The sequence below is a fragment of the Castanea sativa genome, chromosome 5 (assembly GCF_040712315.1).
Source record: "Castanea sativa cultivar Marrone di Chiusa Pesio chromosome 5, ASM4071231v1".
NCBI lineage: Eukaryota > Viridiplantae > Streptophyta > Magnoliopsida > Fagales > Fagaceae > Castanea > Castanea sativa.
The window spans coordinates 28,502,883-28,574,971 of NC_134017.1; the positions used below are offsets into that span (position 1 = coordinate 28,502,883).

The following is a 72,089-nucleotide window of genomic DNA, read 5'->3' on the forward strand; positions in this document are numbered from 1 at the left end:
CAGATCCACCCCGGAAGGATGCTTGATGCAATACCTCCTCAAGAGCTCAAACCCCTTAAAGTACCAGCTGAAGAGCACAGAGTTGTACTCTTCAGTCTGCTGGAAGCCCTCGATGGCCCTAGAGGCGACGACCTTGATTTTTTCCTTCGCGGCTGCGAGCTGCTCGTCCTTTTCCAAGACCAGCTGCTGTTCAACCTTAAGATCGTCGCCCAGCTTTTTGACCTCGTCCTTGTATTAGTGAACATCCTCCATCGCGGTTATCAATTCCCTCTTCAGCCTCGAGTTCTCCATCTCCAGGACTTTGATCCGAGAAAGCGAAGACTCGACCTTGGCCTCCTGAGCTTGATACTCCGCTGAAAAATGGACGGCTTCCCCCAACACCTAAAAAAAAAAAAAAGGGGCATGCAAAAGAATAAATAAGAAAGGGAGAGGCTTATGTGTAAAGGCGTCACGAGAAACAAACGATTTACCTGGACGAGTTTATGGATATGACGACCCATCAACTCAGCTGGAGTCGAACCTGAAAGCACCTTCAGGTCCTCGGCATTCACTACTCCACGAGCCCGATCCGTCGCCAACCTCTCGTCATCCCAAATAGTGGACGATCCGGCGGCATCCTTTTCTTTATCCGATGTGCGAGGCCTCTTGGAAGCAGGTGTCGGAATTTCTTCTACCGAAGTGGCCGGAGAAGCCGTCCTCGTCGTCTCGGCACCCGAAACCACGGGTGTGGTCGAGACCGTCGGAGTAACGGAAGCAACCTTGCCCTTCACTCGAACCACCTTCTTCCCAAGGCTCGACAAGGGTTCGTCTTTCTTGGACCTCATTTTTTCATACATGCCCTTGTTGAATTTCGTCGTCATCTCTGCAAAAGGGAAAAATTTGTAAGAGAAAGAGTAAATTGAACAAGTATAGCCTCAGGGTCAATACCGATGAACTTAGAAGCTTACTCTTCTTTCCTTCGATATCAAGGCTTCGTAAGACGTAGGGAGACGGATCGGGGCCGAGGTTGTAGAAAGCGAGTGTCCTCGGGTCTACCAAGTCGTCCCAATTGTCAATGGATTGGGAATAAGTGATGGCCACCTCAACGCGCTCCTTGTACCTGCTTTTCAACTTCGGTCTTCGTTTAGCTGCACGAGGACGAAGGAAATTAGCAACAATCACCCAAAAATATATATATATATATACATATAAAAAAAAAAAAAAAGAGGGCGAGAAAGAAGACTGACGCACCTAAGGTCGGGGTTCCCCACCGACGAAGCAACCTGGGGATCTCACCCCAGTCCTGGCTGGAGGGAGTCTCAAAATTGTCCCCAGACACAAACACAAATCTGGACTTCCAGTATCTGAAGGATGAAGGTAAGCCCTTGACGATCCTGGTTCTTCTCTCCCAAGGTACTAGCTCGTAATACCCGTACTCTTTGGACTCTTTTAGACGGTATAAATATACGAGCTCGTTTACCTTAATCATATCCCCGTTAGCGGCCAACCATATTTCCATACAGTTGACCACTATTCTCCACGAATTGGGCATAAGCTGCCCGGGGGCAATCCCCAGATATGCCAGGAGCTCCATCACAAACGGGTGGACGGGAAGCCTAAGTCCACAAGTGAAAGCGGCCTCATAGAAGCACACTTCACCGGGGAAAAACGAGCAAGCCCTGTCATCATCAGTGGGGCGACGAACACGGACCCGCTCTGGGAATTGAAATCTATCCCTAAACCGATTGACGGCGTCGGAATCTAATCCGCACGGCTCCACGAGGGCGTGGAAAGCCCTAACCTCTCTAAATGTCGAGACAACCGTATCTCCCTCCATAGGATCGTCGCTAGACGACAACCCAGTATCGAGGTCACTAGACCTAACCTCTGACATCAACTTAAGCTTCTTCACCAAATCTTCAAACCAATCGACGGACTCTCGGAGCAATGGGTATAAATCACCCAAAACAACACCTAAACTGCTACCCTCAGAAACAAAGCCCCTCAAATTGGGGAAAACACCTAATGACCCCCCTAAGCGAGCAAAAAGAAAAGAAACTGAAGGACAGTTTTCCCTAACCTCTAAATTACTGACCATGAACTTCCAATCTACAAAGAAGAATACTAAGATTCCCACAGAAAGAAGGGAGAAACAAACAGGGAGAACCACAAAGAAAAAAAAAACAAACAAAAATCAGATACTTGCAAAAAAAAAAAGAAGAAAAAAGAGAGAGAATGAAGAAGCTTACCTCGAAGAAAGCAAGGAGCCCAACAGCCAAGAACCAAAAAGGAGCAAAGAAACGTGCGAGGAGGATGCTTAGAGGAGAAAAACTGGAGTTTGGAAGGAAATGAAAAAGTAAAGTGCAGAGAAATGAGTTTAAAAGCCAAAATAGAAGTAAAAACCGAAAATCGGCGGGAAACCCAAGGGTCAGTCCCTTTCCAACCCCATCACGCCACGTGGCCACGACCCACGCAACGCCGCCATAACGCATTCAATGCGGCACGAAATCCTAAAGGACAAAAAAAAAAAAAAAACTGTTCGGCTTCCACGATCGTCACTGACGACCATAAAGCCCGGGGGCATCTGATGGTACTGACGAATACGTAACTGACGAGGATAATTATAGACGAAGTTGCCTTCATGGACGAACATGACCAATATCCGCGTCATCGAAAAATTAATGCCATTCAATGCTGCCAATAAAGCTCCAACCGTTACAAGACCAGCTGGACGAACCGACGGGAACGCATTAAAGTCCATAACTCCACCAGAGACGTTATCAAGGAGTCATTAACACTCCAACGGCTACAATCCCCAAGGGTATATAAAACCCTCGCAACACCAATACAAGGTACATAAAAAAAACAACATCACCACCTGAATCATTTTTTCTGGTATTTTGATCATTATCTTCCTTGATACTGACTTTATCATCGGAGGCGTTGTGGCAGGCACCACACCGGTGACCACTTGGGTAAATTCCTGCTCCCACAGGTTCATCAGAATACTTACAGGAGCCGTCTGGATGAATCTAAGCAAATCAACGAGATACTGCTTCATTAGAACCCATAATGTTTATCTATTCATTTACTATTCATGGTTATGATGTAACTATTACCATAGAATTTTTCCCTCATATTATTGTATTAGAAGACTCTTCCCTAGAGCTAATGGATGATGATTCTGATCTTTCCTCTTGACCTGTGAAACACTCAAAGTTTATTTTACTATACTGCTAGGTTATTTTGACTGGAGAAATATTTTTACGGCTGGGTTATCTTTCTGCAGAAATATTTTTATAGCTGGGTCACTCTTTTTTGCAGAAGTACTTTACAACTGGGTTATTTTCTGCAGAAGCACTCTACCGCTGGGTTATTTTTCTACAAAAATATTTTTACGGCTGGGTTACTCTTTTCTGCAAAAGTGCTTTACCTCTGGACTATTTTCTGCAAAAAACACTTCACTGCTGGGCTATTTCACATAGTATGCTTTTCGACTGCACTAACGCGTCTACTGTAGGGATTGTTTATTGGCCATTCTTGTAAGTCCGAATCTAGGCCCGAGGCATAAAAATACGGTGAATTATTTGGATCTTCGTCGATAGCCTTTGGGCCGTACATCGGGCCCATCGTTAAGTTTCGGTTTAGGCCCCCGACCCAACATAAATCTCATTTGTCAAAAAGAAAAACTTTTCGCCCCTCAACAACGGTCTTTGGCGATGTCATGTCAAGTATGGCTTTTACCTTTTTTGGGCTTGCCTTTATCTCCCTTTGGGACACCATGAATCCTAAAAACTTCCCCGAGGCTACTCTGAAAGCACATTTACTGGGATTCAACTTCATCTAGTACTGCCTGAGCATGGCGAATGTTTCATTGAGGTCGTCTAGGTGAACAAGCTCGTCTTTGCTCTTGATAAGCATGTCATCTACATACACCTCCATATTTCTCTCGATCTGTTTGCTGAACATTCTTTTTGCTAACCTCTAGTAGGTTACTCCTGCGTTCTTCAGACTGAAGGGCATTACCTTCTAGCAGTAGAGCCATTGACTCGTGATGAAAACGGTTTTCTCCTGGTTTTCTTCAGCCATCTTTATTTGATTATGTCCGGAGAATGCATCCATGAACGTCAGCAGTTTATGCCCTGTTGTGGAATCCACGAGCTGGTCTACTCTGGGTAGAGGGAAGCTATCTTTTGGGCAAGTTTATTTTACTGTACTGCTGAGTTATTTTTGCTGGAGAAATATTTTTACGACTGGGTTATCTTTCTGCAGAAATATTTTTACAGCTGGGTCACTCTTTTTTGCAGAAGTACTTTACAACTGGGTTATTTTTTGCAGAAGCACTCTACCGCTGGGTTATTTTTCTACAGAAATATTTTTACGGCTGGGTTACTCTTTTTTGCAGAAGTGCTTTACCTCTGGACTATTTTCTGCGAAAAACACTTCATTGCTGGGATATTTCACACAGTATGCTTTTCAACGGCATTAACGCGTCTACTGTAGGGATTGTTTATTGGCCATTCTTGTAAGTCCGAATCTAGGCCCGAGGCATAAAAATACTGTGAATTATTTGGATCTTCGCCGATAGCCTTTGGGCCGTACATCGAGCCCATCGTTGAGTTTCGGTTTAGGCCCCCGACCCAACATAAATCTCATTTGTCAGAAAGAAAAACTTTTCGCCCCTCAACAACGGTCTTTGGCGATGTCATGTCAAGTATGGCTTTTACCTTTTTTGGGCTTGCCTCTATCTCCCTTTGGGACACCATGAATCTTAAAAACTTCCCCGAGGCTACTCTGAAAGCACATTTACTAGAATTTAACTTCATCTAGTACTGCTTGAGCATGGCGAATGTTTCACTGAGGTCGTCTAGGTGAACAAGCTCGTCTTTGTTCTTGATGAGCATGTCATCTACATACACCTCCATATTTCTCCTGATCTGTTTGCTGAACATTCTTTTTGCTAACCTCTAGTAGGTTACTCCTGCGTTCTTCAGACTGAAGGGCATTACCTTCTAGCAGTAGAGCCATTGACTCGTGATGAAAACGGTTTTCTCCTGGTTTTCTTCAGCCATCTTTATTTGATTATGTCCGGAGAATGCATCCATGAACGTCAGCAGTTTATGCCCTGTTGTGGAATCCACGAGCTGGTCTACTCTGGGTAGAGGGAAGCTATCTTTTGGGCAAGTTTATTTTACTGTACTGCTGAGTTATTTTTGCTGGAGAAATATTTTTACGACTGGGTTATCTTTCTGCAGAAATATTTTTATAGCTGGGTCACTCTTTTTTGCAAAAGTACTTTACAACTGGGTTATTTTCTGCAGAAGCACTCTACCGCTGGGTTATTTTTCTATAGAAATATTTTTACGATTGGGTTACTCTTTTCTGCAGAAGTGCTTTACCTCTGGGCTATTTTCTGCAAAAAACACTTCATTGCTGGGCTATTTCACACAGTATGCTTTTCAACTGCACTAACGCGTCTACTGTAGGGATTGTTTATTGGCCATTCTTGTAAGTCCGAATCTAGGCCCGAGGCATAAAAATACTGTGAATTATTTGGATCTTCACCAATAGCCTTTGGGCAGTACATCGGGCCCATCGTTGAGTTTCGGTTTAGGCCCCCGACCCAACATAAATCTCATTTGTTAGAAAGGAAAACTTTTCGCCCCTCGACAACGGTCTTTGGCAATGTCATATCAAGTATGGCTTTTACCTTTTTTGGGCTTGCCTCTATCTCCCTTTAGGACACCATGAATCTCAAAAACTTCCCCGAGGCTACTCCGAAAGCACATTTACTAGAATTCAACTTCATCTAGTACTGCTTGAGCATGGCGAATGTTTCACTGAGGTCATCTAGGTGAACAAGCTCGTCTTTGTTCTTGACGAGCATGTCATCTACATACACCTCCATATTTCTCCTGATCTGTTTGCTGAACATTCTGTTTACTAACCTCTAGTAGGTTACTCTTGCGTTCTTCAGACCGAAGGGCATTACCTTATAGCAGTAGAGCCATTGACTCATGATGAAAACGGTTTTCTCCTAGTTTTCTTTAGCCATCTTTATTTGATTGTATCCAGAGAATGCATCCATGAACGTCAGCAGTTTATGCCCTGCTTGGAATTCATGAGCTGGTCTACTCTGGGTAGAGGGAAGCAATCTTTTGGGCAAGTTTATTTTACTATACTGCTGAGTTATTTTTGCTGGAGAAATATTTTTACAGCTGGGTTATCTTTTTGCAGAAATATTTTTACAGCTGGGTTATTCTTTTTTGCAGAAGTACTTTACAACTGGGTTATTTTCTGTAACCGTTGGGATATTTTGCTACAGAAATATTTTTACGGTTGGGTTACTCTTTTCTGCAGAAGTGTTTTACCTCTGGACTATTTTCTGCAAAAAACACTTCATTGCTGGGCTATTTCACACAGTATGCTTTTCAACTACACTAACGCGTCTACTGTAGGGATTGTTTATTGGCCATTCTTGTAAGTCCAAATCTAGGCCCGAGGCATAAAAATACTGTGAATTATTTGGATCTTCGCCGATAGCCTTTGGGCCGTACATCGGGCCCATCGTTGAGTTTCAGTTTAGGCCCCTGACCCAACATAAATCTCATTTGTCAGAAAGAAAAACTTTTCACCCCTCGACAACGGTCTTTGGTGATGTCATGTCAAGTATGGCTTTTACCTTTTTTGGGCTTGCCTTTATCTCCCTTTGGGACACCATGAATCCTAAAAACTTCCCCGAGGCTACTCCGAAAGCACATTTACTGGAATTCAACTTCATCTAGTACTGCCTAAGCATGGCGAATGTTTCACTGAGGTCGTCTAGGTGAACAAGCTCGTCTTTGCTCTTGACGCGCATATCATCTACATACACCTCCATATTTCTCCTGATCTGTTTACTAACCTCTAGTAGGTTACTCTTGCGTTCTTCAGACCGAAGGGCATTACCTTGTAGCAGTAGAGCCATTGACTCGTGATGAAAATGGTTTTCTCCTGGTTTTCTTTAGCCATCTTTATTTGATTGTATCCAGAGAATGCATCCATGAACGTCAGCAGTTTATGCCCTACTGTGGAATCCACGAGCTGGTCTACTCTGGGTAGAGGGAAGCTGTCTTTTGCCCTGCTGTGGAATCCATGAATGTCGTCCCTATTCTGGTCGTCTTAGCTGCATCTCCTTTGACTAGCTTTACTGTCTCCTGGGCTTCCACTTTATCTTCTTGCTACTCCTTGATCATCCATGTATGGTTTTATTTTGCAGCTAGCACAACCTGATAGCATTCCCTGGCCAGTACTTGATCTCCCTTCACTTCTCTGACACCATTTTCTGTTGGGAACTTCACATTCAAGCAATAGGTGGATGTGGCTGCTTTCTAACGGTTGAGTATAGGCCTTCCTATGATCATATTATACAACGAAGGGCAGTCAACCACCAGGAAGTCCAATTGATGAGTTAATTGCCTCGGGTGAGTCTCTACTGTGACCATCAAATGGGCGCAACCTTTCTGGGTTTAGCTTTAGCTGCTGAAAAGTGGAGGGGTAGATAATATCTACAAAGCTGCCATTGTCCACAAGGATTCTCTTGGTGTTGAATCCTTCTATCGTGAGTATTATGACCAAGGGGTCATCATGAGGCTATTTCACTCCCTTAGCGTCTTCCTCTGAGAAAAACATGTCTCAGTCCGTCCGTCTCTACTTAAACGGGGGTATTCGGTGGACATTGTTCACCTACCTTTGACACACCTTCTTAAGAGATCGGAATGAACCACCTGTGGATGGTCATCTTGTGATCGTCTTTATCTCTCCTATCACATTTGGCGGTCGTTGGGGTGTGTGATCCTTGTCCTTTGGTGTAGATTCTACTGGATTCTACTATATTCTCCCTTTTTCATAAACTTCTCCAGTTTCCCTTTTCATATAAGTTCCTCTATCTGCTCCTTTAGGTCTCTGCAATCCTCGGTGTAGTGGCCATAATCCTTGTGGAATTGACAATACTTCTTTTTGTCATGCACTTGGGGTGATGAATGTAATGGCCTTGGCCATTTGAGGTAGTGCTCATCCTTAATCAAGGCCAAAATTTTGTCAACAGGCATAACTAAAGGAGTGAATTTTACTGTTCTAGGAGTTTTTTCGTCCTTTCTTTTACTCCCTTCTCTGGACTGACGATCTTGTCGCTCTCTTTTTCATCCTTTGTGACCGTCTTCCTTTAGTCCTTTGTCCTTGGTTTTTTTCATGTCCTTTATCACGGCTAGAGCATCTTCAACATTCATGTACTTTTGCGCCTTCAGGAGCATTTTTGCCATCGTCTTAGGAGGATTCTTTGCAAGTGAAACCATGAACTCTCTAGACTTCAATCCAGCTTTAAAGGTTGTTAACTGCACCTTGTCATCAACTTCATCTACTTCCAAAGTCTCGTAGGTAAAGCTCTTCACGCATGATCTCAGGGTCTCTTTCTCTCCCTGCTTGATGGTGAGTAAATGGTCTGCTGGCCTCTTCAAGTGTTGCCCCCCCACGAAGTGGCGTAAGAAGGAACTACTTAGCTGGTTGAAGTTATCAATGGACGAGGCAGGTAGGTTCGTGAACCATTCCCTCGCAGCCCCTTTGAGAGTAGTAGGGAAAGAGTGGCACATTATCTCGTCGAGGGGTTGTTGGAGACCCAACATTGTCTTGAAAGTGTTGAGATGGTCCAAGGGATCCTTAAGCCCGTTGAACTGTTCGAGTTGAGGTAGGCGAAACTTCGATGGTACTGGGTACTCAAGAACGGCTGTCGTGAAGGGGGAATCTGTGGTTCTGACCATCCTATCCATACCCTGATCTATTTTTTCTTTAATAGCATTCCTTAACTCATCCATTTCCTTCCTCATTTTTCGAAGAATTTCTGAGCTAGGTTCATCTGGAATGGTGGGCCTTTGATAACTTCGCCTCTGGCTATCCCCTTCGTCTTCTTGATTTTCTCTAGATCGGTTGGTTTCCTGTTGAAGTCGCTGCCTCATCTCCTGGTTTTGTCTGGTGAGTTCTTCCACGATAGCTGTGAGTGCTTGGATTTACAGGGCCAGTGTCGCAAGGTCTGAGTTAGGCTCCATCTGGATTGTTTGAGAATGGTTGGAACTGTATTCTCGAACCTTAGTATGAAAATGTCGTCCCTACAGACGGCGCCAAACTGATGACGTCTATTCGTTAGTTGAGTACGTTCGTCCAGATGATGCCAAGACCTTGTCGCTGTTTCTGCAAAATGGGACAGACTTCTCTAAATGTGGACATCAGTGTGGCGCCAACCACAACGTCTTCGATGCTTAAGTTAGCGACTAGCAATTCTTTTAGAATAAAATGAGAAGTGTAAAAGTATGTCCTCTTGTTAGAGTTGTGTACCTTCTGTGCTTCTAATGACCGTATATATATATATATATATATATATATATATATATATATATATATATATATAGTCTTTGGGGTTTCTAGCCGTTGGGACCTTGATTATGGTTTTAATGCTCTTCTTGTAACGCCCCAAGGTTCATGATTATGGAATTCAATGAGATTCCAATGGTCTGCCATCTGATTGGTAACTGTCTGAGGTATTAAATGCTCTTTATTATTGATTTGCTTATGCTCGTCCAAACTTTGTTGAGGTGGACGAATGTGGTGTCGTCTATAGAACGTGAGTTTGCTAGTCCCGTCATCTATAGAAATACCTATTGCTTGTATTAAGTGTAGGAAATATGGACACTATGTTACATAATGCTGAAAAAGAGAAAAGGCTAAGAAAGAAAAGGATAAAAAAGAAAAGACAAAAATAAAACAAGATGGAATAAAAATAAAACTAGTAACTCTACAAGACTTAATGACAGAAGCAAAAATAATGAAGCAAGAAATTAAAGAAGATGATTCAACGGACATAGATGAACAAAATATTGCAGAAATAATAAATCTAAAAGAACTTTCTAAACCCATGATAGACCCCCCCCCCATCAGAAAAAGATGATAGCAATAGACAAAATTTCTTGAGTTTAATTGATAAAGTAATTTTTCAAAAATGGCATACAGAAATCACTTTAGTAATAAATAAAGAGTTCTCTTTGACAAAAATTGCTTTAATAGATTCAGGTGTTGACATAAATTGTATACAAGAAGGACTAATACCTTTAAAGTATTATGAAAAATCATCTGAAAGATTAACTCAGGCTAATGGAGAAAAGCTCTTAATTAATTGTAAAATTAATGTGCTAATTTTTAGATTCACCTCACCCCTAATCCTGACAGAAATTCGTTCCTTTAATAAAGTCACTATTTTAAAAGATATTAATATAAAAGGAATCTATAGAACAAATGATGACCAATTGACAAATAGTGACATAAAGAAGTTTAGATAGGATATAGAGATAGAAATAGGAATTTCTTCTCATCCTCCCACTACTTTGCATAGGCACCGATATATAGTCTAGACACCTAGTGTACAAGAATTTAGTGGAAAACATGCAAAAGATAGAATTATGATTACAATTTCTTTTAGTCAATATGTATGGACTGACAGTGTGAAAGAGGTACCAAACAAAATTATAACAAAGGACATATTTATACCCTTTATGCTACATCAAATGCTCATATAACAGATGTTTTAATAATAGAAGTCTTGACGGATTCTCCTTCACTAATCATTAAAGAAAATATTAATTATGGTAATTTCTTGAACAAAGACAGATTTAATTTCTTAACAGTTAATCCTGAGTCCTTGACAGATTTTCCCCAGACTATTATAGTGGTTAATGAAAGACTTTATGGAGAAGCTTTATTTCACATATTCTTGTAGAATGAGAGATATTGACAGACTTTATCATGACTACTCTTATACCGCTACTCAGTGAGAGCACAAAGTTGTAAAGCTTTGTCATTATTAATTGTATTACCTGCTAATGTACTCCAATTATTTGTATTGTTGTAGTTATAATTATAATTATCCATATCACTGTCAGAGTCAGAATCTGTTTCATGATCCATATTAGCATTTAACCAATTATTGTCTACATCTCTCAAGCTATAACCTTCATCATAATCTATATCACCATAGTCCATGTTTCTAATTAGTGTGTGCCTATCCTAAGTGTAAACAAGCAAACAGGTGATGATATTGTAATATAGTTAAGGAAAAAGAAAAAAGCTCTTATAATAGCTCTTTCTCTCTCCCTTAGAAAGAATCCTGTAAACCTTCCCCTCTTGTAATCTTGTAACCCTTCCCTTCAAACAGAACTTTGTAAACTTTCAGGCATATTTTATTTTGTAATCTTGTAACTCTTCAGACAGTGTTTTATTTTCAAGCTTGTGCTATATGTTGGTGCCTATGCCAAAAAGTAGTAGGAAGATTAGAGCAAATTTCTGCCTCAATCAGTTGTCTAAACAATTTTATTTTATGATTTAATATGGGGTCTGTCAATTGATCAGCAATTCTTTCATATATTATTTCTGACTTTGAAGATTCCAAATGTCTATTTTTCCTATCAATTCTTCCTCTATCAATTTCCTTTATTATAGAAGTATTAGCGAGTGAATAATTTTCTTTTGGGATAGGCGGTAAAATGAATTTAAAAAGTATGTCTTTTCCTAGCACATTAGTTTTAATCCCTTCTTCTGTTGTTAAAAAGGGGTAAAGTAAAGCCATAAAGGGATTGCCTAAAATGATTTTTTCTCTAATGTTCTCAATATCAAAGTCAAAAACACTTAAAATAGCTTGCCATCTAGCAAAACTTTGTTTAGAGACAAGATTTTGAACATCTTTTGGTAAAACTTCTTTAGCACTTTTACAATCAACTCTAATTAAAAACTTTTGATTAAAAAGATCATTTTGAAATTTTGAAACACATAATATAATAGATAAAATTTCTTTTTTAATAGTGTTGTAATTCTGTTGGGTAGCTGACCAAGAGCCAGAATGGAATCTAACAATTTGATCTTTAGCATCACCTTTTGCTAAAGAACAAATTGAGTACATTCTGTCTTGACACAAACAGGCAGATAGACATGCCAAGCAAGATAGAATACTCCCCTAGGCAGACAAATGTAACAAATCACTATTCATCTACGACAGACCACTATTTGCTAGCACGTGTGAATAGCTTCAAGACAAATCCAAGACAGTCCAGACAGATACAGACAGATGTTCATAAGTCACTATTATTTACAAGCATGCATGAAAAGAGATCTGATAGATCCCCAGATAGACTACTAATCGTCAGTAGCAATTTCTATAATATTCTACAAGTTTCCACCGACAGATTAACTTGACTTAGCTTTACTTACTCAGGTTACTTTGGAGACTTACCATCCATAAAAGAAACGAACTCCAAAGATAGAGAACAAGTTTTTGTAGAAAAGGATGCTATATCACTGTCAGATATGAGAGAGAGGGGAATATATAGAGATGTATGTCATGTCATGTCATGCTTGGGGTTGTTTTCGGGAAAGTTGGATTCTTTTATTAAAGCTGAACATGGATTGAAGTGAAAGTGTTCTGAATATGGAGTCATTTATATGGCTACAGAATACCCCATAGTCCACTGGTCAAGAAAAGATGATGCACCAAATATTGATTTCGTGACTATGGGTTATGTGTGTCATCTGTCAACTGAGGGAGTGGGGGGTATTTTTCGTCCTCTTTAAAAATGATTTTCACTTGTACAAATCATTGCCTGTCTATATATTTTTTAAAGTAAAATGGTTTAGTCCAGTTATATACCACATCGGCCTTTCGTTAAGCCAGATAGGACATAAACTAACATATATAAATGAAAAGATGAAAAATAGTACGTTTTACAAAGTTTATGAACCAAAAAAGAACTTTTGAAAGTTTAGAGACGACAAACAAACTTTTATGAAAGTTTAGAACCAAAAATATATTTTGAGAGAGAGAGAGAGAGAGAGATGTTGGGGATATTACACAAAGTAATAATGGAAGAACAAGGTTAACACAAAAGACAAACAAAAAATAGAAAACTTGGAAGCAGTATATCGTTTTCCTTAGACAATATTTGCCCCCCACACTATTGTTGCTAAAGGGTTATCGCAAATTTATCCTCAAGATACAGCTAAGATGTTGGGTTCTACAGATAGCAATTCTGGAGAATAAACATAGGATTTTTTGTGTTTCTCTCTAACTTACTATTTTTTTTCGAGTGAACATAAACCTCTATTTATACCCATAGGGTTATGTTTCATCAAAAGGCACGTATGGAGAGTTAAAATATTTCATAAAAACATTAACAAGGCTTGAAACCTCTTCAACCTTTCTAAACAGTCACCAGAAAGTTCTGTAGAAAATCTTGTTTCATAATTTTCGATTGGTCGAATAGGAATTGCACAATGATCGAGACATACAGAAACTCCATGATTTTTTCTTTACCATTTTCAATCAATTGAGCCAAAGCTTCGACTGATCGAAAATACTAATTTTCGAATTTTCACTTAGAAAATTCTAGAATTTGAATTTTCTCTTTATGAAACCATATTCTCCAAACTCAAACATTAATATTATAACTTATCCTTGTATATACCTATATACACAACAAGAGAGAGATATCAAGATTGAGAAAGAGGAAGTGTTTTTGGCAGCTTTAGGCCAATACTCAGCGGCTGGACCTCTCTCTCTCTCTCTCTCTCTCTCTCTCTCTCTCTCTCTCTCTCTCTCTCTCTCTCTCTCTCTCTCTCTCTCTCTCTCTCTCTCTGTGTGTGTGTGTGTGTGTGTGTGTGTGTGTGTGTAAAAATTGAATAAAGTAGAAAAGGAAACAAAAAATATTAAAGGTCCATGCAACTTGATTGAGGGCCTTACATTCACTCCTTTACCAATCTCACTTATAAACCATTTCTGTCATCCAGAAACTAATTTCTTCACCATATTCTACTTCGGGACACTATTCTCTCTCTCTCTCTCTCTCTCTCTCTCTCACACACACACACAAAATTCATAGCTTCTAGCAACAACCTTCCTGACCAGTAACATTTAATAAACTTGATTTCCTTTTTTCTTAAACAATCTTATGTTTTTTTTAGAGTGTAATAATATTGGTTATAATCTGATTTTTCTTTCACTTCAATAACCCATATGGTGAGTTTCACGAAATTTTAGTAATAAGTGCAAACCAAATATAGCCTTATTTTGAGACAAGGAAAAGATGGTAATCCAACTTTAAACATGTGTTCTTATTCATATAACTCAAGGAAATTACTTATTCTGCATTTTCAATTGTGAGAAAATGTATGTAATTTTCTATGTAACGCATGCTAAATTTTTAGTATGATTTTCATGAAAATTGAAACCATTTTGGATCTTTTTGATTAACCATAACATTAAGGATCACACATCAAAATTGATTAAGAAAATTAATTGATTTTCGTAAATTATGTATGCTATTTTTATATTCGGGTCTAATTGCTTTTAAAGTATTTGTCATATTCAGTCCCACTTCACAAGTAAATTATATTATAGCCTTAATCGGTCCTATTGCTAAAATATTCCAATGACTTTTATAAAAGCCCTCCCTCACTCTTTTTCCTGTGCTCGGCTTTATTCCTTAAGCACGTCCTCTACCTGGAGCTAGTCTCCCCCTTTATTCCTCCCATCAGGGCCATCACTCTAAGCTTATCACCCATTTCTCATAATAGAAGACCCTCTTGATAAAGCCCTAAAAGATGGGCCATTGGAAACAACTAAGGGTCTGTTTGTTTTAGCATAAAATGTGCGTGTGTCCCGACTGGCCTTTGTATTGCTTGGGCATTGAAATTAGCTTTGACATGCTCGGACAAGTCTATATATTCAAGCAGGCTGCTTAATGAGTCACCAAACCCATGTGATGGTATTTTTATTTGGAGGTTCTCGTGTGAGGAGTTGACTGTTGTACCCACTACCCATGTGCTTTTCTGGTGACTTTCAACTTTCAAGGTGATTTTGTTTTTTAAAATTTCTCAGGAATTTAGTAGAAAAGAAATGTTATTTTAGCTGGTTTTGACTTTTGTGGGTTCTTGACTTATACTGGTTCTTGTCGTAGGAAGTCTGTAGTTTTTGTGTGTAAATCCTTTTTGGGTTGTTTATTATAATTCATTCATGTTGAATGCTATCCTCTGAAAGTCATTGTTGGGCTAGATCTCTGTTTGCTCCTACTATCAAGTTTCCTCTGAAAATATCTAGGTTTTATTTTTATTATAGTTTTTATTTTTAAGTACCATTACTAAATATATATTTATCTACTTAAGCTATTTTGACTGTTTTAAGTAACTGAGGTTTAGTACTATGCAGGATCCTTCTCGTGCTTGCTATGGACCAAAGCATGGATAATAGAAAATTAATGAGGAAATTACTGGAATTAACAAAGATGAGTTGGAGCTTCAAGTTGTTAGTTGCATATGCTTTAATTTTTTCCTTTGTTTGGAGCTTCGAGCAGAATGACACGGATAAGGATATTCCCATTTTAGGATTGGATATCCTTATCCAATCCAAACGGAGCATAATGACAAGTTGCTACAGTAGATTCTTAAGGTAGAATACTACTGTAGCTTGATTGTATATTTTTTTACAATTGGCATGCTGGGTGTTGAGACGTTTTGTGCTTTGATGGTAAAATATATTTACATTTGGCGTATGACAGTCCGGATATGAATGCTTTTATGATGTGATACCATACCACCAAACTTTGCTTTTGAAGTGTGTGGTTTTTAACTTGTAAACATATACTCACTCACAAGGGTTAGAGGTAATAGCAGAGCTAATGACTTATGAAAATCATAAAGAGAGGAAGGAGATTCCATGCAAATCAAACTTGTCTACTGAGAGAAAGAACTCCAGTTAGAAAATATGGAATGGAGAGAGACACGTGTGACGGATAAGCTAGCATAACCTTATCCGTTCTAAGGTCAGGCTCTTAAACTTATTTGGTTAAACATTTTACTGACCTTTATCTAGAATGGGGATATCCTTATCCAATCCAAACCAAATGAACCTCAGCCCCATTTGGATCCAATCCATAGCAATCAACCCAAAATGTTAATAGGATTAGGTATCCTTAACCAATCCAAACCAAACGCCCTTCTCTCTTTCTCTCTCTCTCTCTCGATTTCTCAATCTCTCTCTCTTTCTCTCAGTTATCAGGATGGGGATTTAGGTGGGTGGTGTTTGTTTTTTGTTCTTCAGATGAGGGTAATGTGTTTGGGATTTTTTTTTAATTTCTAGATTTTCCTTTTTCTTTTGTTTTTAATTAACATTTTTTAATTTAATTAAGAAATATTTATTAAAATAAAAATTCAATATTAAAATCATGCCAAAATTTTTTGGGGGCCTACGGCTGCAACAAATGACACTCAAACATTTCTTCCCATCATTCTTCCAACCATTCTTCTCATTTTCTTGACTCTTCTTGTTCACAATAATTATTCATCTTACCTTTACATTATCTCTAACTCTTCATCTTCCTATTTTTTACTCTTTTTCTCTCCATCTTCTTTTTTTCATTTCCTTTTACTTCCTTTGCACCTTTCTACTCATTCTATGATCTTTTTACCAAAAAAAATTACATGATTTCTCTCTCTCTCTCTCTCTCCCTCATATTTTTTTGGTGAATTTATTTATTGCCACATTTGTGGTAAATTTCGTATTCTTTTTTGTAGCTTTGTTTTAGGTTAATACCTTTCAATGTTTTGATTCCCTGACAGAGACCCTCTCTCTTATCAATCTTGTTTGAATTTGGTTTGGTTAATCTAGTTATTTTGGAAGTGAGAATATGATTTTATATCATAACACACTCATCTTGGCTATATATTTTTGTTTACCAATTTTTTGAGTAATTGATTATTATAAATTCTACTATAACTGATGCTTTAATCTCATTTTAATTTCGGTTTGTTATAAATTTTTGAGACAACTTTTCTAGGTTTAGGAAATTAAGGATAAAAAGTTTGAATGTTGAAGTGATTGCTTTTTTTTTTTTCTTTTTCTTTTTGATTTTAAACGGTGATTTTATTGGGTCTGGGTTTCTAAAAATGTTTGTTTCTTAGTTTTTTACTTGATATATAAATTTTTAATATGCAATACTATGTTTTTTGAATATAGAGTGAGAATGTTTGTATTGGAGAAAATTTGTCAATTTCTAATGTATTTTATTATGCTCAAAATTATGTAAATAAATGTTGTTTAGGAATGAACATTTTCTCTACCTTACCTTTTTGAAAATTTATTGAGATGGTTTGTTTTCCTTTTGATCTTCATAATAGATTTATGTATTAAAAAAATGGTCATGCTAACGAGTGCCCTTAAGGCACTGATTAACAATCTATTTTAACACAATTTTTATGAGAAATGAAAAAAGCTATCAAAACATTAATTGATTTTTTTTTTTTCCCATAAAAATTTTCTTTAAATGGATTATTAACTAATACCCTAAAGGCATCGGTTAGCATTTCCCATAAAAAAATTATAGTATTTACATATGTATTAACTTTAAGAAAAAAAATTTCTGCCTCTCGCACAGGTTAAAGACTATACATAAAAGCAGAAACTGGGAGAATGCAAATCCTTAATCATCTTTCGTTATGACAAGGGGCATATCTAATGTTTCTTAGATCTGCCAATTGAAATCATTAACGCATACTTGACCCAATGTAATGTCTGGCTCTAATTAAACATAACCTAACTCTAATAAACATCTTAACAAAGTTAACTTATAAGGAAAAAAGAAAAATCTAGTCCGCGAGTTTGTCAGAATTATAGAAAAACTTCAATTCTTTTCCCTTAACGAAAATTTATTTAATCTGTTGAACCATTTTTAATCAATTTGGTTCATTGTGATATGCTCTTAATGTAATGCACATTACAATAATGTGATATTAAGGTTTTTGGTTTTTTATAATTTTTTCTAACATTATTATAATCTAAAATTGTAAAATATATCACATTACCTTAATCTCATTACTTTTTTAAATAATGAAATGTTGTATTCTTATATTGAGATTACATTAATGCAAGATTACAATAATGTAATAATTAATATTACGATGTAATTTAACATCATAGTGAACCAAACGTCTTCTAAAAGGTATTTTGTAAACATCATTACTCAACAATTACTTTAGAAGAGAGATTCCAGGTAATCCAAATTAAATACTGTAAATATTTTATTTTGCTATATAAATTAATTGTGCTAATATAATTAAGTTGATGTTTTGCTATTAGTTGTTTAGACCATAGTTGTCAGTATTGTACAATACGCGATACATATCGTATGATATGTATCGTATCGTGTGTAAAAAGTTTCGTATAGTATCGGCGTATCATAAGTGCTCATGAATTGTACGATATAGTGTATGTTTCGGATGAATTGTATCGTATCGAATTGTAAAATTGTAAGTATCGTACGATATATAGACAAATGTTGTAAAATGATTTTTTTTTTTTTGTTAAAATTTGTACTTTTATTTGAATCTAACAAGTTGTTAGACTTGTTTTTAATACAAAATGATTAGGTTACTTAATTTGGCCTAATAAAATAACATATTTATAAGTTTCCCTTTCTTTCTCCCATAAATTTTGGACTACACAGTACACACTTTCACTTCACTTTAATATTTGCAAATTTAATTTCTATACTATGAATAAGATATTAATTGACAATATAATTATTTTTTATTTTTGTCATTATTGTTATAAGTCCAAGAAACTAAAATGCCAAGAAGAAATATATATTTTTAATTATTAAAATAAAAAGATCAAGAAGGGATAGTAAATGTTAATGATGATGAATAAAATTTTAATGAAGAAATAAGTTTGCAAAATGATAAATATGATGATAGCATTGACTTAGATGGGGTTTATTAGGCAATATGATGAAAATAAATTATCATTTTTGGGTCATTTATAATATATTATCACTTTTGAATTTAAGTAATTTGAATATGTATGTTATAAACATATGCTAGTTTGATTTATTTAGTTAGCTTGTTAAATATTATTACATAAGTGATGAATAAATTAGTGATTAGTTGAATATATTTAAAAATTCTAATGAATATACCATTTATATATGTATATTTATAATTTTTTATAAATTTTATCAAGTGTTTGTGTATCTTACAATGTACAATATGATACAATTCACGATACAAAAAAATAAAAAATCGATTCATGATACAATTCACGTTTTGACAACTATGGTCTAGACTACTGATAATCAAAAGATAGGCTACCTCATGTGCAGATATTGCCTTTTCTACATCCTGATGACAAACATCAAACACCAGCAGAAATTAATATGATAATCTGCAAAATTTCCAAATTGGAATAAGGATCCTCAAGCTTATGATGTTGTCAAACAATACATGGTCCATGGTCATTGCAGCTCTATAAATTCGAACACAAGTTGTATGGTTGATAACAAATAAATGTCGTGTAAGAAAAAAGATCATACTTGAAATGTATCAACTATATTAATATTAGATCAATCTGAAAGTACAACAAATGAAACGAGAAAAAAAAGGGTTTGTATCTGCTTCAACGTGCGGTTTGCAACAACCGCCAGGAATGTTTTCAATTGACAAAGGAAGGTTGGTAACTTAACCTTCATCTTTCTGATTACACTTTAAAATGAGGAGAAGAAATGGGCTGGCAACCAAACAATGTAATCTATATATATCTAAAAAGGTAAATACTCTCTCTTTCTTCAATTTTGTCTCTCTTGGTGATTTTTTTTATATTATTTAAACCACTTTTTTTTTTCTGGTTCTTTTTGTTATTGTTAATTTAATGGTCTCATCATATTTGTTTATCTTTTTGGTAAATTTGTATCGACTTTTATGCATATTTAGGTAGTTTGGTATATTTCAATTTCTGATTACAATTTTTTTATCCCATTGGTTTAATTTGATTTGGGTTACTAATTAGTTTTTTTTGCAAGTTAGAGTTTGATTTTTTATAGTGATCAACTTTAATGTTAAACTATGAGACTTTACTAATTTTTGTTTTTTTAGGAGAAAGTATTGGAAATTTTATTAATGTAAGCCTATTAAATCGGCCTATAAAATAGAATGTATTTATGGTGGAACATCCTCCATTGACATTAAAAAATCTAGAATGCCTATTGCATATCTAACCACACTATATGCTACTTGATTACCCTCTCTCTTGGTGTAAGAGTATAGTAATTCATCAAAGTTATGAGACATCACCCTAACATCCTCTAACAACAGACCAGTAGGAGATAAAGGTTTAATATTCTCCCTTGAGATTTTATCACTGCCAACGAGTCACCCTCTAAGATAGCTCGTTTAATGCTGATTTCTGAAGCGAATGAAAGAGCAATAGCTGCTGCCATTGTTTTAACCTCACGTCCGCTGTAAGCAGCTGGGAATTTCCTTGCACAAGAGGCATTGACATGCCCTTCATCATTCCTTGTAACCATGCCAGTCCGACTTGTTTTCCTTTGCAAACACCGCGCCGTCAAAATTTCTTTTTACTAAACCCGAAGAAGGTCTCCAACGCTTTTCTTCTATTCTGCTACTACCCTGTCTCACGTACCCCTCAGACACTATCTGTTGTGCCCTAAATTCCTGCCACCATGCTCTAGAAACCGAAGCTACCTGATGAAGTGTCGTAGCTGTTTGGTTTAAACGAACCTTGTTGCATTAATTCCAAACTGTCCAAACTGTGTGATAGCAAACAAATCCAAATTCTTTGCTTCTGAAATCATCCATGACAAGAACTCCTTAAAATCAATAAACCCGACTGTATTTCTAAAACGCCACAACTCCAAATCATTCCAAACCACATCCAACTCCGAGCAAGCCCACAACGCATGAAACAGGTCTTCGTTTGTAGCATGGCAGCGATCACACCGAGGATTGACGATTATAGTTCTTCTTAGAAGAGCTGTTTTGGTGGGCAGCGCATTTCGACAAGCCCTCCACATGAGATTCTTCACTTTTTGTGGTACATTCATTGAGCACTGCCTCTTCCATAATTGCTTCTCTCGGTCTGGTTGGGCTTGTGATCGAGCTGAAAGTTCAGCCTCTTCTTTAAGAAATCTATATCTCGATTTGCAGGTATAAACTCCGTCGCTCGAGTGTGGCCAATATAACTTATCCTTTGATGCAGCAGGGCTCAAGGGAATTCTTTTTATAATTTTTGCATCCTCTAGAACAAACAGCCCGTCCACCAATTCTGGAATCCACTCCCTTTTAATGGGATCAATCAGAGAGTCCACACATGAATTTGCAAAATCCTCTAAGGGACATTCTGGAAGTTGAGATGGATGCTTCTTAGGTAGCCACAGACACTGCCAAATATTTATCCTCTGCCCATTGCTGACTCTCCACCTAGCTCCACTTAGAATTACATCCCTACCTCTAAGAATACTCCAAGCATATGAACCCAACCTTGAATCAGAAGCCTCCAAAATCAAAGTGTTTGGGAAATATCTAGCTTTAAAGACCTTGTAAAAGAGAGATGTTTCATTTTGCAATAGTCCATGCTTGCTTAGCCAATAGAGAGTCATTGTACAAAGCAAGATCTCTAAAGCCTATTCCACCCACTATTTTAGACTTTTTCATCTCTTCCCATCTAATCCAATGTATTTTCCTTCGGTCACCCCTTTATCCCCACCAAAATTTCTTCATTAGGCTTTCAATCTCGTTGCATAAACCAATTGAAATTTAAAACATCCCATGGTATACGTGGGAAAGGCTTCAATGATAGATTTAAGCAATGCTTCACTACCGGCTTGAGATAGTAATTTATCTTCTCACCCTTGTAGTTTCCTCCATACCCTCTCCTCAATATAGCTGAAGCTAGCTTTTTTCCCTCTTCCAACAAAGGAAGGTAGACTCAAATATCTTTCATACAACATGATTTTCGAAAGACCCAATGCTACTTTGATGTCATGCTTTACATCAGCTGATGTGTGCTTGCTAAAAAACAAAGTTGTTTTACTTCTATTCACTTTTTGTCCCGAAGCTCCTTCGTACATGTCTAAAATCTCCAACACCTTTCCACACCTCCATTGTAGCCCTGCAAAAGAGAAGACTATCATCTGTAAAGAGCAAATGTGTTAGTTTAGGGCCCCTCCTACAAAGAGAGTACCCATGTATTTCACCACTTCTTTCTGCTTGTTTGATCATTCCATTTAATCCCTCAACACAAAGAAGGAAAAACAAAGGGGGAAAGAGGGCCACTCTATCTAATCCCTCTTGTAGGGTGGATTATACCACACGACTCACCATTCACCAAGATAGAATATGTAATTGTCTTTACACACACCATGACAAGGTTTATTGATTTTTCATGAAAACTGATTTTCCTCATAATTTCTTCAAGGAAACACCATTCTACTCGATCATATGCTTTACTCATATCCAATTTTAAAGCCATGAACCTATAAGCACCTGATTTATATTTTTGTAAATTGTGTAAAGTTTCAAAAGTCAGAAGAATATTATCATAAATTAATCTGTCTTTGGTAAAGGCCGATTGGTGCTCAATTATGATGGCTAGGAGTAATTTTTTTAACCGGTTGGCTAATACCTTGGAAAAGATTTTATACAACACATTACATAGACTAATAGGGCAAAATTGGTGAGGGTGTTTAGGTGAATTTGTTTTAGGGATGAGAGATATAAATGTATGATTTAAGGGCGAAGGCACCTGAGTTCAGCCATTCTAAAATGGATGATGTGACATCTTGATTCACCGTACCCCAAAAGTGCTGGTAAAAAAGTGGGGGCATCCCATTTGGTCCAGATGCTTTGAGGGGCGCCATTTGTTGCAATGCAGCCATAACTTCACTCGTGTCAAAATCATGACTTAGGAACAAATTCATCTCTTTGGTGATGACACTTGGTACACATTCTAAGACAACTTGAGACACGGTCTGATTTGTTGAAGAAAAAAGGGAGTTATAATAATTTACCAGCACCGTTGTTATGTCCTCAGGTAGCTCTCTCCATACTCCATCCTCATCCCTAATTCCTTCAATCAAATTTTTCCTATATCTTTTCATAGCACAGTTATGAAAATATTTTGTGTTTCTGTCCCCTTGCCTTGCCCAAAGTAATCTTGATCTTTGCGCCCACATTGTTCCTTCTCTACCCAACAAAACCTCTATCTCCTTTTTTATATGTTTGACCTAATAGTTGTTCCCACTAGCCATTGCTGCATTCTCGTCTTTAGGGAGGATCTTTATCAAACATTCTAATTCCTTTTGAACACTCCCAAACAAATTTTTATTCCACCAATTTAGATCCTTCCCACACTTTTCGATTTTTGCTAAAACATTCCTTTCCACTTTAGCTTCACCGTATTTTGTCCAAGCTGCCTGAACAACTTCCTCACAACCCAGGTTTGACAACCACATCTCCTCAAAATGAAATATTCTCTTTTAAGGAGGTGGTTCCACACTTGAAAGCACAATATGTAATGGATAGTGATCCGATGAGTTGCACCTTAGATGATGAACTTTTGAACCTGGAAATTTTAAGAACCAACTATTGGTGGCCAAGCCTCTATCAAGTCTTTCCCAAATCAAACTCCCATTTTCGTAATGCCTACTCCAAGTAAATTTTGGACCCACAAATCCCAAATCCATAAATCCACATTCGTCTATAACATCCCTAAAAAGCTGCATTTGATTATGAGGCTGAATTGTTCCTTCCAACTTTTCTTCCTATTTGATTATCTCATTGAAATCACCATAACACAGCCACGGGGAATCAAAACATGAATTTAAATTCCTAAGTGCATCCCATGCTTCAGTCCTTCTAGCTATTTCAAGTTCACTATAGAAACCTATCAATCTCCATTTTGTTTCAGTATTTTTATCGATAATTGCATCAATATAATTTTTACTACTCCCCTCCACCTTCAGATTGATTGTAGCCTTCTAGTAGAGCACCAAACCATCACTTCTGCCCTCCCTTGGTCTCAACCACAAATGATCAAAATCAATACTTCTCTAAATAACCTCTAGCCTTGCTTCATTTGTTAGTGTCTTAGCCAAAAATATAATAGAGGGATCTTTTGCCCGAACTATTTCAACGAGCTCCCTCCCTGTACATAGGTTCCCAAGCCCACGACAATTTCAAGCTAAGCAACTCATTGTTGTTGGTAGGGCTGACTCTCAGCCTCTGCCAATCTACAGGGTATTGTATCATTATTATGAGAAGCCTGCTCACACTTTGAAGGCAACTCTGAATGATCCTTGTTTTCTGCTAAGTCTCTCCCTTTCCTTGTGATTTTTTCCTTTTGCACTGAACCTCTATCGTGGTTTGGCCTGTTGATACATGTCCATTTGGGGAGGATACGTCTAATCTCATTTGGTTTGGAAACCTTAGAAGAATTCTATTGCTCATGTTCCAAGTGGTTGTGCTGCGAATTCTCTTCATTAGAAATATCACGTGCCTTTAATTTATTAGTGTCTAAGTTAGGCAATCCAAACATACCAAACCTGATTAAATCCTCATCAATCTCCACTCGCACCATTTCAACCCCATTAGGAGTCTTTAAGCCCCTATCAATTTCAGAATTGATTGGAGATTTTATTCCCTTCTCAATTACGGATTCAGCTGTATTTGTATGGATAGGATCTGTTGCAGATAAAGTATTGTCTCCTATATTTACGTTATGCATTGATGGCGTATTAACCGACCTATTGTAACATTCGTCTTCCTCCTGACTCTGCACTGACTTAGTTGGTGCTCTTGGTTGCCGAGTTTTGTCCTTATCACCATCGGCCTTTGATTGAGTAGTCTTAATCGAATCAAAATTTGGTTTTTTTCTTGTGACGTAAAATCTAGGGACCTTGATAACAGTTTTCCTTTAGACTGCAAATGGAGGAGCTCGAAGGTTTGGTCCAAATTCTCTCTGATCAAACCTCAACATCCCCTCACTTTCTATCCATAGATCACAAGCCCTGTCATCATGTGTAAGGTAGCCACACTAGTAACAATTGTTTGGTAACCTTTCATATTTGAAAGACACCCACACATCTTTGTTCCCATTTAGAGAAATAAGGCGACCTCGGCACAAAGGTAGACCTAAATCAATGGAGACTTGAACCCTCATAAAATTACCACCATCATACACCTTAGTCTCCGAAGGCCGAACCACCTCTCCCACAACCCCACAAATTTTTTCAGCAGCTTCACGGCTCATAAATTGAGCTGGAAGTCCATGAACTTGCACCCAAAGAGTAGTCTTATTGAAGCTAATATCTTGTATCGGTGTATCGCTTTCATAGCGTTGGGACTACAAGATCTTTATCAAAACTCCAAGGCTCACTATTCAAAATTCTATTGACATCCTCCTTGTTATCAAATGTGAAGAGAATTTTGTTGTCATCAAAGGTTTGAATCTTGAAACCGTTCCGAGCTCTCCATAATGGTGTAAAAGTTCTAGCAATAACATCAATATTAAGAGCCCTTCTTGTCAGGAACTTTGCTGCTATAGAGAACTCTTTAACACTATCTTCATTAGAAAGACAACATCCTGGCCCTTCTCTCTCAGAGAATGTAAGTTTGTTCCAAGATTGTGTTAAATCATCCATAGCTGAAACAACTTTAGTGTTTCCCAAACCATTGGATGAGTGACATATTTTAGCTTTTACAATTGTATTTTAATTATTATTAATATTTTATAACAATGCATATAAAGAAATTTAATTATTAGATTTTGCTAATAATTGTTTATTAGCATAAATGCACTTTTTGTCCCTACATTTTGGGGTCATTTCTATTTTCGTCCCTACATTTTCATTTCACCACTTTTAGTCCCTAAATCAATTAGCGCATTCAATTTTGGTTCTTACCGTTACTCACTTAACAGAATTTGCTGACGTCGCTAACGGCACAGTAAAAAAATAATTAAAAAATCTATTTTGGCATTAAAAAATTGCCACGTCAGCATCTAAATAAAAAAAATTATTAATTTTAATTAAATAAACAAAATTAAAAACAAAAAATCATATTAATTGAGATCTAAAAGTGCTTGAACAAGAACAAAAAAAAAAAAAACCTAGATCTAAGAACACAAACCCAAAAATTAAAAAAAAAAAAAAAAAACAACAAACAACAAACAACCATTCAAGATCGTAAAAAACGCAGATCAAAAACCAGATCAAGCCCACCTGACACAGATCAAAAACCACATATCAAATCAAATCAAATAAAAAGTCTGTATGATAGTCAAGAAAATGAATAAATCTCTTTTATTCAGCTGAACCAACATTCATCATCTGCTTCCAATACCCAAGAATTCATTTTTCCATTTCTTTTCATTGTTCTTCGAAACCAAACAAAGCACAACTAGATCAACACAAAAAAAAAAATCATTCTTTCGAAAACTAAATAAACCCCAGCAATTAATTTTCTTTCTAGTCATTCTATTTCCCCAACAAACAAACAAAACAAAAGAAACTCAACAAAACCAAAACTTTAGCTAAAAAAGAAGAAACCCAGATCGGAAAGAAACCCAGAAGAAACTCAACAAAACGGATTTGCAGACGGAGACGCCTCTCTCCCCGTCGACCACCACCACGACCCAAACCCAAACCCAAACCCAGACCTGTAACAACCCGATCTCCCCACCTAAATCTTCTCAATCCTCTCACGCCCCGATTGGCGAAAACACCCATCTCTCAAAAACCTAGTCCCTTCCATGTCCCCATCCCATGTGTCCTCCGTCTTCTCTCTCAATCTCCATCAGCTCGATCCCCAAACTACTCTCTCTTTCTTCTATTGGATTACCCTTTGAGTCAGAATCCGATGTCGGTTCTTGCACTAGATGTCTGTCTTACGTGGCTTGACTCCGTTTTGACAGTTGTTAACGGCGTCGACGACTTCCTCCGTCGTCATTTTGACGGTTCTTGCACTGGATGTTCTTCCCACGCTTCGATTAGAGTCTCCGTCGCTCCTTCGCTCCAACAGTCCTTGCGTCACCCTCCTCCTCCTCTGCCGCCGGATCCGGATCCGGGGTTGGGTCGAGTGGCGTGGCGCGGACCTGGGCGATCCATTTAGGGAGATGGGTCGGAGGTTTTAGTGGGTTTAGGGAATGAGAGAGAGAGAGAGAGAGTCGGATCTGACTCAAAGGGAAATTGGTCGTGCATTGTGTTTTATATCTTTGGTCTATGTATTTTGTAGATCTGTGACTTTTTTATTTTGGGTGTTTCATGTTGGCATGTTCTTGATTTTGAGGAAGAACTACTGAGAAGAACATAATGTAATTTTTTTTTAATTTAATTAATTTAATTTCTTTTTTAAACAATCTGTTTTTAATTTTTTTTTTATGTAGTTAAAATATATAAATAATTTTTTTTAATTTATAAGCTTACGTGGCATTTTTAATATTATTTTATTGGCCACGTCAACATTTAATGTGCCAACAGTGGACGCTGTTTGCCACGTCAGCAATTTCTGTTAAGTGAGTAACGGTAAAGACCAAAATGAAACGCATTAATTGATTTATGGACTAAAAATGGTGAAATGAAAATGTAAGGACCAAAATAGAAATGACTCCAAAATGTAGGGACCAAAAGTGCATTTACGCCTTGTTTATTTGTTAATATGTTTTCGAAGGATGAAATTGCAATTTCTGCACCAAAAAAAAAACCTTAATAGATTATCAACAACAAATTGTTTTCCTAATTGGTCCAACTAATCATTGTTAAGTTCAATTAATTTTTTAGTTACGTTTTTTTGGTGTTTTGGATGGTAGGGTAGAAAAAATAGGATTTGGGAAAGTTTGTTTAAAATTATCAGAATAATATCTAAATTTCATATTCTTTTCAATGATTCACAAAATATTAGAAATAACTTCTATTAAAAATAAATATTTTCATTAACTTGCCTTTTGAATTTTTGAGAAAAAAAAGTATTGTTTTAATTTTGCCTTTACATATTCATCTACTTTAATCTAAGTAATTTAAAAGCTGAAGCATAGCAATTATTGTTGCTGAGCTCTTGTTACGCCACTTCATTGCCATGTCATTGGCCACAATAATTATTTTTATTTTTTATACAATATCTATATAAATAGATTATTGACTTTACATATCATCTTGAATGGTTTTAACATAACATATAATTTTGCCTTTACATATTCATCTACTTTAATTTAGAATTTATTTTTTATTTCTATTTTTTTACAAAAAAAAATATATAAATAGATTATTGATTTACATATTCATCTATTTTAATTTAGATGTTTATAACTAAATAATGAAATCAATGAAAAATCAAGAACCAAAAAAAAAATGTCTATACATATCTATATGCACCTACATCTTTATCATCTTTTTTTCTTTTTTTTTTTTGTGGCAATTCTTACTTTTCTCAACTTTTCATCTTCTACAATCATTGTCTTTTTAGTTCAATATTTAAACCCTCTAATAATTTTTTTAAAAATTTTCATTTGATTCCCTTTTATTTTTTCCTTTATATCTTCTTAAAATTCTACAGTTTCATTTTATTCAACCTTTCATCTACTTCCACCCTTCCTCTTCCATCTTAATTTTCATATAAATTTCTTGATAGTTCATTTCCATCTCTCCCTATTCCTTCCAAGTTGTCCACAACAAAAAGGTCAATTCTCTCTCTTTCTCCAATTTTGTGTTTCTTTTGGGTGATTTTTTTTAATTGTTTCAACCACTTTTTTTCTACTAATGGTTTTATTATTATTATTGTTGATTTAATTGTCACATCACATTTGTTTATCTGTTTGGTAAATTTGTATCGACTTTTATGCATATTTAGGTAGTTTGGTATATATTCCAATTTCTTATCACAATTTTTTTTTATCCCATTGGTTTAATTTGATTTGGGTTAATGATTAATTTTTTTGCAAGTTAGAGTTTGGTTTTTTATAGTGATCAATTTAGATGTTAAACTATGAGACTTTACTATTTTTTTCTTTTTTTTTTTGGGTGGACAAAGTACTCTTAATAATTGAATTAGAAGTTCGTTATAATGTCATTTATAATGTCTTTATAATGTCATTTAATAACTGAATTCGAAGTTCTTTATGATGACATATTTTAGCTTTTGCATTTGTATTTTAATTATTATTAATATTTTATATCAATGCATATAAAGAAATTTAACTATTAGATTTTTCCAATCATTGTTTATTTGATAATATGTTTTGGGAGAACGAAATTATGGTTTATGCGGAAAAAAAAAAAAAAAAAAACCTTAATAGATTATCAGCAACAAATTGTTCTCCTAATTGGTCCAATTAATCATTGTTAAGTTTAATTAAATTTTTGTTTACGTTTTTTAGTGTTTTGGATTGTAGGGTAGAAAAATATGGTTTGAGAAAGTTTGTTTAAAACTAAAAGAATAGTTTCCAAATTTTTATATTCTTTTTAGTGATTCACAAAATGTATTAAAAAATGAATATTTTTGTTAACTTGCCTTTTGAATTTTTGAGAAAAATTTTATTGTTTTCATTTTGATATGACAAAATTTATATTTATGATTTATAATTGTTCCTATATTAAATAAAAATATGATTGTTCAAATTTATATTAATGATTTATGATTGTTCTTATACTACATTTATGATTATTCCTATAATAAATAAAAATATGATTATGAAATACATTACTCTTTATTAAATTAGTCCAAATTTTAGAAAAATAAATTTAATTAGACCACCTTAAAAAAAATTATCACACGCAATGCGAGGGTTTGCGACTAGTTAATTATAAAACTCCAAACCATATCTCTATAGCCAGAAAAAAAAAATTAAAAAAAAAAAGAAGAAGGAAAAAGAAGGAAGAAGAAGAAGAAGAAAGACACAATATATCTTGCTTCAATTGTTTTCACCATTCTATGAAAGATTCTAAAGATCAGTGTGCAGAAGATGAGGAAAAAAATGAAAAAGTTGGGATTTTTTTGGGATGATTCTAGATTCTAGAGATTTCTTTTCACCCTTTGGAAAGTTAACGTTAGTGTTAACTATCTTTTTTTTTTCTTTTTTTTTGGTGGAGAAACAAAGACCTTAATTAAGAAAAATTGGCTAAAGTAGCCTGACAGAAATAAATTGTGGTGGAACATCCTCTATCCACACAATCAAATCAACAACAGTAATAGCATGCCTAACTAAAATATCAATAACCTTATTACCTTTTCTCCTAACATGAGAGTAAAGCAATTGAGAAAAACATCTAGAACTAAACTTGACATCTTCAATCAAAGGACCATACAAGTCGAGGGAGACTTTAGCAGAAGTTAACGCCTTCATAAGTACTATTGAATCACCTTCCAGAATAGCTTTAGAAACACCAACCTTGTTGATGCTTGACCTCGATCGATAGCGGAAAAACTGCCGCCGTTGTGCCTTCGTCTGACCACTCGCTGTTGTGACGCTCCTGCACGCACAGGGCCCTGTTGGAAGGCCCTTCTCGATAATGGTTTTGTGTGTTCATGCGGAGCTTCGAGTGCTCTCTCTATCTCAGTAGAGGAAGGTAGGTCTACCTTTGGTGTTATGGCAGGAATTTGGACCAAATTTTAAGGGATTACCAAAGGTGAGTGGAGTCGCCACCAATCATTGGGTTTTTCTAAGGTTGGTCATCTGTTTCTGGTTGATTTTATTATCAATCCTAGGCTAAGAAAAATGTCAATTTTCCTAATCTAAAGTGGATGGAAAAAAAATCTTGATTCTTGAGTCCAAAAGTTTGGTTACGTGTGGGGAAGGTGTTAAGCACCCCACAACGCCTGTCCAAGGATAGTCCTTTGTTTTGATAAAACCTTAATTTTTGGAGATTGGTAGTAAAAACATGATTTTGGCATTGGCTTTTGGGGCTTTGCATGCATGGGGCTTTGAGGTTTGGCTTTTGAATGGGTGTGGTCCCAATCTATGCTTTCCTAAGGCATTCAAGTGATATACCTGATTTCCACGTCAAAAACCCAGCGACAGGTCACCTTGCTTTCGTTGCGAAAATTAGGTATCACTTGCCTTAGGTGACATGGACTATGACATTCACACTAGAAAGGACGAGCAAATATATATATATATATATATATATATATATATATATATATATATACATACGTCATGCACAATGCAAGCACACAGAGTAGGAAAGTAAATGCCTATATCCCTAAAGCATGGCCCAAAATATAAGTACAGGAAAATAAACAGGGGTAGCCATACTCTAGAGATGAGAACGAATAGTACATGACATGATATACCTAATACAAACCGTCTACGAGAGAAAGGGAGGAGGAAGGAAAGGGGGTTTAAAAGAGTACATAACCAAAAGGAATAAACTATGCTCCTAAACCTATTGAACATAGCCGCTTGGCTCAAATCTATATGCTTGACTCTGCACCCTTTTTGCTTGCGCCTAAGAGGCCGTGCCCTAGCTCTAAGTGTCCTCGCTCTATTTACGTACATGCAAAGGTAAAGACAAGAAACCAACAGACAAGCAATGGAAGGGAAAAATGCAATGGACACAAGAGAGGCACATAGCAATAAGCATGATAGACATAGTAAGCATAGCATGTGACGGGAGACATGACAAGCAAAGATAAGTAGATAAACGAGAAAGCAAGCGAACAAGAAAGCAAACAAGCAAAAGGCAAAAAAAAGGTGGTGTCTGCAAGGGACAAATGTAGGTTTGGATAGAATGTCCATAGTTTCATTGTGTTGAAGTATGGACGACACACTAGCAAGCAAGACTCATGCATGGACATGTAAGCAAGTGTGTAAAGATGCATAGAAAGCCAATAGGTGATGCAAGCAAGCATCGCAAGAATATCATCGTACGGAGTAGAAAGGGGAAGGGTATGCACAAATCAACCGACATCATGGTGATACATCCCAAATGGTTACATCCAAACAAGGCCTCATGGGCATTGGATGTAACCACACAACCACAAACCAGCTTAGGGCGTCAAGCGTGGCTAAGCCTTGAACTAGAGAGGCTAACACAAGCAAGCAAACATAGACATGCAAATAGGATGATCCAAACCCTTTGATGTGGGCCAAGGTGTATGGACGATGACTAAGACCATGGGGTTGAGATTGGATTTAGACCAGTAGGCCAAAACGCAAGAAAGAAAGACAAAGTGACAAAAGGGCTACAATAGCACATGGCGTGACAAGCATAGCCTAGGTCTAGGCTAGGGGTGTCCACTGACCCGGAGCAACCGACCCGCCCGCCCGAACCCGCCCGAACCGAAGCTCCATGGGTGGATCCGCATCAGCCTATGGTCGGTCACGGGTTGCCAAAAGGAAAAAACCGAATATTTCTGCCGGATTCGGATTTCAAAAATTTTCACCCGTAAAATCCGAACCGACCGAAATATTTATATATAAAAAATATTTTATTAGATTTGAGATTTGACAACACCTTCAGAGACAAATTCTATACTCAAGAACCAAACTGTTTACACGCACGCAAAGAATGCCTGTACCCCGAGTCTCAAAGCAACTTTTTCTCACACACCATCCCAAGATCCATATCAACCGTCCATCTTAAATTAAAATTTAAAATCAATGGTCGTGATGAGAGAAGAACCGAGCTTGATAAGATTGATTAGGCATTACACAAAGGCAAGACAACAACCCATTTTAAATCAACGGTTAAAATCAAAGAGGAACAAGCCAATCTAACGGTGAGGGATAAATGGAAAAGATCCGATATCTAATCTCTCTAATCTCTATGCCTCTCGCTCTCAAGCCTCTCACAAGTCTCTTCATCAGCTTTTCACTTTTCACTTCGACTTCAAGCACAGACAAACGGTCATGGCTTTGGCTTCCCATTCACGCCTCCTCCCCTTTTCCCTCTTCCTCGTCTCTTCGATTCTCACTTCTTCAGCCTCTCGATTCTCGCTCTTTACATGGCTCTCTCAAGCTCTCTCAAACTCTCATAGTCTCACACTCTCTAAAGCCTAAACCGTTTCTCTAAGTCCAAAGTCTAAACCGTCTCACACTCTCTTCACCGAGTCAGTAAGGTAATTGTTCTCTCTCTGTTTCTTTTTTGTTAGTCTCGTTGGTTTGTTATGGAAATCATGTGTTAAAATCAAATAAACCCATAGATTCATACTATGAAACCGAAACTAAAAAAAACTTAGAAACCCTAACTATTTTACATTTGTTCTTTGTTCTTTTCTTTAATTAATTTTAATGGAAATCAAGTGTTAAAATCAAATAAACCCATAGATTAAACTAAAAAAAACTTAGAAACCCTAACTATTTTACATTTGTTCTTTGTTCTTTTCTTTAATTAATTTTAATGGAAATCAAGTGTTAAAATCAAATAAACCCATAGATTCATACTATGAAACCCAAACTAAAAAAAACTTAGAAACCCTAACTATTTTACATTTGTTCTTTGTTCTTTTCTTTAATTAATCTTAATCCTGTTTTAATTTATTCAGGATTGAAAGTTGACTCCAACTCTCCAAGTATCATTTTCTGCCCTCAAGTTTGAACCCACACACCCACGGCTTTAAGGAGCAGAGCTGTTTACACTTGAAGGAGCAGAGCTGGTATTCCCATCGCTGATTGAAGTAATTAGGATTAGAGAAATGGTATTTTTCTGTCCCGCTTAATCTATGTATGTTGGTTTTATTTGTGCAGTTTAGTAAAAGCTAGAACTTTCATAGATATTTGATAATGAGAATTGGTACAATACTGCACTCTATTCCAGTCTAGTTTATTGTCACGTTTTTTGTTTCCTATTTTTCTGCGTAATAAGTTATGTTAACTAGCATTGTTTTGCCATAGGAAGTAAAGTTTTCATACAATTATACATATCTAGGTTGATTACCGGTAAGAGGAATTATTTGTTGCTTCACTTTTTAAAAAGTGGTTTGATCAGCTCCGTCTTGATGTCCTAATATTATGCGCCGGTTTTGAATGTTGTTGCTATTGTTTTTTCTTGATAACTTAAAGGTGATTGTAGTCATGCTAAGATAATGAATGGAGAAGTAAAATAGGAAAAAGAAATTAGTGCTTAGATGGCTATGCTACAGATTGAATGGAAAGTGCATGTAGTAGAAAGGTTTTAGGAAAGACCCAGCCAAGGATTTCTATAAGATGCGGCCCTATACGAGGTTGCATTTGTAGAAAGTGGTCTTGATGACCTTGGTAGAATTGAAGGTATTGTTGAGTTCTACACTAGAGTGAGGAATTGAAACCCTAAACTATTTATATTTCCACTACTATAAAGAGGATACAAAATAAAACTAAAGATTTTAATGTTAAATTAGTAGCATTGGAAAAATAAAAGAAATTGTTATACTTCTTACTCTATAAATATCACATTCCATTAAGAATTTTAAATATTGAATGTATGAGCTAACTTCTATATGGGCAATACTCTCTTCTCTTTCGTTCAATGTTGGGTTTGTTACTTTGCCCATTACTCCCTTAATAAAAGAAGTAATACATGTCAGCTTACTCTTTTTGGGATGTCTTCGGATGTCAAACACTTTAAAATAAGGGTAAAAACCAGTTCCGGCTCCTTGTTTTGGAGGTGGAAATGTCAGCTTTTACCGGTTTTAAGTATTTCCAGCTTTTGAATGTGGACCTGCATCGCATAGATACCAATTGCACCCTGCATCGATTGGTCTGATCCCGTGTTTGAAAACAATGGTTGCAAGTTTAATATCCATTGAGTTCTTGTATGGCTTATTGATCAAAAAATACTTTGCTCTTGGTCCCAAGCTATCCCGAAGCTTCAGGATTATGAATGATTATATAGTTAATTGGAATCTTTTCCCCGTATCTTCCATAGTCTCCATCATAAACACAAGAAGCTTAAAGAAACAAATGCTAACAACAATGTTTGCTACTTTTATTGGTGTTCAGCTGAACTTTCTTGACGTTTTAAAAAATAATGAACCATTTATTCGCAATTCCTATCGATGATCAGATGAACCTCAGTCCACAAGTCAAGCATGTCCGACACATATCTAACATCATATGTATTCATTTGTAGCATGAAGCATGTCTAGTTCTCGGATGTATTTGTTTGGCAGCTTTGCATTGAAGGTCCGTATTTGTTCTTCCCATCACAAACTATTTATTTTCACCATCGAACTCTAGAAGGTTAATGCTCATGGACTTTAGGTCTGAAAATATGGTATTTGTCTCCTTCTAAATCATTTAAGTATGTTTGTTTTGTTTGTGTAGATTAAATTAGTAAAAGCTCTGAAGATCACCTCGACTAAGGAGTTAGTCTTGATTTATGCAAAGATGCTCCTCTCTCGGAGCCGGTGTTAATTAATTACGCAAATAATTAATAATGAGACTTGGTACAGCCTTTTTATGTTGTTGACACAAATCTCATGATGCATGTTTACAACTTCCCGAAATTTGAATCAAGATCGAAAGTTAACTCATTTGTTTAAGATGTGTCTACACAAGAATTGACATTAACAACCTTAGCATTTTTATTTTCCATAGGGAGTAAAGCATACTATTAGGCATATCTATTCAGCCAAAAATAAAAGAGGCTTATCTAGGTTGATTAGAAGATGTATGTTGCTTCACTTCTTTAAAGACCTGTTTCCGATTGTGACACAGATCTCGATTGTGAAGCAGACAAGCTAGAATGATGCAAAGAATGTAAATTAAGAATAGAAAAATAAAGATAAAACCTAGAAGTTAGTATCTAAGTTTGCTTTGCATAAGCACTGAGCCAAGAAAAATAACTAGGAGTCAGCAGCTAGGGTTGGCACCAGAGTTTGGCTATGCCAGTTAAAACCTAGAGTCTTGTTGATTGCATAACTACGCTTCATGCCAATTAATGCATGTAAAGGTACTCACTGCTCAGTTTTACAAGACATAAATGTTTCTTTTGCTCAATGATTTTTAAGGACTGTCTGTGTATGATTCTTCAAACCTTAAATAATTGTGATTATATGAGAAGATTGTTATAATGTGGCTGTTCCTAATTTTGGTTGTGTGGTTATCATTTATTATTATTAGTTTATTACTATTAAAGCTAGGAATTATACTTGTTACTCTAGTTTGCTTGTGTATCTTTATTTTTTTAGGTCATGGAAACCTTAGCGAATGAACCCTCTCTCCAAACTCCAGCTACTACAGAAGATGTTGGTGCTATTCCCACCCAAGCTGAAGATTCCGTCGCTACCCAAGCCGAAGCGCTGTACTGGCCGAGTTGCCCCGTTCCACCATGCCAAGTGAGTATGACAGCCTCGTTAGTGGTACTTCGTAGTGGTAGGAAAAAGTCACTTGCTTGGGATTATTTTGAAAAAGTAAAGATAGGCGAGGGTGATTCTAGTAAAATTAAGGCTGTTTGTAATTTTTGCCAAAAATCGTATAATGCTGATAGTAAGAGTTGTGGTACTAGTAATTTGTTAGCTCATGTGGTAATATGTCCTAAGAACCCTAATAGAGATGATCTAGTTAAAGGGCAGAAAACATTAGCTTTTGAACCCAAAAAGGATGGAGATGATGGATTCAACCTTGTGTCAACAACCTTTTCTGTTGAGGCTTCTAGAAAGGCATTGGCCGAAATGATTATAATTGATGAATTGCCTTTTAGGTATGTTGAGGGATATGGGTTTAAGAAGTATGTAACTACCTTACAACCTAAGCTTCGATTAAAGGATATCCCATCTCGCCAAACCGTGGCTAGAGATGTGATTGGCATTTATAATAAGAGAGAGATAAGCTAAGGAAATCTTTGAAGGGTTGTAGGGTGTGTCTTACTACGGACACATGGACTTCTCGTTCAAAATTTAAATTATATGTGTCTCACATGTCACTTCATTGATGATGCTTGGAAATTACATAAGAGAATTTTAAACTTTTGTCTAGTTGAAGACCACAAGGGGGAGACTATAGGTAGAAAAATTGAGATGTCATTGCGTGAGTGGGGTATTGATGGGCTATTTACCTTCGACAAAGAGATAATGCTAGCTCAAATTTAACAACAATTAAATTTTTGCAAAGGGTGACTAAAGATTGGAATGGAACAGTTTTAGGAAAGGAGTACATGCACATGAGGTGTTGTGCTCATATCCTAAATCTCATTGTGGGGGAGGGTTTGAAAGATATTGATGTATCTGTTGCTAAGGTGCGTGAAGCTATGAGGTATGTGAAGTCCTCACCCAATAGAAGTCAAACTTTTAAGAGTTTTATGGAGAGGTTAGGTATGGAGTCCAAGAGTCTTCTTAGTTTAGATGTACCTACTAGGTGGAACTCGACCTATATCATGTTAGAAACTGCTGAAAAGTTTGAGAAAGTGTTCCTTCGAATGAATTTTGAAGATGATGGTTATTCTTCGTACTTTAGGACCAAGGAAGATAGTGGTGGTTTGGGATCTCCGTGTATGGCTGATTTCCAAAATTGTAAGTCATTTGTGACCTTTTTAAGGCTTTTTTATAATGCAACGAAGAAATTCTCTGGTTCTTTGTATGTTACTTCAAATGCCTTTTATGATGAGATCTTTGTTATTCAGGAGAGTATTTCCAATTTAGTTAAATCCCAAAACACTCTCTTGAAAAATACAGCCACAAACATGCAAACTAAATTTGAGAAGTATTGGGAAGGGGAGAAAATTAATCCCTCTTTTGTATGTGGCCGTGGTTCTTGATCCACGAAAAAAAATTGAGGTTTTTGAAGTTTTCTTTTACCGAAATTTATGGGAATTTAGTTGCTTGTCAAGTGATGGTTGATAGGGTGAAAGATCTTTTGTACAAGTTGTATAATTTTTACTCTTCTATTCATTCACCAAATTTGCAAGAACAAAGTGAGAGTGAGAGGTCAGAATTGGAAAGTGATGGTAGTGATCCATATGTGATGGTTTACTCGCGATATGAACGATTTTTGGAAGTTGAACAATCTGTAGGTTGTAGTAATGAGCTTGAGAAGTATTTGGCTGAAAATTGTGATGGGAGAAAGGATGTGAATTTTGAGATATTGGAGTGGTGGAGGGACAATTGTAGTAGGTACCAAGTGTTGTCTAAAGTAGCTATGACGTGGCCGGCTATGCCAGCTTCTACCGTTGCATCCGAGTCCGCATTCAAGACTCGGTGGTCGAATTGTCGATCCATTTCGAAGTTCACTATCTCCTCTCATGGTTCAAAACCTTGTATGTTCACAAAATTGGCTTCAAGCCACGGTTCCAATTTCTCATCACGTCAAAGGATGATGTAGAGGCATTGGAGGAGGAGTTACTTGACTTAGGTAATATGTTTAAATTCTCGAAATTTAGTCTATTAATCTTATTGAATGTCTTGTGTATTCAAGCCAAATTTAATTTATTGTGTTTATTTCCTATTCTTTTCTAGTTTTAAATGAACAACCAACAAAGAAATGCAAATGAAATTCCAACTCAAGCAAGAGTTTCACTTCCTAAGCAAACGACCCTTAATTAGCATTGATGATTAATGGCCGACTTGGTATGATTCTCGCCTTTAGCTTGCTACCGTTATAAACTTGGTTTCCTTACAAGCTAGTCGTTTTGTATTTGGTACTAATTTATTGTTTGTTCGTCTATTGTAGGAGGATGGTAATTTATTTTGTAAAGAAGGCAGCTTTTTGGGAATATTTTGGAAGCTTTTTTGTACACGTCGCTTTTCTAACTTGTAACGATACTCGGACAGCCAATGCTTATAGAAAAGAAATCTTAGTTCATAGGTTTTCTCTTCTATTAGTTATATAGACTTATAAACTTTAGAGTAGTCATTCAATGCTTTGGAAAAACTATTTTTTGGAAATACCTATGGTATTTGATTGTTGTAAGTAATTATGGGTTACCAAGCTTTCTAAATGGGTTATCATTTCAAAAACTTGCAAGAATCGCTTCTATGGTAATATTGGAGTTTATTTGTTGCTAAAAATATTATTTGTTATGGTCGACAGTTTTATAGGCATCGAGCTACTAGCTTACCGCCTTGGTGCTTATATTAATTTTTGTGGTTAATGTGGGAAAGGTTATGTACGTGGATTGATAGACTAGCTTACCGCCTTGGTGCTTATATTAATTTTTGTGGTTAATGTGGGGAAAGGTTATGTATGTGGAATGGATTGATAGGTGCTACATGTTTCGCATCACAGGTGATTAAAAAAAAAAACATTTTGATGTGTTGTGTTGATCACAGATGAAAAGAATAGACATTTTTTGGGCCTTTTAGATATGTCCTAATTGAAGCCCTATTTTAAAATAAGTTTAATAAAAATAGGCCCAATTCGAAATATATGGCGGATTTCAGTTGCCAAACAAAGTAATTTGGGCTAAGAAGGCCCAAAAAAATGAAATAATTGAAATTTTAATAATGTAATATATTCCGGCCCAATCTGAGGCCCAGACCCGTCAATCCAACAACTCCGACCCGCCCAACCGATGACCCAAAATATCAAATCCGATCCGAATATTCGGTCGAATACGGGTCTAGAATTCAGTAACCCGAACCAGTCGGGTCGAGTTCGGTTTGGGCCCAAAACCGACCCGGCCCGACCCGTGGACAGCCTTAGTCTAGGCACACAAACATGACATGGAGCGTACAAGCACATGGATGATAGCATGAAGTGTGTAGAGACATCAATCTCAACACAAAAAGCACGTGAAAACATAGATCTAGACATATAGGCATAGAAACGTGCATGTAAACATGTAGATCCTAGCACATAAACATTGAAGAACGTGAATCCAAGCATATAAGCATGTGAAGGCATGGACCTAACCCTATAGCATGGCAAAAAGGCATAAACATATAGATCCAAGCAAGGCATAGCCAAAAACATCATACAAGCATATGAACATATAACCCTAACATCAACATAAAGCAAAAGATGAACAAGGCATGAGAAGACATGGCATAAAGCTTAAACACATAGATCGAGTCAAATAGGATGTGAACAAGCATAGGAACATGCGGATCTAGCCAAGCAACGCATGGAAAAGATAGATCTAGGCACAAACATATCGTACAAAGCATAAAGCACGTAGATCGGGACAAATAACATGTGAGCAAGCATAAAAACATGCGGATCTAGCCAAGCAACACATGGAAAAGATAAATCTAGGCACAACATATAGCACAAAACATAAAGCACGTAGATCGAGACAAATAACATGTGAGCAAGCATTAAAGGACATGGATCTAAGCTGCTAGAAACAAGACAAAGCAAGAAACATGTCAAAGAAAGCAATAAACCATATTAATCAAGCAAAAAAAAGCAAGAACATGCTAGGAAAAAGATTTAGAAGGTTAGGGGTATGGATGATAGCAAAAAAGCTACATCCACACCCCTAACCCCAAATCCAAGATGTAGAACCAAGGTGGAGAAGATTGGGTACAAGAACACTACATTGTATTGTTAGTGAAGATGCAAGAATCAAGAAGCTTTGATGTGCCTTTTGGGTGTTTTTTGTGTGTGTGTGTTTTTTTTGGTGTTTGGAAGAGAGAAAATATGTATAAAAGTACCAGGCAGAGAGCAAAAATCAGAAAAATGTGGCCTCCTCAAGTCTAAGGGGTGCCTGGGGCTATTTATAGCCCCGACACACGTTTTGAAGCGGTGGCCCTTCAAGGACCGCTAGCCTCAAAAGGCCTAAAAATGGGTTGATCTTGGCATCCTTGGAAAGATCTTGGCTTCCTATTTTTGAAAAGGTATGGAACTTGAAAATTCAACGGTTGGATCAAAAGTTATGGCTCTTGGAAGTTAGCGGTGCATCAATCGATGCATCATCCTAGTTTTCGTGATATCTTGGACGTTCTAATTCCGATTTCAACCCATGAACAGTCATTGGAATAAGAATTTGATAATCTTTGCAATGGAATTGGTTTCGACTTCTTCTGACAGCCAGATCAAAATTAGGGTTCTTGGGCCCACTTGGGATCGACTTCGGGTCAAACTTGTTAAAAATCTCCCAGAAGCTCAAGTTTGAGGTAAAACCATAAAAACAAAAAACAAAAAAACAAAATTGTGAGGATTTTGACCTTTAGTCAACCCAAGGTTAATCAGGGGCAATTTGGTTGAAAAATGCACTTTGAGCGCTCCAGTGTCCAAATGGGTTGCGCCACACCACTGTATATGTTCTCGTGACCCTATGGAGAGAAAATGATATTTTTGGATTTTTCGGGGTTCGGCATGAAAATCGAGAGCGGAAAAAATATGGTATCAACAAACCTCCTGGGAAAAAACAAGAGCTTGCGCAATAGCTAAGTCTTTAACTTCACTAGCATGGTAGGCCTAGGGCAGCAGCTTGGAACATGAAGCAATCACCATACCTGAGTTATCTCTGATCACAACACCAATCCTAAACTTGTTTTTAGCAGTGAAAATGGCTCCATCGAACTTTATCTTCATTGAATCTCTCAGGGAGATTGCCAAGTATCACAAATACGAGGCTGACTGCCTGGAGGGCTGGGAATAATGGCTAAGAACTCATTACACCGATCCGAAAAAAGTTGAGTCAACTAATGAAGCACACAAGCAGGTTAGAGAAGTTGGACCTAATTCCTCTGCATCCAGATCGACCAAACTATCATTGCGAAAAGCTCCACATTTTTTCCATGATCCAAAATCCATGATAAGAACTCTTTGAAGTCCACAAATTGGACCTAATTCCTCTACGTCCAGATTGACCAAACTGTCATTGTGAAAAGTTCCACATTTTTTCCATGATTCAAAATCCATGATAAGAACTCTTTGAAGTCCACAAATTGTTTTTGGCTTTGAAAACTCCATGAACCCATATCATACCAAACTATGTCTAGTTCTAAGCATGACCATAACGCATGGATAAGATTTTCCGAATCAACAATGAAACAATCACTCACAGGGACTTGTATAATGGTTCTTCTGACCAAATTAGTTTTTCTTGGCAAGGCATTTTGACAAGCACGCTAGAGAAAGTTCTTAACTTTGTTTGGAGATCGAATAGCCCAAAGTCTCCTTCAAAATTGGATGTCCGATGCAGGTGAGTGTAACCAAGAACCCAAATTAGCTTCCTCCTTCAAAAAATGATACCCAGATTTGCAACTATATTTCCCATCTTGTGACCACAACCAAAAAAAGAACATCATCCGATGCTACTTGAGCTAATGGAATTTTCTTTATTACTTCAGCTTCATCAGGAGCAAAAATATCATCAATCATTTCACCATTCCACTGTCTAGATTATGTGTCAATTAACAATGATACTTTTGTAGGAAAAACATAGTTTGTATCTCATACAAAACATACACATCGAAAAAATAACGGACCTACTTCATTCGCAATTGATGACATGTACTATGTAAATTTCAGAATTTAAGAACAAGAAAGTATACCTTGGTGCACTGAAATTCAAAACCAAAGATTAGAAGTACTTGGGAACACTTTTAATCTTCACTCCAATTCCACTTATGCCTATGAAGTGTGATCTCTCAATCAGTTTATAAGTATGTGTTCAAGGGAGAATAAGAGATTGACTTACACTCACATACATATCATTTTCATACATTACTAAATTTTGTATGTTTCTCTCCTTATATGTAACTAATTATCTAATTGAGCTAGCCTTTTGGGCCATTCTAATTGGGCTTTAGTATGTGGCTTGGAGTGAGACCAAAATGGACAAATAAGACACTAGCTCTAATAGGTTTTGGATCTTTCTATCAGCTCTTGACAAGTCCAAAATTAACATTAATTATATTTAATACCACTATATGTTAGAACATATGTGAATCATATTAAGAACATATGTCAATATTTTATATAATTGGCTAATCCTTTGACAAAATGCACTTTACTTATAATTGGGTAGATCTAGGATGTGTTTAATGTTTCAAGAAACAAGGTTTTAAGTTCAAGTGTTAAAGCCATGCAAGGCTTTCCAAGAAACAAGTGAATAAGTGATGTTCATTAAAACTCGACAACTAGTATCTATGGAGGCTTAAAAAGTTGTTTCAGCCTGAAGCTCGACAGTTACTCGATAGATAGGGTATCTGTCGAGATTTATGAAAAACGAATTTTAAGTTCTGATTTCATGCTAATCCGTGAATGTATGTTTGAGCTTTCTTTTCTCACGACCCTAAACATATATAAGGATTATTTTAAGGGCCTTCACAGAGAGTACAATTGCACAAGTGTGAAGCAAAGTGTTGTTTATGCAAATTGTGACCGAAAACTTACTTTGTCCTAGTTCTTCTTTCTCTTGAAGAAGCTGCTATGTTTGTACACCATAGGGTTTTATGACAAAACAACTTCATGATCTTCATCGTGTGATGAATTGAAGAACTTTGTAGCCAACATCTTTCTCAAGTTGGTGATCAAGTCACGTATTGGGATCCGTGCATCTATTAGTTAATTACGTACTGGGAACCGTGCATTGAAAGGAGAGATTGTCACTACATAACAACTCTAATTAGGTATTGAGGTAAGGGTTCAACTGTAGGTTGGTATAAGGTACTGGGATTCATTTACTTGTAACCGCTTGATGTGATAATAGTGAATTCTCGGGAGTGGTGACCTTAAAATCACCTGGTGGGGTTTTGCCTTGGTGGTTTTCTCCATTCGTAAACAAACCACCGTGTCAAATTTATACATCATATATTTAAAAAATCCAATTTCATAAATATATACTTTAGTCACTTCTTACTATAGTGGTTAGGTCTAAGACTCTAAATAACCAAACCCATTAAACTTATCTCAAGGGATTATTTTATCTTTCGGGAATATTTTATATCTCTGTTAAGAGATTATGGATTCCATCTTGAGAATATATGTTCCTTCAACATTAAATGTGACTGCCCAATATACTGAGATTTTGATCGTGACTTTAGATTTCACTCCTGATATATCAAAGCAACCTACACTTCATGATCAGGTTCATTATTCTCTCAGGATTAAGAGTTCATATAAATAGAAGTCATGAGATTTATTATTCATTTGACAGTCGTTAGTAGAATAATAAATCTCACAATGGTCCAATTCAATATTTTTTAACACTATCAACATATCAACTAGAAGTCTCCACTTCCATGATCAAGACAAATCATCTTAGTTGATATGTTATAGTCTTCACAGATGAAATGACCAATTTCATCACCGATTACAAACTAAAATTCTAAATTTACAAAGAACTTGTAATTTATATCTTTTGTGACTATATCACATAAATCACATACTATACATCTCATGGACTTTATGATAATTTTCAAATATTCATGTTACCTTTATTTTAGATAATAATAAAACAACTTTTATTAATCACAACATAATATCACACATAATGTCATACATAGCACCATACAATAGGATTTAAAGGGCACATTTCCTAACAACTTTAGCCTTTAGTAGGGATTCCACCATAGGCAAACTAACAAGGGGTGGATGTTTCCTTGACAACTAGTGGTTTTGCCAAATGGAAATAAAATCATCATTACCAATACGCCATCTTGAACCTCTTTGTATTACTTATCTTCCTACAAGAATACTTCTCCAAGCGTAAGAGGTAGACCTGGAATCCTTAGCCTTTAAAAAAGAGCCATTGGGAAAAAATCTAGCCTTAAAAACTTTGTAGAAAAAGGATGAATGATCGTGTAATAATCTCCACGCTTGCTTAGTTAAAAAAGAGTCATTAAACATAACCAAATCCCTAAAACCCATACCTCCCACCATTTTAGACTTTGTCATCTCATCCCAACGGAGCCAATGAATTTTTCAATGGTCACCCCGTTGCCACTACCAAAATTTCTTTATTAAAACTTCAATATCACGGTACAATCCTAGAGGGAGCTTGAAGCAACACATAATGTAAGTAGGGATAGCTTGAATAACAAATTTAATAAGGATTTCCCTACTAGCTTGAGAGAGCAGTTTTCCTTCTCAACCTTGTAACTATTAACTATGTGTTTTGTTTTGTTTAAACTTTATACTATTGTTTTAGCCTTTTCAAGGGGGTTTTGTTGCTAGAAATTTGACATGACTCTGGATTTAAAAAATAATAATAATACTACATCCACAATATTTCATAACAATTTCATTACAAATCTTAGGTGATTTAGTAGGTACAAAAGTGATGTCAGTTGTGGGCTCATATTAGAATTAGTAATAGTTTGCCATATAGGATTTGTTGTGAAAATGTTGTAAACGTTACATTGCTCTTTAAAATACTCTATGTAGTAGTGTTTTCTAGAAACTTTAGAGAATCTTCATCTATTTATAACATAATTAGTTGGTACATATCACTTATAAAGGAAGTCTATGGATGCAATCTTTGTGCCATATGAATAGTGAAGAAAAAGTGGTGACTTCTTATGAAAGTGATAGTTCACCAATCAAGCTGTGACAAAGTTTGGGACAAAGTGTTGTCTTAGAAGTACTACATTTATAAATACTTTGTCTTGTAAGTTAACAAGGTGAAAGAACACTACATACTCAAAGCTTAGAGCATTTACAATGGAAAATGTCATCCTATCCTATTTTACTATTCCAAAAAGCTACTTTATCAATTATACCATACAATTTTACAATACACCCAACATCCCAACTTTTATTTTCCTATTCTACTCATTAAAATAATATATATTACCCACTAAAATAATATAATATATATTTCAATACAACTCTCTCTTTCTTTTCTCCCCCATCTCTCATCCACTTTATCAATTAAAATATATTATAATTTTTACTAGAATGCTACAATGCCATCCTACATTTAGGATGGCACTGTAGCACAATTGTAAAAAAAATTTCAATTGTAAGATTTTACAAGTTCAGCTGCTGGGCTCTTTTTGTGTCTTTATGCTAAATTTTCTCTACATATACCATTTACGATTGCCAATGAGAATACTCTTCGAGCAGGGTCATGATAATGGAACCTATATGGGTGATTGTTTCTAGGGCTAGCTCAAATGCTCGATATAATTGGGGGCCTAAGGCAATAATTCTAAGTGGAGCCTATATATTTAAATGTCAACTAAATAAATTTATTTAATACTAGCGAAACCAATGTTAATATAATGACTTAGAAAAATAATTTTATGAATTAATACTAACCAAATTAAAGTTAATTTCATTAGAGAATCAAATATATGGTTCAAGAATAAACATTTAACAAAAGAATGAAATTTATTATTCTTTTCGAAAGGATAGGGTGATGCTTTGTAACAAATTTTGATTTTGGTCATAAGAAATAGATATCTTTTCACCAATAAAGTTTTATGGTTTTTGATTCTCAAAAAAAAAAAAAAAAGTTTTATGGTTTTCAATTAGGTTGGGTTATTATTAGTATTATATTTTGAGGGTGAGAAAAAATAGTACATAGCCTCTTTTTCTAAACCACTTATTATAAAAACAAAAAATTGAAAAATGCTAAAGGTACTATATATTTTTTTATATATACAAGATAGAATTCTACTCTAGCCTAATCTAAGTGTACATGTGTATGAAGCTCCAGCCTGGAGACTTGAACTCTGGCCCTTGCCCCTACACTCCACAAGTACTTATACTTGTGAAGTAACCATCGCACCAAGCGTGTGCGGTGGTAAACAATGCTAAAGGTACTATAAATCTTACTACATAAAGCACCAAAATTGATGCAACTATGAATGTAATAGATGGGTTCCAACTTCCAACCACCTAATAAATGATTGTTTGAATTTTTTTAGTAATTAATGACACATTAGTTTGAAAGATTCACTACAAAAAAGCTGTACGGCGGGCCAAAACCGCCACAAAAACTCAAAAAAATGCCCTTAAAGGTCCATTTGACCTTTAGCGGTGGGTGCTATTGCAACGGTTCTACCTGCCACTGTTGCGGTGCCGCTATAGATCTATTGCAGCGGTCACAAAAAGCGCCGCAATAGATCGGCCATTTAGCAGCGCTTTTGGTCTATTGTGGCTGGCTAAAAACTGCCGCCATATGAGGTTACCATTTAGGTCAAGTATCCTTTTAGTGGTGGGCAATAAGCGCCGCTATAGGGTTTATTAAACAACATACCCTACGCACCTTTTCGTAGCGGTTACACCCGCCGCTATATGCATGAAGCTTTAGCGGCAGGCTGTAAACGCCGCTATAGGACTTCAATTATAACATAATTTTAGACCCTTAGCAGCACTTTTTGCCCACCGCTATAGGTTAAAATTTTTTTTCCCTGAGTTTTAAAACCATAATCCTATTACAAACAACCTGTAATAATTTTAGTTCTACGGAAACAATACCACAAATGTAACTAATTAACAACACCACAAATGTTTCCAAACTAACATTATATTAACATAGAAATATATTATCATAACATCGTCTATAACCATCATCAAAGTTCCAAGCTAATACCACAATCAAAGTTTCAAAGTGTTTAAAAATATCCTTCAACACTTGCAAAAAATGCAGTTGTTCAAATGTAGTTCTTTGTACACAAAAAGTCATCTAACACCAACATAAAACGTATAAGCAGCTTGGTTGATGGGATGCAGCTGATGATTTTTGGAGAGTTGGAGATTGTTGGACCGCATGAACGTCCTACATACAAACCAAGATTACTCAATAAGTGCATATAAATGAATTGAATAGAATGACAAGAAAAGCTTAGAGATTTAGGACTTTTCATCTTGGTCATTCAGTAAGTGCATACAAATCAAGATTACTCAATAATGTGAGAATAGTTATTTATGAGAATCAGAGCAAATCTTCCATAGTAAAGTCATAACCTTAAAATGTAAATGATACATTTGAATAAAGTAAATACAATGACCAACGTCACAAACCTCTGCTAATTCTTTTGGGCACTCAAAGAGCTTCAAGCCAGTCAATTTAAATCCCTTCTTCTCAAATCTTGAAATAATTTCTCCAACCTATAACAACTCAACCCAAATATACAAATTCATGCCAAGAAAAAACAAATAAAAGAAAAGGAAGCTCTTTTATACAATATAATTGCTTAACCCCTACATGGCAACAAAGAAAGCCAAAAAAATCCCAAGAAACTATTAATTTCCCTCAACCAAGATAAGCAGTTGGGCTCAATGCCTCAATCTATTAGAGGTTTTTGTCTTCTAAGGTCACAAATAATGTAAAGTCTTAGACTTTTCCCCTATGCTTTCTCAGCATCCAAATTTGACATAGGTTTGTTAAGAATCGCAAGAAAATTAAAGTAAAGCTTACAAGTCCATGTTGCACAACATCAAGTTTCACCATTATATAAGTCTCTTCAACTTGCTCCTGCACACACAATGACACCAAGAAAGACAACAAAAAAAGGTACAAAATTTCAAATGGAGTTCTAATCAACTTTGAAAATACCGAATAAAATGGGAGAAAACTAAAATGGGTTTTCGATAATTGATATAAAAATTTGAAAATAAAGAGGGAGAGAAGCAAACCATGGAAGCCAATCATGTAATAGTTGACATGCACCAACAATACAAACAATTAGTCCAATCTTAACACAGCCAAATCTCAAATAATTGTATTAGAACATAATGAATTCTTTATGAAAAACACATAAACATTGAGATATAATTTTAAGGAGAAGAAACTAACCAGAGAGAGGTTTTGAAACTCTAATCATTAAGGAAAAATATAATGAGTGATAACAAAAGTATAAACAAAAGGCAGCAACGAGTGCAATAATATAGGTTGCATTAGAATTTGATCCTCCACATACTCTGGGCAACATTTAAGCAGTATACCAAGCACAAAATGGTAACTCATACTATTTAGTTATGCTTTCTAGTTAATTTTTATTAATGTTTGATAAGTTGTAATTCTTTAGGTTATCTAGTCTTTTTCTTCAAGAATTGTTTACTTGATAAGTACTTTGTAGCTAATGTTATCATGCTAGCTATGAACAATATTATTGACTTTTGACATTGGATGTTTTTTTTGGGGTGGGGTAGAGAAGGGGGGGGAGAGAGAGAGAGAGAGTGAGAGAGAGAGGTTAATACCATAAAAATAAAGGCAATAGTTACCAAAATCACTTGCATAGTTTCATCAATGATTCTAGCAAGGCCTTCATCCTCACCAAAACCATCCTCACTATTACCACCCCCACCACTTGATGGAGGCTTTTTGCCTTTGTCACCATCATCATAAAATTCTTTCTTCTCAATCTACTATTGTAACACATCTTCCACGGAATTTCCCTTAAACCTTCACAAAACATTCTGAAAAGCATTCCATGGAAAAGCATTCCATGGAAAACCCTACAGTAAGTAATATCAAGTAATTTTTTATAAGTAGAAACATAAAATATTAATAATTGAAGCTTCATCCTAAATGCGAGGAGAAGCCCTCTCAAAGAAATGTTAAGGGGACAAATATAATAGGGATTTTTTTTATTATTATTATTAACAAGATAAGGTTTGGACAAGTGACAACAGCTGAATGTTTTTATTTTATTTTTTTGGTAAGTGACAACAGCAAAAGTTATTGCACCAATAAAAATAAAAGTAATAAAATATGGTTTAATGTATACAATAAGTGAAAGTTCTGATTGATATTAATAATAATAAAATAAATTTCTTTATGCTTAAGCCAAGTTTACTAGTTTACTTGTAAAACTACATTTTGCATGAGACCTATTATAAACAGGACTTCCTTATGATATCCCAAGGGAGGACAACAGATTTGCCCAAAACAAAAATAACTGATTGACACAACATGAAATGCACCATAATGACATAACTAATTACTTTAGCACAACATTTTAAAGAGAATTCGCCAGCGATTTAGAGAAATGGATTGAAGCCATTTGAGTGCACATCAAAGTCTTTATTGGCAACTTGGATAGATTTTTCTAACAACTTGGAAATTTAACCTTAATAGACCAAAAATCCATAATAAACCAAAATTCCATTTATCATGTCCATATGAATAGTATAACAATCAAGTATCCTCCATCTAATCACTCTTCTAGTAGTTATATATAATTCCTAGCCAAAAAAAATTATCTGGGCTCTTAGATTGTAATATTCAAAGGTAAATAAAGGGGAATAGAAGAAAGAAATCTAATGAAAGCATGAAGAACATTTAAAGCAACTAATTATTTGTTGGGAAATTTAGACCTCGGATAATAGAATTAACAAGTTTTAGACCCAAGTTGTTAATTAGATTTATTAAGAATAAAACTTGTTAAAACAAACAAACATCAATATCATGTCAAAATCATATGCAACGGAAAAGTAAATAAGACAAGATATGATGACACAGGAAAACCAATGAAACAAACTAGTTTCATAGTAAAAAAACCTGGGGGGAAACCTTCCCGAAAAGTAATCTACTATAGTAAAGAGAAGTTTTAGATCTAGTACAAACTTTTGTCCCTCGATTCTACAATTCCCATAGATGAACTTATAACAGAGATCTTCTACCGCTTCAAAACCTTTGAACTCTTCAATATATGAATGTCACCCTTTGATGCACGGATCCCAATACGTGACTAACTTCTTTGCATGAATCCCGATATGTGACTCACTCACCAACTTAAGGAAGAAGAATGTTGGCTGCAAAGTTCTTCACTTCATCAACAATGAAGATCAAGAAGCACTTGGTTACAAAATCCTAAGGGTCAAAGATGCAGTAGCTTTTTTCAGAGAGAATAAGATATCGGTCACCTTTTGTATGTGTTCTCCTTGTATTCTCTTATGTGATGGCCTCTAAAATAAGCCTTATATATGTCTAGGGTTGTGAGAAAAGAAACTCTACACAAATATATAAGCATGTGCCGAAAATCAAATTTGAAAATTTCTAATTTCTGTAGCCTCAATAGATAGTATCTGTCGAGCCTCATTAAACCTCGATAAATAACTATCTGTCGAGCAGTTGTCAAGCTATCTGAGGGATTTTTCTTATTGCTTTGATAAGAAGTGTTGTCCAAGGGTTGAGTTTCCTGGAGGGCTTTAAGACTCTACTTTAAGGTCCTAATTTCACACCTGGTTTGCTTGGTTTCTCTTTAAAGGTCATTGATCTTAACTTCCTTCTTGCACTGGGTAAACCTATTGTAGATTTGTTCTAAATCTTCTTTGGGTTGGATCCTAGGTTCAGGTTTACTGGTTTCCTGGACCAAAGGCTGGGTTTGGCTAGGCTTTTGAGGCTTAACAATGGGGTCACCTATTTTTAGGTGAGAGGTTTTGGTGCTACAATCTTTCTTGAAATGGTCACACTTGCCGCAACTATGACATTTTCCAGGTTTGTTCTTAGATCTTTGGTAAGCTTTGGAAATAGGTCGATGAGCTCTGTTAGCACGTCTTTTCGGTCTTTTCATTCTCAGGCGTTTCCATTTGGCTTCTAGGGTTTCATCATCTGTGTCAGAAGAGGAACTGCTAGAGGTTGTACGGATTTTTAACACCTTAAGCTGATTTGAACACTTTGGTGAAGGAACGACTGGTTTCTTAGCTAATTCATCAAGTTTCTGGGCAACTATTTCTAAGGCCGTTTTGTCCTTAGGGTAATTGAGGTTGGTTGCAGGAGACTTAACTAGAGGCTGCTTAAAAGCTAGATTGCTAACCATATCCTTAGTTGGGTTGGGTTTATCTAAGGTCCAAGCTTTGGTGAGGACACAAAACTGCTTGTGTTGGCCAAAATACCTTTTGAAGTATATGAAAAATGGGACATTACGGGATATTTCCCTCATGAATGTCGTCCATGCTTGAAATACTTTTTCTTTTTGATCTCTGGTATAATTGGCTTTGTAGGCTTCTCTTTTAGTCCTGTTTTCCTCAGAACTAAACTCCTTACCTAATTCTTCTAGGTCAGGAACGAATTCTTTGTTTAACACTAAGATATTCAGAGATTCCTCTTGCTAATCTGGAGGCTATTCCATATCAGTTCCAGATGGGGATGGGGGGGATTGCTCACGATCATCTTTCACATTGACAATCGAATCTTGTTTGGCTGTGTAGCAAGGTGTGGTGAGTTGGGAATTGGTTCTAACTCCCTGAAGTTGAACACCTAAGTCTCTTCTAGACCTTGGGAATGGTGATCCTAAAGGCCTGGTTGAGCTACACTGGGATGCAGATCTATCTCTAAGGTAGATAGGTGACTGCCTATGGGGCTGATGTAGATCGGTTGGAGATCTAAACCGGGATATGTCTAGAGGTTGCCTATACTCATAATCTAGAGGAGTACTAAGCCTAGATCTGTCGAAACTTAACCTAACCGTGTTGTCGGCTAGTTGTTGGACAAATTCTAGATCTGGATTCTGGGTTGGGTTTTGGATCTGTAGAGCATGATTCTCATTCTCTAACATCCAATTGGCTGGGAAAGTGACTTCTAACCATTTGAGGGTTCTGGGAACCTTAATTTTTGCGCTAGGGTCAGTGGTCTAGATGAGGGTTGTCTCACCTTTCTGTCTTCTATCAAGTGCTCCAACATTCATGTTCGTTCTCATGCACTTGTAGTATACTCTGTATATCAAGGCGATCTGACTAGTTCCCTGTGTCATGAAGGTTCCATGGGTCTTGATATTGAGTGTGAGGGCTTTGATAACTGTGCTGTCATGGAGATAGATGCTAAAATCTGGGAAACAATTAAAATGGATGGGTCCGTTGCTAAGACTGGTTTCTATGGTTCCTAGAAGGCTATCGTCGAATCTGATGTGACGAGCATCTCTAAGGGCCATGAGGATTGAGCTGTTCAAACCTCTTCTGGTGAGTGGTTTCACTCCAACTTGGACTAATCCTATGTGTAGGAAGTTATGTCCTTTGTCTTTGTGCTTCTGGATAGCTGAAGGGGATAACAAGTAGCACGTTTCGTACTCCTTGTTTATTCCATAGACTTGTTCTATGGTCTTAACATGGTAGTCTGTTTGAAATGCTCTTCTCAAAGACCATGAAGACTTATAGAATTGGCTGGTGGCGACTTTTGGGATATTCCAATCTCCTATGTCTAGATCTAGATCGGAAAGCTCATAAGACTCTGAATTAAGTACTCCTACGTCTGCTGGGATATCTGGAATGGATGTAGGTTGGAAACATCTACTACTGATAGAAGAGTAACTTCTAAACAACCTATTCATGATTCTGGGGTTACAAGTTTAAATCAACGATTACAACCTAGTCACCTTTATCCTCAAACTTCTGGATCTAACCTTTAGATCTGAAGCAAAAGTATACAACTATGGGATAGACACCTGATCTGTGAACTCCTTTCCGCCGGACTCTCCTCCAATAATGGGGACCACCCTAACACGCCTTCTCTCGGCTTCAACGGGCTGACCAAACCAAACCTAGGAAGATTTTCGGCCTCTTTATAGAACAAAGCACACCACAGACTTTGGTAACAAACCTCACAGGTATATAAATCTGCAACAAACTTTAGGGCTAAACAAAAAATTAGGAAGTATAGGGATAACAGGGAAGCAAAGGTTAATCTGAACAAATAATCACAGAATAACAAATAGAATGGTTAAAAGGAGGCTCAGCCTACCATCGGAAGACATTAACAAAATCACTAAACCAGTATACGATAATGGAAAAGAGATAGCAGATGAAGAAATAAATAAATGGGAATGGAAGAGTTATTATGAAATAGATGTAAAACAAAATATGGGGTATGAGAGATATATCCATAAAATAATTCAAAATAATTATAATGCCAAAATAATCTGGATAACTATGGCGGCAATGCCGACCAACTTGATTAAATGATAAATAGTAACTTACAATCCGACAGGGCCAAACTTGGCTCTAATACCAAAAGGGGGGGAGGAATCTTTGAATATCATGAAGGTTCCTAGGATGACCCTATCTGTCATGTTCTTGACAAGGACAAATTTTGTCATAAAGAACATGCCGCCTTGGCAAACCTCAGCTTATGGGATATTGAAATCAATTTGCATTCTTCCGCCACTTGCAGATGTCAATCTCTCCTTGGACTTCTTAAAATACTTGGAGGGAATGATTCCTTCTTGGATGCAATTAAGATCGGCTCCTGAATCAATTAGGGCTATGACCTCAAATTCAAAATCTTTGCCGATGACAATCCTGACTTTGGAATGCCATTTATGGAAGTTAATCCTACTGATGGTATCTAGGAACAAATCTTTGCTAGGTTCCTAGATAAGGTCAGCTGTAGGGTTAACTGTTTGATCATCTTCATCATCTGAGGGTCCTTCCTCATTGCTTTGATGAGAAGTGTTTTCCAAAAGTTGGATTCTTCGATTGAGAAGATCATAATCGACCCCGAAAATGGTTAATTCTTGTTTTAGGGTTCTAACTTCCGATTTGGTTTCCTATATTTCTCTCTGGAGGTCGTTGACTGTAACTTCCTTCTTAGACTGGGTAAACCTGTTGTATATTTGTTCTAAATCTACCTTGGGTTGTTGGATCTTAAGGGCAGGCTTGCTGGTTTCCTTTACTAAGGTCTGATGGAAAAGGGTAAGCTTCTGAGCTTTGATGATAGGATCTTCTATAGCCTCTATGAGGTCTAAAAGAAGCTCTTCTTGCCTATTGAGAACACTGATGGTTTTGTTCCTGCAACAACCATCTTTGCATGGTGAGGGTTCATTCGGGCCACTAGAGGTGCTGGTTCTAGAGGAATCTGAGGATGACCTGTATATCTGCTTAAGCTCACTATCACTAGTACTGCTGAATGACTCGCTGTCTGAGCGGTCAAGTTCTAGTAACTTGAAGATCTCATTTTTGCTGGGTTGGTCACTAATGAGGGTATTGATAAAGGATTTGGCCTTAGCTCTACACTCACTCTTGAAATGACCTTTCTTTCCATAGTTGTAGCATTTACCTGGTGCTTGTGGGATAGGTTCTTTGGATTTTCCTTTCTTATAGAAATCATCAGCCTTGTACTTCTGTTTTCTATAATACTTGGTTGCCCTCTTCCTATAGGATTTCTCAAAGGATTCCTTTCCTTTGTGCTTGGATTTCCTTTTGGAAGGTTTGACAGAGGGTAAGCCATACTGTGTACAGAAATGTCCTATTTCGTACTTGGCTTTGTTCTTGTTGATATGGCTTTGGATTTTGAGATCCCTGCACATCTTCATTCCTTCACTTCGAATGGTGCTAGAGATGTCTCCATAGGTTAGGTTATCATAATCTATGACACCTAAAGGGCTGCAAAGGGTTTCCTTAACCTTCTGGCTGAAGAGGGTTGGTAAACCATTAATGAATTTCTCCTTCCAAAATGGAGAATTACAATCTCTTCTGTGCATGACCCTAGTGGTAAAGACGTCTTCATACCACTTGTAATCTTCTAGGGTTTTACACCTAAGGTTACTCAGCTGCTCATAAATCCTAGCTGTGATATTACTGGGTTTTCCTATGAAGTGTTTCATGATTGTATAAATCAGGGTATTGACTCCATCAGGAATTCCTTGTTCAATTTCATTGATGATGGGGTTTCCTTCCTCATCTTTCTGGATGGCGTACTTGATGTCTTCTTTAGACACTTCAGTAAGGCAATTGTTCCACCATTGCTGGAGTTTACCTGTGAATCCTAATGCCATCAAGCCATTTCTCCATTCTGAGGCAGGTCCAATTTTAGGAGCAACTTCAGCAACTCCAAAATTCCCTCCTCTTCCAGCCAAGAGTTTAATTTTCAGCTTTGCCTCCTCTTTACAGCCCTTAGCATTGTAATCAGATGGCACTATCATATTTTCAGTTAAGCAATATCATGGCCTCAGCCGGCCTTTATCTGTATTTTCCGCACATGGCCACAACCAGCCTTAGTTTGTAACTTACCCCCCCTTCTTACTTTGTTTCTTTGTTTCACTTTCTTTTGTGTTGGAGAAGGTATTAAATGTAGATAAAATGCATTAAGACACTTTATATATATATATATATATATATATATATATATATATATATATATATAAAGTAAAACTATTAACAAAGAATAAAGATTATAAGAGAAATAGAAATTTTTGGGAAATGAACATCTGACTAAGGCAAAAAGAAATCTACAAAGTTGAAACAAAAAGACATAGCAATGACATTTTAGTTTGGAAATGACTGACCTTAATAGTGTCATAGTGGAAAAAATCAATGATATTTTAACGTGTTTCCTTCTTACTTTGTTTCACTTTCTTTTGTGTTGGAGAAGGTATTATTGGTACAATGGCATAATAATCCTATATATAGTAGAAGCTATAGATGAACTTTACATGAACTTAGATATGACAAAGTTCAACTTGAAACTAATTTGGAAGCTTCCCTAGGTGTGTTTTGAAGCCAAATTGAGATTCTTCTTTATGTAAGTACAAATGGTTGCTCTTGCAAATTTGCTTGCTTAAAAATGTTCATATAGATGTTACTTGTAGTAAACTTTTGGGCATATTTAGTTGTTAATTTGTACTTGAATTTAACACTATATTTTTGTGAGATATATTCTTGAATCCACATTCTTATTAAATATCTATCATGGGTTTATCACAAGAAAAATTTCACAACACTTAGTTGTCAATGCCATCTACTGTTAAATGTATGAGGTTATTTGTTTTTTACATTTGTAAGAATACAAATAACTATAATTGCTCTTTAGATTTTTAAATGCCAAATTAATTTTACATTTGAATAGAATATTAGATCACCATACACCAATTTGACAAACCCTAACTTTTATTTTTAAATTGACCAAATTTTGTCCAACAAGCATAAGAGAAATGCAAGGCAAAAATCACCACATATAAGACCAGTAATATCATTTAGGTAAATGTTAAAAAAGTATGAAAAAAAAAATTAACAAAGAGCTGATAGACAATATTGGAAATCTCAACCTCAAACATTGATACGCAAATATTACTAAGCAAAACAGCAACAAACATCAAGCAACCATTTAATTAGAATTAAAATAAAAAAATAAAAAAAAAAGTCTAAAGCAACAAAATAGCAAATCAAACAGAGGTTGTAGAAATCTCTAGAAACAACAAACACCACACGATGGGCAAGAGAGTAGACGTAGGAGAATTAGATGTAACAAACAAAAGTTCACCTCCCTTTGCTTCAAGAAAACACATACCTCACTGGAAATAAGATGTAATCTGCCTTAAAGTTCCTAGTTAGTGTTGATGGAAGATGGTGGTAGTCAATGGCGGTGTCTGGTGAGGATGACCAGTGAGGATGGAGAGAAAGAGAGAAGAAGAGCGACGGCTTAGAGAGAGAGAGGGAAACAAATTTTGGGGGAAAAAAACCCAAGTAAAAAGTCAGATTTTGGCTTTGGGGGGAAAAAAGCTAAGTGAAACACGTTAGGAAAGAAACAAATTTTTGGGAAATTTTGGGTGGGAAAAATAAAAGAAGATAGATTTATTTTGAGGAAAAAATAAAAATAAAAGAAGACAATTTTATTAATTACCATTTTTTACTATCAATTACCATTTTGTCATGCACTTTGTAATTGTACATGAATCAAATACATCTATATATCTAAGTGAGTTAATGAGTGCAAAATATTAAGAATCTAATATTAATGAGCTATGAAATAAAATTTAAAAACAAAAAACAATCACATATACTCAATAAAAATCACCACACAACTTTCTCAAAAAAAAAAAAAAAACCACACACAAAAAATTATCACACGTTCTATCTTATTAAAAATTTTAAAAAAAATGATTGTAGCTATTCTTAAATTTATGTAAGAATTTAAATTTGTGACTAACTACGTTTACTTTAAAAAAAAATAATAATATGACTAATTGGATGGTCAAATTGAGAGAACATAACCATAGAAGTACACAACACAAGTCCATCGTGCACCATACTTAGATTTGAAATCTAACCTTTGGATTTAAAGAATGTAATAAAAGGTTAATTTGGTAAATTATGGTCACAATCAAACAGTTGAATTTAGAGAAAGGCGTAGTCAAAGTTGATCAAACTTAATAGATGGTCATGAGACCACTGGACTTGGTGAAATTCATATTCAAATCTTAATCAATAGGATTGAAGAGTATAGTGACATACTGGTATTGGTAAAATTTAAGACCAATTGGATAGCCAAATTGAGTAAACATAACCATACAAGTACATAGCACATGTCCATCATGGGCCACACTTAAATTTGAAATCTAACCGTTAGATTTGAAAAGTATAGTGAAAGGCAAATTCTAGTAAATTATGGTCACAATCAAATGGTTGAATTTAGAGAAATGCGTGGTCAAAGTTTAGTCAAAGTTGGTCAAACCCGATCAAACTTAATAGATGGTCCCGATACCACTAGACTTGGTGAAATTCATATTCAAATCATTAGGATTGAAGAGTTTGGTGACATTTTAGTGGTGATAAATTTTGAGACCAATTGGATGGTCAGATTGAGAATATATATATATATATATATATATATATATATATATATATATATATATATATATATATATATATATAGCCATATAGGTACACAACACATGTCCATCACGTCCCATTCTTAAATTTGAATCTAACCGTTGGATTTGAAGAGTGTAATGAAAGGTTAATTTTGGTAAATTATGGACAGAATCAGACGGTTGAATTTAGAGAAAGACGTGGTCAAAATTTAGTCAAAGTTGGTCAAACCCGATTAAACTTAATAGATGGTCCCGAGACCATAGGACTTGGTGAAATTCATATTCAAATCTTGATCAATAAGATTGAAAGTATGGTGACGTACTGGTGTTGGTGGAATTTGAGACCAATTGGATAGTCAGATTGAGTAAATATAACCATACAAGTACACAACACATTTCCATCATGCGCTATACTTAAATTTGAAATCTAACCATTAGATTTGAAGAGTATAATAAAAGGTTAATTCTAGTAAATTATGGTCACGATCAAACGATTGGATTTAAAGAAATGCGTGGTCAAAGTTTAGTCAAAGTTGGTCAAACCCAATCAAACTTAATAGATGGTCCCAATACCACTAAACTTGGTGAAATTCATATTCAAATCTTGATCATTAGGATTGAAGAGTATGGTGACATATTGATGTTGGTGAAGTTTGAGACTAATTGGATAGTCAGATTGAGAGAATATATATAGCTAGATAAGTACACAACACATGTCCATCACATGCCATTCTTAGAATTGAAATCTAACCATTGGATTTGAAGAGTGTAATGAAATGTTCATTCTGGTAAATTATGGTCACAATCAAACGATTGGATTTAGAGAAAGACAAGGTCAGAGTTTATTCAAAGTTGGTCAAATCCGATCAAACTTAATAGATGGTCCCAATACTACTGGACTTTATGAAATTCATATTCAAATCTTGATCATTAGGATTGAAGAGTATGGTAACATATTGGTGTTGGTAAAATTTGAAACCAATTGGATGATCAGATTGAGAGAACATAGTCATATAGTTACACAACACATGTCCATCACGCGCCATACTTAGATTTGAAATCTAACCATTGGATTTGAAGAGTGTAATGAAAGGTTAATTATGATAAATTATGGTTACAATTAAACGGTTAGATTTAGAGAAAGGCGCGGTCAAAATTTAGTTAAAGTTGGTAACCAATCCCTTTACCGGTTCTTTGACCATACCAGTTTTTAAAACCATAGTTTCCCCCCATTTTATTTCATTAAGATAATTATGATATAAAAAAAAATAGTGGTTTTAATAATGAATTAATTAAACAATCTTAAATTCACTTAATTTTTCTTTAAAATGAATGCATAATATATAGACCATTTTGAGGGAAAAAATAAACCTAAAAGAAGGGTGTCACTAAATGTTATGTTTTGAAAATAATTTTTGGATATTGTTTATTTACATTTGGTTATTAGTGTTTTCTACATGTAAGATGTAAAAACTCACATAATGTTTTTAAAATATATGTTATATATTTTTTTAACATAATATTATAACTAATAATCTTATTATTATTTTTTAACTGTTTTTATAATTTTAAAATTGTTAATTAAATATTTATGACATCACCAATTGATGTTGTCTGAAAAATGTGTCAAAAAATTAAAACAAAAAAACCACATTCTGATTAATGTTTCTCCAAATTTTCTACAAAACACATATGGGTTTCTTCATCGATTCTTGAAAATAAAGGCACGTGGACTAATAAATCCAAATAAAAAGTCATGAGATGTGCCACTAAAATGAAACAACAAAAGTTATATCTTTCTTTCTTTTTCTTTTTCTTTTTTCCCCCTTTTTCTTTCATTCCTTCACCTTTTTTTCCTTCAATTCATTACTTTTTTTTCTTGAATTCATTCTTGAATGGTTAGTATCTAACGCTATTTTTTTTTCTTCAAAATTTAAAACTAAATATTGTTTTTGAAAAAGTGGAAAGGGTGATGATTTTTCAGAAAGTAAATTTGAAATTATATATATACACACACACACACACACACAAACCAAATAAACTCGTTAAAAGTAAAACTTGAGTATTTTGAAAACCATTGATTTTCATTGACCTATTCTTATACTACCACACAAGTTTTTAAAACATTTCTTCTAAATTAAACCCAATTAACATTAATGTTTATTGGGTTCTAATTGGGTACCCAATCAGACCCAATTTTAATTTTAGAGGTTTCAAGTTGTTTGTGGCCATTTTAGAGGTTTTGGGTTTATTTTGGTCTTTTAAAAGGTTTAAGGGTATTTTCATCTCTCCCATATTCCCAATCAAGCCTCGATGGCTGTTTTTGGGGCTTCAATCGTCTAGTGGCGGTGGTGAGTTCTAATAGAGACAGACCTAATCTAGGGTTTGAGAGTGATAACGCGTGGCGGTGGTGGGAAGATCGATTGTTTGGTTTTGAGATCAATGATGTGAGATTTTAATTTGAGAGAGAGAGAGAGAGAGAGAGAGAGTGTGTGTGTGTGTGTGTGTGTGTGTGTGTTTTTAGAGGGAGACAAAAGGATGAGAAATGAAAAGGTTGGGAGTCTAAATTGATAGGTTTATGTGAGGGAAAGGGGGGGGGGGGAAATTGGCCTTTTGGGCAATTAACAAGTCTATTGCGGTGGTTTTATATACCACCGCTATAGCATGCTGCAAAAGGGTATATTTATTGTGACGGGTTTATAGAGCGCCGCTTATGTCTAACGTTGCTAAAACACATAAATTGCGGCAGTTCTATGTCCTGCCGCTATAGGGTGCCGTAAAAGATTAGAGCTACTGCGGCAGTCTAATAAGATGCCGCAATAGACCCTATGTACAACGGTGATCCCAAAAAATGCCGCAATATGCAATATATAGCGGCGGTTTTCGCACCCGCCGCAATAGTGCAGACTTCTTGTAGTGATTTATGTAGTAAAATATGCAATATCCCTAACATTACTCTACAATTTTGGGCCTAATATGGTACTTTTTGTAAAGGGCGAATTCATTAAAAAAATTAAGGGCCTTGGGCCTAGGGTTTAAGCCACCACTTACTATTTCTAATGTTGATATCTCTCTTCTCTAAACAAGAAGGTGCATAATTGCATATTATTAGCAATAAGAGCAGTTTCGCACATGCTATTTGCATGTTGTTTTGGGACAATGTTCCAATCATATCACTCAACTAAGAGAAAGAAATTTCTTACATTCTGTCTATTTTCATGGACACTGAAAGTTGTGTGACTTTTTTTGGGGAAAATGTTCCAATCATATCACTCAACTAGGAGAAAGGAATTTCTTACTTTCTGTCTATTTTCATGGACACTGTGAAAGTTGTTGCGAGATCGAGAGAGTATAAATAAAGGTTAATTCATTAATGGTTACATATTATATTAAACACTTTTGTTACAATGAATCCAATGTAGAGTAATAAGGGAAATGTGGGTTGATGTGATTATGGTTTTTTCATCAAAACGATGTTGATGTGGGAAATGTGGTTTTTTTTTATCAAAATGATGTTGATGTGATTATGAATCCAATTAAATTATTAAAAAAAAATTTGGAACAGAGTAACGAAGGAAATGTGTGTTGATGCGATAAGGTTTTTATCAAAATGATGTTGATGTGATAATGAATGAACTAAGGATAGCAGTAGGCTGTAGATAACGTGTAGTCTATATCGTAGGTAAGTTTGAATCTTTGAGAGAAAATTAAGAAACTTAAATAAATAAATAAAAAATCTAAAGAAAAGGAGAGAAAGTCAACAATAAAATGGAGAGAACCAACAAGGCAACAACAACAAAGTAAACTATAAGGAGCAAAACCAACAATCCTCCCATGAAGATGTCACTATAATATGTTGATGCAACAAAATCCATTGCTACAAGAGAAATTTTATGTTGGTCAACATTTTCACAACACTTTCGCAATAAATCTTAAGTGATAGATTGTGAACAAAAATATAATTTAAATGGTGGGTTTAAATTAGAACCAATAACAACTTACCATCTAGAATTCTTTGTGAAATTGTTAGAAAAAGTTATTAACATAACACTTTTCTTGTTAGAAAGCAAACTATTATGAGCTCCCAAACAAGGAATTAGGAGGGAGAAAATGGGGTTTTGCCCATTTCAGCAGAAACAAGTAGCAAAATGCCCACGTTCTGAAACTATTTAGCTATATGCTCCTGTTTTGAAACTCGATTTTCATTAAATCGAGTTTTTCAATGAAACTCGATTTAATGAAAATTGAGTTACTTGCAAAATGTTACATAGAACTCGAGTTCCATGTAATTTTATTTTTTAAAATTTTTTGCCTATAACTCGATTTTCTAAAAATCCTAAAAATTGAGTTTTTCATTGAAACTCAATTTTTAGAAAATCGAGTTTAAAACAGAGGCATATTGCTACTTATTTTTGCTGAAAGGGGCAAAACCCCATTTTGGCCGAATTAGGAGTAAGAAAGAAGGAAAATTATATTACAAGATTGATGAGGTGATTGTATAAGAAATCACCAATAGGAGGAAAATAGTGTGAGTAAAGAGATTAAGTAAGATCCAATCAACCTGCCTGACACCGTGTTAAAATCAAAATGAAATAGAGAATATTGTGGTGAAGGCAGAAGCAAAGAAAAAGAGAATGGAAACAAAGAAAATTACATTATTCAGCATGATGGCTTACATTCCTGGGACAATGGCCTAAAGAGGTACATTTTCTAATACACCTTTCTTGAAAGTACATTACATGAATTACATATTTATAAATGAATTACATAAAAAAAATTGATAATAATTTGAATTTGAATTGCATATTTATCACCTCGATCCTAAGATTTTCTCTAAAAATTAATCTTATAATTTTCTCTTGAAATCTATGTTTTGAATTGGTATTCAATGACAACGACAGTGAATTATTCTATCCAATAAAGATTACTTTTTTTGTTTAAACAATAAAAATTACATTAATATGTCATATCTGTTTGTAGGAAAATTGGAAGTAACTTTATTATTTTTCCCTATTTTATTAGGTTATATAGTTAAAAGACAAAGTTTGTTTTGTTGGAATGAAATCTATGTGGACGGAAAAGGAAGGAGAGAAAAATCATAGTTTTTTTTTTTTCCTTAGTTGGTTGAAATCTGAGAGGTTAGGTGGTCCCGGTGTTTTCCAGTCCAGCGACGCCAAAACCTAATCTGTCCTGTTTGGAGAGAATCTAGAGGAAAAAGGTGGCCTTAATTAATATGCTCCTTGTCTTATGTTTATTTATTATTTATTATTATTATTATTTTGTGCTAATATAAACTTCTTCTTATTATTTTAGTCATAGACGAGATAAAGAATAATAAAATAATATAACAAGTGTGATGTGTTCAATTTTATAGGATGTCATATTTACTAATTTTATTGATAATAAGTAATAGTTTTCCTATATAATGATTAAATGAATACTTCTCATATGCTAGGTAATTAGAGGTAAAGAAAGTTATATTAGTTTTCCATCATTTTACTTCCATTCTCGTAATTAAACACATGATGGAAAAATTAAAATAATTTCTCTCATATCACAATTTTCTATCATCCCAGCTAAAGTTACTTAACAAAGCCAAATGCTTTTATCTTTCAATTTCTTTCACGTTCCTTAAAAAGAAAATTTCTAAGGTAAAGACCAAGTTTTGATTATCATATTATGTATGACAAGAACATCTTTATTTAATTTTATAGTATATGTGTACGTTTGACATTAGCTTAAAAAGCCTCTTTTTTTTTTTTCTTATTTAGTTTATTTTTACTACTATTTATGGGTTTCACTACACAATTTTGTATTATTTATGAGTCTCATTGTACTATTTCAACTATTTTTTTAAACTTTTTTTACAATAATTTCAACAAATTTTTTTTCAATTTTAACTAAATAAACTATTTCTAAACAGACATGTATATTTTTACTTATACCAATTAATAATTTTGAAATTAACTTTGCGTTTAATCTTTCTTGGACTGTTACTAGTTTTATTATTTTTCTTGGTTTGGTTTACAGCAAACAAGGAAGAGGCATCATTCTTTATTAATATGAGAGAATTTCACAACACCTCTTAAGCACAAAGATGTAAAAGCATTGTCTCAAATAGTTGAGACAATAAGATTTGTGGCATTAATTTAGTATATGAAATTATCTGTTAAACACTAGGCCAAGGTGTGATAGCTTGTTTCTCAAAAAAACAAGGTATGAATCGTGTGATAGCTCCTTTCACACTGATAGTCTGTTACCGATTAGTTTCCATCACTTTAACCACAAATCGGGCTGTTTGATTTTTTTTTTTTTTTTACTCATTATTCGTCACTTAATTTTTATCATTTATCACTTAAAATATCTCAATTTTTTATACTCACCCATTTGGCACATTTTTTTAACTTCTCGTCATCCCATTTTTTGTACTTGTTGTAGGACCCATGCTTGACTCCTCACTCAGTGAGCCTACCCGTGAGGAGGTGATTCATGTGAGATCCCGTGGCCAATTTTGGTGAGGATTTTTTCCGCAAGGAATCCAGGTACAGTCTTAGGCCTGTAATGTAATCTTTGGTTGTCCAATGTCCATCCAAAACCCAGGTAAGAGCATAGCATAGAGCTTTTTCTCTACTGCAATCTTAGGAAACACCTCCTTTTTCAATTGAGGTGGGCCGCAATTCAATCCGATCAAGAACAGAGGGGTTCAACAGGTAAATTCTAGCATTGATCTTGTTGCCCACAAATATTTTTGGTTTCTCTACAAATATTCTTGTTCTTTTTCTTCATCTACCTCCCCCTTCTTCTCCATCAAACCCAAAACCCCATCTCCAAAACCCCATTTCATCAAAGCCTCCACAAACCCATCTCCTCCACTGCAACAACAGCCAAAACCCATCTCAGTCTCCAAACCCCGCCGCCTACTCGACGAAAACATCCGCGACAAGGCTCGCCAACCCAACATACTCTTACCTCTTCTTCGCCAAGTACGTCCCTTTCAACCCGGACCTATCTCACCAAACCTCCGACGATTGGTGCAGCGGCGCGAGAAGGGTTTTTCCGAGGTTGGGGCGGCGCGGGTTGGGTGAGCTCCGATCAGCGACTGCGCGCGTGAGGAGGTGATTATTTTTGAAACCCATTCATGTTTGTTATGTGATGAAGAACCAAAAAAAATAAAATAAAATAGGAACGAACTGACAAGATTCTGGCAAAAAGGAAGAAAAAAAAGTGAGGAAAGAACAAACTGAAGACCAGTGGAGAAAAAAAGAAAAATAAAAAAAAGAGTGAAGTCAAAAGTTGCGGCGGATAGTTTCTTCTATGTACGTATATTTATAAAAATGTCATTATAATTTTATTTTTATAATTTAAAAATATTTTTCAATTTTTATAATTTATCATTCAAAAATCAGAGAATTAAGTGATGGAATCAAAACTTAAAAACAAATTCAAACAGAGTTTTTTTCGTAGGATTCATATATTTTGAGTTATAGGTGATGAAAATAGAGTTATGAGTTATGAAAACAGAAAATCTAAACAACAATTAATGGCCGCTAAATCAAGGATATTATAGAGTATAAATCAACTAATATTTTTATATTTTATTTTTGACTTCTTATCTTATTTTATTTTATTTTTTGGTTTTCAAATGTGAGGATTTAAACCGATCATATTATATATACTATATATAAAAAAATTCTCCCATTTCAAATGGACTTTTTTATAGTTCTAAAATACCCTCATCCATGAAGGGTAACTTCATTTAAAAATAATATTATAAATGTCAAATAAAAAATTTCAATTTGAATTAAAAAAAAAAACTTCTAAAATTCAAGTTTTTTTTTTCCCTTTACGTTGAAAAAATAAATTACAGTTATCGCTTATTTTTAAAGTTTATCATTTTTATTTTTTTGAAAAAAAATTAAATTATAAAAAATACAATTTATTAGTCTTTATCTAAAAAAAAATTCGTTCTCAGAGGCTACTTATAATATAATGGGCTGCTCCAAATTGCTTCAAAATGCCTCACAAGTCTACATTCTTCAGCCACACGTTTTTCACCATTCAAGCATATAATTCACTCTAGGGCCCGCGTCATATATTTTGGAGCTTAAAGCCCTAAATTTAATTGAAATTTATATATTTAACTATCAATTAAATAAATAATTTAATAAATTAATATTAACCAAAATAATGTTAATTTTATACAGAGAATCAGAAATAATTTTAATTAACTAAAATAAATGAAATTTTTTATTTTTATTTTTATTTTAGAAATTAAAGTTTACTTTTTTTAATAATTAAATTGAAGTTTACTTTATCCTGGATAAGAAAATGCCTCTTTAAGTAAAGCTGTAATCTAGTTTTCAATTTTTAATTTTAGTGTTAACGAAGTGATAGAGATTGTTTTGTATGTATGTTTGTGTGGAAGATTAGGTAGATAATGTTGAGGATATATTTTATGGGGTATTGGAAAGTCTCAAAACTTTTTTTTTTTCCTTTGATAGTTTAGGTTTTGTTAGATTGAGTTTCTATTGGTCTAATAAGTTTTAAACCCTTTTGCTGGTGGAAAAAAAAAATAGTGCACAGCCTTTTTTATTATCTAAATTATTTATTATTGTACAATTTTTAAAAAATGCTAAAGGTGGTACAAATTTTACTAAATAAAACATAGAAACTAATGTGGCAATAATATTGTTGGGCTTCAACAATGTAATTATAAATGAATGTTTGATTTGATTTGATATTTTGATTGGTGAGACAAAGTAATATTAACTCAATATCCCTAATATTACTCTACAATTTTTGGCCTTCTATAACTAGGTGAGACATTTTTTTTTAAAGGGGTAGAACCTTTTGTAATGGGGGCCTTGAGCCGCCACTGATTCTTTCCTTTCACACACACTATAACCTATTTATTAAATGAATTAGAGAAAGAATATTTAAACTTTTCTTACTAAATTCATGTCTAAATTGTTTAATAATAATAATAATAATAATAATAATAATAATAATTATTATTATTATTATTATTATTATTATTATTATTATTATTATTATTATTATCAAATGCATGAGAGAAATGCATAAACTGTTCTATACATGTATGTTTTGGGTTTATTTATTGGGACTCCAATAAATGTCTCATTGCTCATGTAGAGTTCCTAGGGTACTCTACCAGTAGAGTTCCTAGGGTACTCTACCAGTAGAGTTCATTAAATCCTAACCACTCTTTAATGATTTAATGGTTTAGATTCTGCCATGTCAGCATTTTATTAATAATATTCTTGAAATAATAAAATAATGTTGTAAACAAAACAATTAAGATGATTGTTAATAAAATGCTGACATGACAAAATCTAGACCATTAAATCATTAAAGAGTGGTTAGGATTTAATAAACTCTACTTGGTAGAGTACCTTAGGAACTCTAGAGGATCTGAATCCATGTTTGGTCTACTAAATAGAGATTACGATAAGAATAATAATTTGTATTAATATGATTAAAAGATGTTTTTTTATGAGAAAGGATTAAAAGTTGTTATAATTGAATAACTATTACTATTCATTTGTTTGGTTGTAAAAATTAATTTTTTACATATGAAATGTTTGTAAAATGTGATGCACGTGGACATTTTGTATTTCTTTGAAAATACATTAATTTCAAAATTGTTAGACATACCTAGGAATAACTATTACAACTATTTTAAAGATAAATAACTATTCTCAATTTAATGAGTTATTCCTAAGTAAAAATCATTCCTGGTATGCACCAAATAACCAAATATTTATAACACATAAATAACTATTTCATTGCCAGATATATTACCGCGTACAAAACATGCCCTAAATATTTTAGTTCCTTTGACTTGCATAGCTGTATAGACCAGCCTCTTTTTTCTATATTTTGAGGTATTTGCATTTGAAATGGTTAATGCCATCGTACCATGTCATCAGTCTAATGATACATTCAATTGAATATGCCCTGTATATACCCAACCCTTGAATTGTTTTTGGTTGCTGCATTAATTGCTTATGGTATCCATAAAGTATCACAATTTTTTGCAAATTATGTGTCATCCAATATAAATCCAAGAAAGTGCATAATCTTTCTCATATATATTGTTTCAAGATAATCAAAAAAACAAAATATGTTGTTTTAATTGATTTATTTTTTCTTTCCATTTCCTTTTGACTCTATCTTTCTCAAACTGAGCAAAAATATTTTGGTAGTATTTTCTTTTACTTTTGTTTGTGACAGAAATAAACTCATTATACAAGGCAACCATATCAATTTCAAAATCGGGTATAAAGCCTTCATACACCTTACAAGAGTTATCGACTTTTGTAAGGGGTAAGTTGTGTGATATTATGTCATTGCCCCCATTCCCTGTGTGTGTGTGTGTTGCTCTGTTTACTTTTCTTCTCAAAAAAAAGAAACGTGGGTAGTCCTACATCGCCTAAGAGTGAGTTCAAAATCGGGTATAAAGCCTTCATACACCTTACAAGAATCACCAGTTTTTGTAAGGGATAAGTTATGTGATATTATGCTTTTGTCCTCGTTCGCTGTGTGTGTGTTGTTCTGTTTACTTTACTTCTCAAAAAAAAAAATATCAATTTCAAAATCTTGATCCATAAGATTGATTACTCTTAATTGATTTATATATATATATATAGCCTTAGATTAGCAAAATTGGGACAGTCTAGTTTACAGTTAATATTTTACTTTTTTTTAAATTTGACAGTTTATGATATAACACCATATATACCTTAAATTTTGTAAAATTCATTAAAACCATTAAATAGATCCATTTTAAATGGAGAAGATCCTAATATCATGAATTTTAGACAGAATCCAGACCTAATAATCCAATTATCACTTATCTAAAAACCAGGAACTGAAGAATAAATTAACTTATAGTAATAGGAATCTGATTAGGATGATTACAAGAATTATTTCCTTGATCATTAGGAAGTTGAACTTAACAAGCTAGCCCAAAAGCTACATATGCATAACATATATTCCCTGCATTATTATAGTAGCAAGAATAAACTTGCGTGAATGATCGCTTTCACATATCAGACATTTAGGTGGCTGTTTTTAGCTAGAGAAATATCCCAAGCATTATTTTAATATTTTACAATCAGTCACCACCGCATTTGTTATTTATAAAAATAGATCCTTGTAGTGCAGAAACTTGCATTAGTTTTTTGGCAATTCCTGCATCACTTGGTCAAACAAGTCTATGTCATCATGGTATAAAATATATGGAGATATTGGAAACTCATCTGGGATATTCGTGTTGTCTGCTACAAATGGTTCAGTCCAAAAGTCTCCAAAGGTGTCTTCAAATGTTTCGAATGAAGTAAGACAGTCTTCTTCAGCCCAATTTATGCCAGTTACAGGTGGATGATCATATCTCAAAGAGAAGTGTTCAGAGGAAGATAGTTCTGTGGACAAGGGAGAGCTTTCTAAGGTTTGGTGAGAGGAAGCACTGGCATGAAGGCTTTCCTTTTCTGATTCTCTATTTTTCTTGGCTTTGCATGGGGAAGTTTCATTAAATTGCTCCTTCACCTCAGATTTTTTTGGATTTTGCTTTACATGCTTCTTTAGGTGCGTGTGCCAATGGTTCTTTATCTCATTGTCTGTTCGTCTGGGTAAATGCTTGGCAATCATAGACCATCTGAAAGGAGAACATTTCGCGTCAATTCATTGAAGAAGAAGCTTTATGAAGGACATCAAGAAAAAATTACGATAAACAATACCTTCTTTTTTTTTTGGTTATTCAGGTAAGTGAAAATAGATTATAGTATTTTATATGTGTGTGTGTGTCACAAAGTTTTAAAAAGTGAAATTTTTTTATATATACTTGTTTCCAGCTTCTTCATGTAACTTGATGATTAAATCCTCTTCTCCATTGGTGAAGTTTCCACGTTTTACATCTGGATAGAGGTAGTTCAACCATCGCAGCCTGCAACTCTTGCCGCACCTTGATAAACCTGTCCAAAACATCATAGTATTATTAATGTTTTTTTTGGGTAAGAATAGTATTATTAATGTTACGTCATACTACTTAATTATTTTGATTTCTTATCTCTCACACACATACATGTATAATTGCCAGAAACAAATAAGTAAAAGTTGCATAAACGGAATTAAAGTAACAAAGCCATACACATATAATTAAGTTTCATGCACGATGCATGAAGAGAATTTTTGTTACATAAAAAGAGTGAGGAACAACGTGCAGGAAAAGATGTTCTTGCTATAAATAATGTTGTCTTCTAGATGAAAATCCTTTCACTTGTCTCTTGTAATCTTCTAATTTAGATGGAATGCTAAAATAGTATGTTCAAATTCATATTCACTGAAAAAATAAAAATTTCACCCAGACAAATGATAAGACCCTAGGTAATTTATAAATAAATAAAAAATTATAATCAACCTACATAAATTTTTTATTATATAAAAAAGAAAAAGAAAACCAAGATCCATTCTTTAAAATAATATTATATTGTTCATACCGGCAAGCTTGGGAAGTTTGTACCAATTTGAGTGGCCATATCTCTGAATAAAACTTCTTAGCTTATCATCTTCTTCTGGAGTCCATGCACCTTTCTTCAGTCCATTTTTGTCATAGAAGGAGGCTCTCACCATTTCTCTCTCTCCCCCGATGGTCTTGTAGCTCAAAACAATTAATAACTTTCACTAAACTATGTATGCTTATAACAATTGAACTATCATTAAACATTTTATGGGGACATTTGGGCCCTAATGAATTTGCAATCATGAGATAAGTACAAAATAATACTTCCTCCGACCCAAATTGTTTAGCTTGCAATCCCTTTAATGATGTCCCAAAATTAAGCCCTATTTTAAAAGTCAAACTCTATTATTTTATTAACATTTTCATTATAACATTGTAGAATTTACCAATAATTGTATTAAAATTTGAAGATAAGTTTGCAATCTACAGCTAATAGAGTTTGTAATGATAGATGTAGACTTGTAATACACCAATAGAGTTTTTATATGCACAATTGTTTAAATTTTTTATAAATTTGTTTAAGAGTAATTTAGGAAGCTTATAACTTATTTATAAAGAGATAAGACATTTAATGGTGCTTTTCTAAATAGTTGGAATTTCTAAGTAGCACTACAACAAAAGTGGGCTATGGTGACGAAATCTAGTGAGGATAAACAATTTCATCACCAAATGATAACATTTAGTGAGGAAAAGAAGAATTCGTCACCAAATATTATAAAAATATTAAAATTGGTGACGAAATCAATATTTCGTCACCAAAGATGTACCAATTGGTGACGAAATCAATATTTCGTCACAAAAGATGTACAAATTGGTGACGAAATATTTATTTTGTCACTATAGGTCATGAAAAAAAGGCAAACCTAGGGTGACGAAATATTTGCGTCACCAAAAACTTACTAGAGGTGACGAAATTTTAAATTCGTCACCCAATATTAGGATGTAGGTGTTCTTGGTGACGAAATAAATTTTTGTCACCTATTGTTTAACCAAAGACTAACCAGAGGTGATGAAATTCCAAATTCAACATCTAATATTAAGATGGAGGTGTTTTTGGTGACAAAATAAGTGTTTGTCACCTATTGTTTACAAATAATTAAGGATTGCCATGGGCAGGGTATACCCATATATACCCGGTTTGTTTATCCATAGATATCCATACCCTACCCAAAGCTAATTTTTATAAAATCAACAAATATGCTCAAAATCCACCAAAATGACCAATATATCCTCAAAATCTCTAAAATATGCAAAATACCCATGAAACCTTTAAAATGACCAAAATATTCCTACAATCTCTAAAATCACCAATTATGCTAAAAACCCACTAAAATGACCAAAATATCTCTGAATCTCTAAAATGAGCAAAATACCCATA

General features: G+C 35.0%; 1 protein-coding gene, 1 long non-coding RNA gene and 1 pseudogene across 3 annotated transcripts; 1 reads left to right on the plus strand and 2 right to left on the minus strand.

Annotated features, from left to right (window-relative positions):
- The first annotated feature begins 35,997 nt into the window (after window positions 1–35,997).
- Window positions 35,998–38,356, plus strand: LOC142634261 (zinc finger BED domain-containing protein RICESLEEPER 2-like; annotated as a pseudogene).
- Window positions 38,357–47,222: 8,866 nt separating this feature from the next.
- LOC142637435 (uncharacterized) lies at window positions 47,223–57,024 on the minus strand. 2 transcript variants are annotated; one of them, XR_012844638.1, is made up of 4 exons: window positions 56,868–57,024; window positions 48,063–49,063; window positions 47,666–47,752; window positions 47,223–47,420 (listed from the first exon to the last, which is right to left on the minus strand). It is a non-coding gene; the product is annotated as an uncharacterized LOC142637435 (long non-coding RNA). The 2 variants fall into 2 exon arrangements; XR_012844637.1 differs by lacking the exon at window positions 56,868–57,024 and having other exon boundaries at window positions 48,063–49,079.
- Window positions 57,025–69,366: 12,342 nt separating this feature from the next.
- Window positions 69,367–70,833, minus strand: LOC142634104 (transcription factor MYB15-like). Its single transcript, XM_075808382.1, has 3 exons — window positions 70,689–70,833; window positions 70,034–70,163; window positions 69,367–69,847 (listed from the first exon to the last, which is right to left on the minus strand). The coding sequence occupies exons 1-3, from the start codon at window positions 70,819–70,821 to the stop codon at window positions 69,367–69,369; spliced, it is 744 nt and encodes a 247-aa protein (XP_075664497.1). The 5' UTR covers window positions 70,822–70,833.
- Window positions 70,834–72,089: the final 1,256 nt, after the last annotated feature.

Coding starts and splice junctions, on each gene's coding strand:
- LOC142634104 (XM_075808382.1), bottom strand. CDS start 70,821: ATGGTGAGAGCCTCCTTCTATGACAAAAATGGACTGAAGAAAGGTGCA. Junction 70,164..70,688: donor CAAACTTCCCAAGCTTGCCG/GTATGAACAATA, acceptor TGTTTTGGACAG/GTTTATCAAGGTGCGGCAAG. Junction 69,848..70,033: donor CATGAAGAAGCTGGAAACAA/GTATATATAAAA, acceptor TTCTCCTTTCAG/ATGGTCTATGATTGCCAAGC.